The 72,089-nt window shown below is 39.6% G+C and overlaps 1 protein-coding gene across 2 annotated transcripts; it reads right to left on the reverse strand.

The window, feature by feature from the left end:
• Positions 1 to 5,396: 5,396 nt before the first annotated feature.
• TAF1B (TATA-box binding protein associated factor, RNA polymerase I subunit B) lies at positions 5,397 to 57,764 on the reverse strand. Of its 2 annotated transcripts, none has more exons than XM_054063324.1 (15): positions 57,575 to 57,764; positions 56,048 to 56,146; positions 55,105 to 55,192; positions 53,116 to 53,213; positions 52,729 to 52,824; positions 51,991 to 52,123; positions 48,509 to 48,665; positions 41,034 to 41,133; positions 20,635 to 20,782; positions 17,916 to 18,093; positions 17,578 to 17,624; positions 14,735 to 14,825; positions 14,213 to 14,283; positions 11,879 to 12,104; positions 5,397 to 7,748 (listed from the first exon to the last, which is right to left on the reverse strand). In XM_054063324.1, exons 1-15 carry the CDS (start codon positions 57,590 to 57,592, stop codon positions 7,556 to 7,558), a joined length of 1,743 nt encoding a protein of 580 aa, XP_053919299.1. In that variant the 5' UTR covers positions 57,593 to 57,764; the 3' UTR covers positions 5,397 to 7,555. The 2 variants fall into 2 exon arrangements, with proteins under 2 accessions (XP_053919299.1, XP_053919300.1); XM_054063325.1 differs by lacking the exon at positions 57,575 to 57,764 and adding an exon at positions 56,831 to 56,989.
• Between the last annotated feature and the right edge of the window lie 14,325 nt (positions 57,765 to 72,089).

The following is a 72,089-nucleotide window of genomic DNA, read 5'->3' on the forward strand; positions in this document are numbered from 1 at the left end:
TAGTGATGTGCTTTCCACTTAACTAGAATTTACAAAGATTTTACTCCAAATAAAGCAAAGCTGCAAAAGGGACAGCTTTTCTTCACAGCCCGATCTGACAATGAAAACTTGTGTATCAACATAACAATCACTTCCACACTCGGGAGACAATGATATAAACACCGGATTGTGACACTGCTAACTAATCTGCCGGTCACAATCTAGGCTCTGTAACACCACTTGTAGGTGTATTTCTGTGATGTCACTAACCGGGTTGCATCATCGCTGAACAAAACCAGGCAAGAAGCACAAAGGGATTTAGCAGAGCTTTGGCTTGGGCACAAACCAATGCCAGCCTGATGCAGCAGTGCTCTGGCAGGACTCCCCTTGCCCTGCATCCACTGGCATTCACTCCAATTTCTTCCCTCGCTCAGCGCTCTTGTCTTGATTTCACTGCTCTTCCTCACCTCTCATGCCCTTCCCTTTACCTTTCCTTCTGCCTCGGTCCTGCCTTCAGTGTTCTCCTTCCTTTCTTCATGTATTTGTTTCCTTTTAAATGAATCCCACTCCAAACAGGCAAAGAACCCCACCAAACTCACATCAGTTGCAACCACCTGGCCAAGCACTGTCTCAGCATGCTTGCGCCTCTTCCTAGTCTGTTTTTGGACGTCGCTGTCAAGAGAAACTGGGAATTATTCTGGACAAGGATTAGCTACTGTTATGACTTACCTAACAAATAAGGTTTTAAAATCTCATACCTGATAATTATCATCTACAGGCACTGGCCATTCACACCTGTGTAATATACAAACAAGTTGCATCAAGTTTGTAACAGTACTCTTGATTTCACAAAAGGCAGGCAGGGAGTCAAAACAAGATACTTTTTACTTAATCTGAACCCCTAACATGCCAGGGCCAGGCTGCAGAGCAAGAAGTGAATCTTCTCTACTTTTATCCATGACACAGCACACCGTGCAAGCTTTCCACTTCTGTGAGAGCCCTGTGGTCACTGACGACAGAGCTGGGAAAGAAAGCCCAAAGCTGATCACTGACTCCCACAGAATTAGCTGAGAGCATCAAAAGGCTGAAACAAAGAGAGAAAATCCCAGGCAAGAGGTTCCTGAACTCACTAGGAAGTGAGGTGGAAAGCAAGCACAGTGGAAAGGAATAGAAAGACAAGTGACAGTGGAAAAGGAAGCTGGAAGTGCCTTGTAGGAAAAAGAAGATGGAAAAAAGCTGTAAGGGAAAGTTAAAGAAATAAATGAAAAAAAGTTAAAGAAATAAATGAAAGCACAAAGTGTGAAATACAGAACAGGAAAATAAAAGAAACAGTTTGCTTTTTCACTTCAGTCACATCCCTATATGTAATCTTGCAGGCATTCCTTCAAGATTCCCCTTTTCATTATCATAGGCAGTGTACCCCCAAGTTTGCTGATGACACAAAACTGGGAGGAACATCTGAAACACCAGAAGGTTCTGCTGTCATTCAGCGAGACGTGGGCAGGCTGAAGAGTCAGGCAGAGAGGAACCTAAGGAAAGTTCAACAAAGGCAAGTGGAGAGTCCTGCACCTTGGGAGGAATAACCCTATGCACCAGTACAGGTTAAGGGTTAATTGGCTGGAAAGCAGCTCTGTAGAGAAGGACCTGGGACTCCTGGTAGACAACAAGTTAACCACAAGCCAGCCCTTGTGACCAAGAAAACCAATGGTATTTTGGGGTGCATCAAGAGTGTGGGCAGCAGGTCAAGGGAGTTTATCCCTCCCCTTATAGTGAGGCTGCATCTGGAGTACCGAGTCCAGTTCTGGGCTCCCCAGCTCAAGAAAGACAAGGAACTCCTGGAGACAGTCCAGTGGAGGGTCACAAAGATGATTAGAGGACTGGAGCATCCCTCTTTCAAGGAAAGCCTGAGAGACCTGGGTCTTTTCAGCCCGGAGAAAACTCATATGGGACCTTATCAATGCTTACAAATATCTAAAGGCCGAGTGTCAAGATAATGGGGCCAGACTCTTTTCAGAGGTCTCCAATGGCAGGATGAGGGGCAATGGGCACAAACTGGAACACAGGAAGTTCCACCTAACCATGAGGAAAAGGTTCCCTGCTGTGAGGGTGACAGAGCACTGGAACAAGCTGCCCAGAGAGGCCTTGTTGTGTTCTTCTCTGCAGATATTAAAAACTCACCTGGATGTGTTCCTTTGCCGTCTACTCTAGGTGACCTCACTTTAATGGAGGGGGTCAAGTAGATGATCTCCAAAGCTCCCTTCCAACCCTGAACATCCCGTGATACAGCTATTTCTGTCTTTAGCCCTAAAGATAATGCTGACACTGCTGAGAGCATACAGACTATTCACGGGCAGGAGATGCAGCTCCACCAGCCTGACTGAGGACACTCTGAAATGACTACGATGTAAAAGAATCAATTTTGCTGTAGCCTTCTATATATTAAAAAAGAAGTCAGCCTGAAGCCTAGAATTTTATCAACGATAAAAATCTTTAGCATGCTAACCAGTCTCACAGAACATTTCTCGTCTCTGCTCAATATTGTGCTTCCTCTAGGTTTGACTTCTGTGGACATGGGTCCTGCCGTACAGGCTGATAGCGGTGTAGCAAGAGAACAGCTTGTGCAGCTCTTCTCTGCATACCGTTCTCTGTCTAATCCGCTTTGTTCTCCAGCATGGAAACCACCCAGCTGCCCAGTTAGGAGTTACAAACGCTATGGATCTCAGATCCATGAACAAAAATGTTTTGTCACAGTCTTATATCAACACAGCACGACTTAACTGTGCTGATGAGATCCACGGCCAGGCAGATTCCTTCACGTCCTACCATCAAAGCAAGTTGCAATCAGCAGTCATGGGGAGCCCTGTTGCACTGTGTTGAGGGATCGTGATCAAAGTCCTGCTTCGAAGCACAGGAACCCACCTGCCTGCAAACATGAAGCCTGCCTAGCCTGCCCGGAGCCAGCGGCTCACCTGAACTCACCAGCTCTGCAGTCTGATACCCTGTGGCCTTGAGAAATTGTATATAGTTTTAGGACAACCTTCTCTTCTGGGCCAGTAAAGAGGTGGCATCTTCCCCCCTCTCTTTCTCTCTCTCACAGCAACTTCTGCTCTGCACCCCACAGGCACCCCTGTCAGAGGCAGGCAATGCTCACTGAGGCAGGCAATGCTCGCTCAGACAGCCAATACAGGCATCCTCCCCAATGAAAAGGCAGCACAGAAGCACCCCAGGATCCAGTACAAGCTTTCAGATTGCAACATAGACACTAAACACGCTCCATGGTGTCCTCAAAAGGCAACGGCAGGGTCTGCATCCGATGAGCAAAGCCCCTGCTAGGACAATAGGGAGCAGACACACAATACTTCTACAATACCAAGCGGCAAGGTGAATTTTAGAGGAATACGCGTGCATTGTCTTTTAAAACTACCTGCTGTACTGCTGGAGGCGGAGTGTAGATGCTGAGGATCAGGGAGGAGCGTTCTGGCAATTGTACAAGGGCAGCTATAACCTCACTTGTGAGGACACAAGCATTCATCATCTCCTGTTCTGCCAATCCTTACTCACTCTTGTTCACTGTTTTGACAGCATCCTAACACAAGCAGTGGTGAGGAAAGCTCTTTCCACATCTTGGCACATCCCCTTTATGCTCTTCTTCATCTAATCCAGCCAGGAACAAAGGAGCTTCACATTTGACCAGACCAGTAACTGCGGAGGAGATACTGGAAAGCAAGTGTTCTGCATTTAGTGCAAGGACAAATGCAGCAAGAGACATCGCATTGACCAGTCCACACAGTAACATTCTCAGCTAGGAAATATGTGTGACCACATGTAATGGGAAGCCCGTTTAATTTTGGATCAAAATAGGACATTTGTTATACAGAGTTTAACTGATTCTCCTCTGCCAGTGAAGCAGCATAAAACTTGCCCAACTTGAATGGGGAAAGGACAGATGAACCAGGCAGACACTTAATACATGGACTTAACATTTCCAGACTTTACCTCTCCAAAAAGCCCTGTGGGTCTTGGCTTCTTTGCTCCCAGCCCTGCAAAAACATCCTCTTGAAAACTTACCACAAATACCCTGAAGTATTTTTTAGGACCATCAGCAAAAGTCTTATTTGCCCACAAAGGGAGAAAAGTCATTTTGAGGAAGGGACTTTCGAACTTTCCAAGAAGTTATGGCAAAGCAAATTATTCATTGCATTGCCTGCAACACTGCACGAAGCTTTCTCAAATCTTCCGAACACAACTGTTTCAGATGTCATGCTAAAAATGGGTTAGGGAAGATGGAATTGCAGTGAAGCACATACAACAAACTATGGCAAATAAATTAGACCAGCATCACTTGCAGGCATTGGGCTTTGCCGATTCTCATTCTCTGGTTAAAGCAGGTTCAGGGCCCTTGCTCTGTGTAAGAGGTAAGGAGAAAGTCAAACACCTCTCCTTCGTGTATGAAAAACAGTAAAAACTTTAAACAGAAAAATGTATTTGACTGAGACTAAGTTGATAATGAGAATGCAGGCACACTGAGGTAGTGAAAAACTAGTAAGGTAAAACACCAATTCTGCTGAAGGCTGTACCTCTCAGAAGAAAATGCAGCATCTGTCAAATTTCTCCACTGAAACAACAGAAAGGCTGCAGCATTTCAGAGAATACATACAGCATTTGGCACTCTTAAAGACAGAAAAAAAAATGTGTTAAAATATAACATGCAAACTAGGAAAAAGCCTAAATTCACTTCAGAAGGCACATCAAGGTCTCAGAATAACTGATTTGCTATTGTCTGATTAACTTATTTGCTATAGTTAATAATTATTTAACTATCTTAAGTCTTCTCAATATATTTTAAAAATTTAATCTAACCCCCCACACACACTTTGTCCATATACTTAAAAACTCTCATTCGACTTTTAGAGTAAGAAACAAACAAAGTGACTCTCTTTACTTAAAATTTCCCTGGGAAGAAGTAGAAAAGAGTAGCTATCGGGAAGCGGAGCTTTACCCGGATGTTTCCAGCAAACAGTTAAAGAAAGGAGCTGTGACTGCGGAGATGGCAGAGGTGGTGGGAATTGCTGGGCTGCTGCAGACCCCCTCCTTCAGCCATGCAGGATTCTGTTGAATTGGAGGAGTTGTCCCAAGAGAACTCAACTACGCTTTACTGAAGATAAGGCATTCTTGTGTCCGATCAGCTTCTTAAACGTCATTATTCCAACATAAGTGCTGATTGATTAAACTGGATAGAACTAACATTAAGTGTTTTAGGGGCACACCCTCTACTTTTAAATCTGACTCTTAACCTATGTGTCCAGAAGGCACACAGCTCTTGATGATTAACTGCAAGCTTTATTCCAGTTTATTAAAGTACAGCTTTAATTTATTCTAACATCTAAAAGAGCTTTGTTACGTTTGTAAAAATATAACAATGAGCACAGTATTTTTAATTTATGAAGCTCAGATTTTACTACGACAGTAGTTTTAGAGGAAAGGTGTACCTATAATTAAGTGCGTAAGTCTTTCAAATAAACACTTCTGAATTAAATGAATCCTTTATGCATAACAAAGTCTTTTAGACAGTTAATTCAAAACTTTAGCAGATATAATAGTAAAAAGAATGAGACACTTTCATTTGCTTGAGCAAGCACTGTTGAAAACAGTGACAACATGTATTACACTTCTCTAAATTTTTACCTGGTACAAATACTCACCTAGAACAAGAACAACAAATCATTTTACCAAATATTTACGAAATTTAGTAATTCACTCAAGTGAAGTCAAACATAATAGATAAAGGCTAATTTCAAACACAAACACCAGACACAAGATAAGATTCAAACTGGTATATTCCGAGTCCGTTAATGTAAAGATCAGTTCAAGACACACCTTGTCAGAAGTCTGAGGTATCTAGCACGACATAGCAAAGGATTTAGACATACTCAACTGTCCCACTTATGAAATCTCTAACACGTGCAACAAGTAACAACACGGTCTGCTCTTTCCTCTTCCCCCATCAAGCAGTTTAGCTCTGTATGGCTAAAACTACGCCTTCTCATCTGCATGTTACAATCTCTTTATAGGACTGTTCCTTGTTCTACAATAACTACTTAAAACATCTGAAAGAGTAAAAACTTTCGCCCAAACTGTGTTTTTTATGTCACCTTAAATCAGGACATCACACTGCATTACCTCCTGCCTCTACTGAGCCAGTGAAGCCTCCTGGTTTGCCAGTATTGCCAATTAGTCATTGTAACTTACCTTTAATAATCCTGTCTGCTCTACCTGTGTTTGAAATACTGCTTTATCATTTTGCTCCGGACAGGTAGGGCAGCACATTTCTTCTCCTGTCATTCATCTGTTCTCATTTTTTAAGAGAACGGCTTCACGGATTTAACTGCAACAGATTTTAAACCCTTCTATCATACTCAGAGACTACTTGCTGGACTGATTACCTTCCCAAACTACATCTCACTGAAGTACTTGCTCATGAAGGAAGCTATTACTCTTTTTAAATTGGCACAATTTTTCTTGTCTATAATAATGCTCAGAAACATCTGTTGATTTTGGTTTTTATCAAATAGATTTGGCAACTCCTGTACTCCGTTCTGATGACTGGAGTTGCTGAATTTTATTTCATTCAACAGAAAGCAGCATTATTCATCTGAGTATCTTCTCAACATCTCTGTTCAACATATGTAGATGTTATGGTGTCTTTAATGTAGCGGCAGCACCCAACTTCATTTACACGTTGTCTGGGACAGTTTAAAAGACAGTGCATAAATAAGATTGAGCGTGAGAAACTGGGAGACCAGCTGAGGCACAAGCTGCTGAAGATGCCGAATTATAAAGCAGTTGGAAGACATCATGACGACAACAGCCTTGCAAAAGAAGAATGATAGGAGGACCTGGCAGTTACCGTTGTGCAAGAAATAGGACAGGCAGCTCTAGGCATAAAAGTAGCTGCAAAATCTGTGAAGCCTGGAGTGCAAAATGGACCCAAAAGTTGTTAACTTGAATGCTCAGACATAACAAGAGACTGGGAGGTACACAGGAGGCAAGGAAACATTGAAAACAGTGCCAAAACCAGCCTGTTTAGAAACAATGACTAAAAAACTCACTGCAGTGAAAACATCAACCAACTGCTCCTTTTATTTGTTAACACACTATTTCAAAGTAGAATAAACATCACCTTCTAGAAATATATTTGCTGTCATACAACTGTAGGTAAAAAAATATTTTAATTGCAAAATCTCACAATGTAATTAGATGTTGTCTATTACACTCAAAATATGTACAATAATGCCAAAAAACGGTAATTTCATAGCTTCCACTGGCTCTGATACAAAGTGAGGAAATAAATTGTGATAAACAGTTCCCTTGGTAACTTTCCCAGCTGGAAACCAGTGACTTAAATTATACATAAAATGATACTACAACAAAAATACTGTAGTAGATCTCAGCACTACCATTTTAACAAAAAAATTCCACGCAGGCAAAAAGATCAGTATAAGTTTAGATGTAATACCACGGTTTGGGATCCAGTCAACTAATTTACACAATTTTAATACTGCTGTTTTAGGCTGTTTTACCTCTTTAGCCTTGTTTTGTATTTTGGCTTTCTACAGAGCTTTTTATTAAACAGTTTGTGTTCTATCACACACACTTCGTTGTGGATATAAGAGGGCTGTATCCTCAGAAGAAAGGCGAATAACCTTAGTACAAAATGGTAACTCTGGGGAAAGTCCATTTCTCTGTAATGAGCCGCACGACCACACACTCTGAAAAGAAAGGGGGAAAAGAAAAGCCGTAAATTACAAGTGTATTTAGTCAGTGTTTAGCTAGCATGTCTATATTTAATTGTAATTAGACAAAATACGTTTACCAACAGCATAAATCACAATTCTGGTCTATAATGTTGATTCTGTGAAGGAAACCACTCCTGCAAGACCTCAAAGTAGAGGATCAGACCAAAACACGTTCAGAGATGGTGCAGACATAGTAAGAAGGAAAAGCCTGTATAGCTTCTTGCATTATGAATCAAGATCATACTCAACCAGGCAAAGAATAAGTTCTTTGCCTTTCAGGAGTAAATTGAACTCATGTTTGTTCTGCCAGCTTTTAGCAGAGTGTGAAAATGGTTACCTTACCCTATTGTAAAAATTTCTAAGACTATCTAGTACAGATACCCTGGGCTCTTTTCTCTATTCTTTGCCCACACTCTCCGTAAGGTCCCCTCTCCTCTTCCTGACACTATGTCATGGGTTTCTAATCCATTAATATCTTGATCATTGCTTTTATGTGCTAAATTTAAATTACCTCTCCAGAAACAAGAGAGAAAAGCTAAATTCAAGTCAATGGAGTAACTTTAGAAACACTGGGGCAAACATCAACCAAGTCAACAGAAACTATTTAGTACTGTTGCAGCCTTCCTCCTAATTATTTTGTAGCTTTTATAGTGATAACACTAATGAAAATGATGAGGTGATTTTATTGATGAAGTATATAATGAAAATATCAGACTGGACTTGCTGGTAGCAAGTGTCAAGATTGAACAAAAATGACGTAGAGGATAGACTGCACAGGTAGCTCCGTAAACACTAAGTTCAGCAATTCAGGTTGCAAAAATATCCTGTTCTGGGTTAGCCCTAGGTTTGTTCTTATTACAAGTTTAAAATTCAGCTCTTTCAATTTTTAAAAAATTGAAATTCGCATGAGGATTTAGGTCCTATTCACCATATAAGCCCTGTGCATCTTCCTGCTTACCAGGTATCGCCTTGGGATGCAGAGAAGCAGAGTTTAAAATTTCCCCTCTGTCTGATTCAGAGCAGCGGTCTTAAATATTCACCAGAACAAGGATTGGAACCTGTCTGTCCCAATTTATGGGCAAGTGTGCTAATTACTAGACTATAGAGTCATTTGCTCGCTCCCTCTGGCCCAACAAACATTTACATTTTACCTCAAACTGGAGGAACAGAAGGACCTGTCCTGGAGCACTGCGCAAGCTGCACTTCAGGGAGCAGAGTCTTTGTTTAAAGCCTCATGAAGCTGGGCAGACTGGAAATCTGAACCTAAGCCTTTTGCGTTGTATATACCACCCTGTGCCCTTATCTTGCATTCCTCAAAAGCCACCAGTGACTTCTTACAAAACTACGTTAAATCAGATGTTTCAGCAGCGTCAGAACAAATTAGCTGACCCCACAATCCAACGCACTTGCTAAATTCAAGCTTCATGGAGAAATGCTGGCTGAACCAAATCTGCATTTTTTGGATAATACAAGCTAGGACATTTCACTATATCCTAGTTTTAACCCTGAGATTCACCAACTACAGCTTTTATGACAAAGGAGGTGCCAAATCTCAGTTTTCATTTGCAGGGGCAGGGCAGTGATATTGTATATTCTTAGGCAAATGCATAATTACTTCAATACCATAAAGCACCAATTTGATTAACTAGAGTTACACTTTTCACAGGAGTACCTAAACACACACACATTTTTGCCCCACTTTGTGCTATTTTTGTGCTATATACCCCAAGAGGATCTCTGAAGAGCTACATAAATGCCAAGTGACTTGAAATTTAGATGTGATAAAGGAAATTAATTTTTCTCAGTATCTTCCACACATTATAATACCTCATCATATAGCACCTAAAGAATTCTACACTAGATCAAGTTAGAATCCAGTTTAAAACTGGAAGTTTTGAAATAAAAGAAAATATAAAAGCATTTTACGATCCATTTGACCAATCTCAGCTTTGCTGATCTGAAATCACAACTCAGTCCTAGGATCAAACCATTTAAGTATTCCCAGTATTCTACGCTGATTCTTAGAGAACAAGAATTTGTCAGTTTGTTTTCAGTTCTATCATACATACATACACTTGCATAGGATAAAACCTCATATCTGAGGGAGTAGATGATGTTTTCCAAGTTAAGTAAGTGTCAGATGTATAATTAAGTACTGGCATTGCAAATGATATAATGGGAAATTTAACCAGTAAGAATTTAAATTCAAATCTTGTTTCATGAAGGCTATGACAGTTTGCCATTAATATTTTATTATATTACATATGAAAATGTAGGCTTAAAAACAGACTTTGCATGCAAGATTATTCACACAAACATACACCAAAAATACCCACTCAAACAGAGTGTACATAAGATTTACGCAAATTTGTGGTAAAAGGATTATTACCTCTCCTCCCCTCAAAAAAAAAAGCTTCTTATTCTTACAAAAGAATGAATCCTTACAACCAAAGCTCTTGTAATATAACACTGTGTTTACATTATTCCAACCCATTTCTGTCATGGTAGATATGTGAAAGGTGATGTGAAAAGGAGGAAAAAAAAAAAAAAAAGATAAGCAAATAAATCCACTGAAAGACAGGGAAAAAAAAACGACATACATGTAAAAGCCAGTTATTTTCAAGGGGAATATTTAATGTTTTAAAAATCAGGAATGTATCACCAAGATTTGTAGGGACTGTTGCTCTTCTAAACACAACATTTAGAAGTATATAGAATTACAGAATAGTTTGGATTGGAAGGGACATTAAAGATCATCTAGTTCCAAACCACCTGTGATGGGCAGGGACACCTCCCACTAGATTTAAGAAGTTATTCAATGCACTAATGAAATCTTATTAGGCATTAACATACCCCAAACTCTTTTCAAATAAACACCCTTTAGAATTTCAGGAGAATCGAATCCATATGCAAAGTTCATCTTTCTCAGTGATACTCACAGCTACATTCATCTTCTGCATTAGGATCTCATGACACAACCGATGGCAGAACCAAAATCTGGTGTAGGATCCAGAAGCCTCAGCTAAACCACCAAGGGAGTTTGTAAGAAATAGTTATAGATATTTTCAGCTCCTTGGAGTGAACGCTGCCGAACTCCTACACTCCCACAGCAGGGGTTTTGCTTTCTGTCTCTGGCCATGGTTCTCTGCCAGCACCCACCAAATAGAAAACTCACCAAGTTATGCAGAATTTAATGCAAGAAGAGAAGATATTAAAGGAAGAGTGAGAAGTTCAACACAAACCAGGCAGACACCGAAATATCTCTCTAACTTTGTACAAGGCTGGCTTAGCTGGGCTATCATTGTCTCTGCTACTTAGATTCTTTGAAGAAAATAATTTTACTAACAAATAGCCTGACTTTTGATATAACCTGAATTGAAAAATAAATTCCCTTTCACTTTCAAAGTCAAGATTTGGGAACCGTTGTCTAGTAAAGACAGACACTGAACTTCCTTTTCTTTTCTCACATTTCTTCTTTTATTTTTCCATTAGAAGAAATTTCTTCTTTTACTTTCTGCTTGAAAAAAACGGAACTGTTGCTTTATTTAGATAAACTAATGATAGAATACTTTTCAGTTGTAATTATTCATTTAAAAATATGTTCTGGAGGGATTCATTGCCTGCTTATTTGAACTCTGATTGCTAGTTTTCACTTTAAATTTTATTAAGGCCACCACAAAAGGACAGTAATTTAAAAATGAATTTCCTATGCTTTCTTGTGGTCAAGAGGAGAGAGGAATAGAACCATTTTCCCATTGTACGGAGAGCTGTGGCACAAGTTTTTTCTAAAATACTATGAAGAAGGAAGTGAAGCAAGTATTTCTATCTAGCTGCTACTCTTGCCATGTGACTCTAGTTGTTGATTTTGTCTCATCTCCTCTCTTCTCAAAAGCTCACTTTGATCACTCTTCATATTACAATTTGTCTGCTCCCAGTCCAAGACCAACCATTCCACACACACCCCTTTCTACAAATGATTGTAACTATATTTGAATACCTAGCTGAGTACACACCCCATAGTTTTCATTTGTAAAAAATATAGAGGGTACTTGGCTTTCAGAAGAACTTTCCAAAATGTATTTCACAAAAATACCAATACTTACTTCTCACTACATAGTTTAAGTGTGCACAGCCAATACTCAGGGTTCCTGGCTGTAAGCAAACCACATTTTTCTTGCAAAATTCCCTTCAGGCTATGTCCGTGAAAACAATTCCCATCCGCGTTTTCTTCAGACCAACGTAACTGAAAACTTGAAGGTTTTGGTTTTTCAGCAGGCTGCAAGGAACCAGACAGTTTGCCAAACTGATTTTGTAAGTTCACAACCATCTCTGTACAAACAGACAAAAAACCCAAGGCAAAAATATTAAGTGCTGGAACACTGCTGAGAGGTGATTAATACAGGAAGAAAACAAGGTATTTGCTCTTTCTTTTTTTTTTTTTTTTTAATCTTTTTTCTTTAAAACTCTGTGTGGAATACTGAGAAACCTTGAAGGCCTGTATGTTCTGTCCCCCATTTCATTTAAAAATTAACACTTTCACATGTTTTAGGGGAAGATTTTGAAAGATAATTCAAAATGCCGCATCCTTCATACCTAATTGTACAAGGGTGCTCCAAAATCATTCCTCAAGTAAAACCTGTAAAGTCTATTTGATACTGCTGGTATTTTTATTCTGATGTGAAACACATGCCAGGCTGCCTTTCATTATATTTTTCTGGTTGTACGCTACCACTCACACTGGCTGAGATTTTTTGAGTAGTTTTCTGTGTATCAGAACTAAGGAAGCCTGGTTGCAGGATTTAAGGTTAAGCTTTTCATAGTGTAAATTTCAACTGGGAACAAACAAACCAACAAACTAACCACTCCACTTTTCCCCACCACTAGTGAAAGAATGACAAACTTTCATAAGCTGCTGATGCTGAGAAGGGAAAGAAAGTATGCTGATAGACCAGCACACACAATACGACCACTGAAGCCTTGTTTCTCTAGGACATAATGCAGGTTGAAAAACACTGTTGTTGGAGCTTCAACTTGTTTTTATGACCTATATCTAAATAAACTCACTTATGAACTGGACAAAAATCAGATGAGACGTTCTGAAGTAATCCAGGGACTGGAAAATTTATCTTTCAAGAGGACACTAAAATCTACTATGCAAAACAAAGTCGGAAGAATCTTTCTGAAAATCTGTATCTGGCACATAAGTGTTCTAGAGCACTCTTTGTCCCCAGTATTTTAAATTTGTTTTAAGATTAATCTTGTCCAGTTATGAGGGCATTAAGCGATACTCCTGCACACAACAGCCAGTGGTAAAATTCCATAATCTAAGTGATTGTCATCTAGCTCAAAGAGAAGCAGACCCAGAAGAGGAATCCTGAGTGCCACAGAAATTATGAACAATGAATCATCATTCAATCTTTCTTAGAAACCCAGGAACTAAAGGGAATCTGAGCAAATGACTGGCTTGAAATAAATAAACCTAAACATGTTTTTCCACAGAATATGACTTGACTGCAGCATCACCCCTATGGATTTTTGAAGAGCAAGAACATTCAAAAAACCCTAACTGCATTCTTGAAAAAGAAATCCAACTTTAGTTATACAAACCAAATAGGATTATACAACTTATTTAGAAGTCCCTGAAGCAGTCACTTCCAGAAACTGGAAAAGTATATAAAGGGAAAAATATCACTTGTCACACTTAATATCCCTCTCCAAGCATTTGCTGGTTACTAGATAATATTAAGTGTAGAATTAAGAACTTCAGATCTAATTTGCTTGAATAAAATTCTGTTTTTCTGTATTTCCACAGAGAAGTGAGGGTTTTGCTGTTTTGTTTGCTTTTATGTCAACGTAAAAGCTAGTAATTTCTTATAAGTACTTCCCAAGCTACTAAAAAAAGTAGATGTACCTGCACTCTGACCACATACAGCTAGCTATTCAAATAAAGTCACGTTCAGACAAGCCTTCCTCACTTTCTATACAAGACTGCAAGAAGGTGTGGGATAGAACAGGCACATTCCGAGTCTACCAAAGGACATGCTGGGATATCCGTACCAAAGAATATGGGGAAGTAAAGAAGAAAAGGGACAGGAAACTTATGGAACATGAAAAGCGATTCACGAAGATCCCAGTTATGTACAGGGAGCTGACAAAGCAGTGAAGATGAAGACAGAGTAGTCATTCTGAGATGAGGTTCTGTAGGTCATTAGAGAGACCAGCAAAGGCAGTTTCAGTTAAGCACAAGGAAAACGTCTGTTTGAAGAATTCTAGCCACAAGTTGTAAAATACTACTACCTTAATTGTACCCAGAAATGAAAGAGAAGAGTAAGTATTTTAAGATGTAAATGTCATCACAGCCAGGGCTGAAGATTTTCTATGATGGGAAAAGCTGGAGCAGATTTCTGTGTTGCTCAGAAGAGGCTAAGTTTACTCACGTCTTCTCTTAAGAACTTTAGCTTTCTTCTCGACTGAATAATACAGTGGCTTGTCACATCTCCACAGATACCTGCCAGTAAGAGACATAAGAATTGTTAGGAAAAAGAATGCTGGAGCAAACAAATAAAAGAATAGTACTTTTTTAGAAATACGGCTAGTGCTACTAAAATAAAATCCAAATAATGTAATGGTTAGTGCTAGTAAAAGCCACTGACCCTCCAGCACATGTAGGAAGTCTTTTTTCAGAGTAGGCAAATTGAGGCATGTAAGCCTAGACTTACTGTAATCAGATAATATTCAGCTGCATAAGCTACTTGTCACAGAATGTGAGCATTTAATTAATATACTGGCTAAACATTATGAGTGAAAATAGAAAATTAAGACAAGTATTTAATAGTTCTATTTATCCCAGCCTGCTGGATGGAAATGTGGAGCAAATTCCTAACCTTTTTAAGTTCTGTGGGGGTCAGGATTTCATGTCAACCAGTCTAACTTAAAAAATGTACTTAAAAACCTCTTACTTGGCTTTTTCTTCATCCAATTTCTTTTGCTCTGCATCCAAGGTACATTTTATGACTTTGTACCACTTTTTGAGCTCAAAATACGGACCACCTGAATAAAACATACACATGTGAGGTTGGGAAGAAGTGAAAGAAACATGCAATACACTGAAGGTGGTCTCCACACAGTCAGACCCTGCATCTTGCACCTGTAAACAAACCTATACCAAATTCTGCATGCTTAAAGGAGACATAGCTGATATAGCAATTCTGTAAGATAGAGAAAAGCAGAAATACAGTGAAAGAACAGCATGTCATAGGAAGTGCAAAGAAGCCCCTTAGCTTAGAGGCAGTGCCATAGATTTAGCACAATTAAAATCCCTTCTCTCCTTTCTGGATGTTAAACCTAGAAACTACCTTCTCTCTACCAAATGAACTCAATCTCAATAGTAAGTGGCCTTCATCTGTTTGAGGATCGACTTCAAGGGATTCATGAAACCATATATCAAGCTTAGGTTTAAACAAGTAGGATCTAAACAAGCTCAGATGCAAAATTTCAAACAGTTTCATCAGCTCTGCAGTGTCTATCCTACTACCCATGAAACCTGACAGAGCTGGAAAAATAAATTAGACGATTGTATCCACTTAACAGGCTCCCATGTTTTGAGCACAGGAGGTTCAGTTGTCAATATGTGAACAAATGTTTCCCAGTACATGCAAAAACGTTAAGGCATACGGCATTCTAGTAGCACATTTATCATCAGTGCTTCAGAGAAGCACAGATCGGAAGCAGATCAGCTGGGTACAGTAAGTACAAGAATTCCAAACAGAACTACTGTCTAGATTTATGTATTTAAAATACAATCAACTCTTAAACTGTGGGTGGATTATCTGCATTGTGAATTAATCAGGCTTTGCATTTCCCCATCACCCTAGCTGCACCGAGCATGATGCTTGCATCATGCTTAGCTTTGCCAGCTAGCTGTTTAAACTGGTTTGAAGGTGAATATACTGTTCTTATAATCAAGCTTTTATACATTTTCTATTATCTGCATTTTTGCTCTTCAAGTTATCCTGCCACAGGACACTTTAGATCCTAGAAATACAGATGGACTCAAAAGCAACAGACAAATGAAGGGAAGAAAAACTCTTCAGTAGTTCTAAATTCAAAGGTGTGGATACAGCTTATTTTATGAAGTCCTTAAACCCAGAGGTTTAAGTAAATACTCCTAAACTACTAGGAGGGCAGTCTCGGGTAGGGGGTGGAAATGTTTATTAAACTTCCTATGAATTATCAAGCATCTGTCACAAGCAAACCCCTTGTCAGAGACATGATGCTACACTATAAAAACCATCTACCTGGCCAGTGCTGCTAGTCTGATGTTCATGTAACTGAGATGATTGGAACATACATGGCTCTGTGATACACATGTACATATATACATCTCAATAACATGTTTTATTTGAACATAAATAGTGTTGTGTATGTGTGCAGCTCACAGCACACAGACACACAAGCACACTAGGTAACTACAACTGCCTACTGCACAGCTTCTAGTCTGTCTTGAAAAACTGTAGGAGTTGAAATACTATCTTTTAATTAAAAAAAAAACCCAAAAAACTAAGGAAAGGACTGTTACATTGAGAATGGAGTCAACATAAATTGGATCTTTAAAACTCAGTATTAACCATTAATCATTTCAGCATGCTAACTTTGGGAAAACGCCAGGGGCGGTTTTGAGCTCTGGCACTAATCAGTGCCCTAAGAAACTCTCACATCAGCTCCTCTGTGCAGCTGCTCACTATCACCCCAACGTTTTAAGGAGCGGGACAACACAACACAGCGCATGGATCATTGTGCAACAGCAGCTTTTAAAGCAAAAAAGTGGGCAAAGAATGCAGTATTAATTCCCAAGGGCAATGAGACTTGTTAATAAGAGAGAAACTCCATTAAGACATTAATGGCTTTGAGCCTCAGCTTGCAAGCAGTTGCGCAATTTCTACTCCTGTCACCATTATGGACTTCAAGTTTTCAAGGGGAATGACAAAAAAAAAAGGAATAATCCCAAATCAGTTTGTGTATCCACTTGAAAATAAGAATTATCAGTTTTAGTTAACAGTGATTACAATCTCTAGATAGAGCAGTAATTGTGCTCATGCATGGCTAACACTGATTGTATTACTGACTTCAATTTCTAAAAAGTAACAGAAAGGTCAAAGCGGACCTAAAACTGGAGTGAAGGCCTAAAAGATAAACCCACTGACACATCTTTGCTCTTGTCTTTACCTGTGATCTCAATCGGGCCACAGAACATCTTCCTGAAGATTTTGATTTGGTCTTTCTGCCCTCAAAGAACCATGTTCACACCATTATCTTCTCTATCTTAATTGCTCCTAGCTTTCCACCCTCTCTCAGGATTATTTGGACTAAGAAAATAGATTACATCTGAAGTATGTTACACGCTAAGACTTTTTATTTAACAAGACCAAACAAGTTTGGATTTTATCATAAACGTGGTTTGATGCCCCTAATAAGTATCTGCTCTCCACGATCAAAGTGCGTTCCCTTTTTTACTGCGTGCCCATTCATCTTCACCTACCATGCATAAAATTCTAAGAGGCAAATACATATGAGAAGAAGCAGAAAAGTACCTAGGAAAATGTGTATCAAATTCCCCTATCCAATACAATAAGAATTATGCAGGTAAACTGAGACAATTTTACATGAACAACTTTAAATAAAGATATGCACTAAAAAAATAAATGACAAACTCACTTTTTAAAGACAAGTCTTTCTAAGCCTGATTACAAAGTTATTTCATTTACAAAATTGTAAGACTGCTTCTACTAGAGTATTTAGGTACCTTCATTGTTATTTTTATTTCTTTCTTCAGCGAAGTCTGAAAGTAACCTGAAAAAAAAACCCAAACCATTTTGTAGATCCAAATATTGCACTTTTCACTAGAAGATCAAATAAAACCAACAAAAATTACACCCTAATCTTCATTCTAACTTTCAAATTGATGATTTTAAAAATAAGTACCATTGAGTTCTAAAATACCTTCAAGTCTATATATTTTATGCTACCAAACTTAATAAAAATTCAAATATTGTAAATTTAATATTACTAAAGAAAGAATTATATAAGACAAACATTTGCAGTATTTGAAATTTGGGCTTTGGTACTGATTTGCACACTTACCATTCATAATGATCATCTAATAAAAACAATAATTTGAGCACTACTATAATAACTGCTACAGCAAGAATATCGTATTTCACACTTCTTGTTGACTTATTTCCAGGCACAAGCGTCAGGAAATCCACCTCTCCAACATGGATCTTTTTTACCACTCGACAAGTCCAATGATGTAATTCATCTGATTAATGTAAATAAAAATATAAAATGAGTATGTTGAGAAAAAATAAAATTACTTCTACAGTGCAAATATATTGGTCATTTCACAAAAAGAATGCCTATATCTTTTGGGATCATCAGGCAGAAATTATTTTCAGGCTTAAATATTTCATAGTGTTAAAGTATTTTTGAGTATTTTTATAAACGCTAGGCAACCTTCGTTGCACTTACACAGAAAACAGTTGTGAGTCGGACCTCCCATACAGGAGGACAGGCTGAGAGAGTTGGGCTTGTTCAACCTGGAGAAGAGAAGGCTCTGAGGAGATCTTATAGTGATCTTCCAGTACCTGAAGGGGCTACAAGAAAGCTGGAGAGGGACCGTTTACAAAGGCTTGTAGTAATGGGATGAGGGGCAATGGGTATAAACTGGAGAGGGGCAGATTTAGACTGGACACAAGGAAGAATTTCTTCATGATGAGAGTGGTGAGGCACTGGAACAGGTTGCCCAGGGAAGTTGTGGCTGCCCCATCCCTGGAGGTGTTCAAGGTCAGGCTGGATGGGGCTTTGATCAACCTGATCCAGTGGGAGGTGTCCCTGCCCATGGCAGGGGGTTGAAACTGGATGATCTTTAAGATCCTTCCAACCCAAACTATTCTGTGATTCTATGACCTACTATACCCACTGTGGGGTGGGAATCACATTTCTAGTAGTGCTTTGATATTACTTGAATGATGTTGTTAGATCATCCTGAATACTCTTGTGGGAAAGGCTACCTTAAATCTACATACAGAGTTTAAAAAAAACCCAAAAGTGCAAAACATGACAAACTCTTTCCCTGTGTGCTGACTAAACACCCATGCAAGGACTCTACTGCAAAGAGGAAGAGGGGCTAGTTTTAAAGCAGCTCGGGTACAAACAGCAGCCCAGAATGGCAGGGCAGAACTTGCAGCCACCCCGTAAAAACCTGGTTGAGATACAGACGATCCCAGCCTAAGTTAAAGCTGGCCTTACGCTGTAAACTCTGATCGCACTCTGTAGCACGGCTTATGCCAAAAAGATACAAGTACAGCTCCAACAGCAGCAGTATGATGTCTATACAGTCTCTTATTACTCTATGCTTATTTTTCACAGATACAAATCCCCCAAATTTCTCACCTTTCCAGTTCAGCAAGAAATACAGGAGTTGATTACATCACCATTAGATTCCACAAAGGTTAGCAACGTTAACAACTAAGTACAACCTTAATCCAGCTACACTTTATTCTTTCTTGCTGCTTGCTCAGTAGGAACTCTCTTTAAGTCCTTTCATGCATAACAGTAATACAAAGTTGAACAAAATCTGGAAACTAAATTTTCTTATAAATACCGTCAGTATAATTTCTTTTATTTCAGCTAATTAAAATGGCCTTTTCATTAGTATTTGGTGTCTAAGAAACACTGCTAATTGATTGCTTAAGTTATCTTTTTTAGGAGTCATTAGACAATTGTAATCCTTTTCAATTTGTAAAAAAATACTTCTACATAAGAAAAAGCTTAGTTGCAAGAAAAAAGTAAAGGACAATATATTATTTTAGAGTAATTTTCAAAGAGTACTTAGCTTGGTATTCCTCTGTAACAAATCTGAAAATGCCATATTTCTAGATTTTTCTTTGATTCAATTGACATATAAGTATCTGAACAATAATGTGATCCTCTATAGGATCCCAATGCTGGTGTAAAACTACAAAATCAGAGCTTCTACTCTGGAACTTCAGCCCTAAAACTGTTGGTTATCTTCTCTTCATTAAACTGTGAGTAAACTGAGAAATCAAGTAGTTTTATTCAATGTAGCTAATTGCAAAATAAGAAAACAAAACACCCACAAGCTATTAATTTTTGGAATGCTAGGAAAAAAAATAAATCTAAAATTACGGGCCATTTGTCTGTATAATTCATCTTCAGTGACAGTGGTATTTGATACCAACTATGGTAACCCAACATACAGTTCACATACTATGACTTATTGGTCTTTCTTTGGCAATTCAATATTCAACTTAATTTTAGGATAAACAAAAACATACCATATTTTGCAATATAACATTTCCAAACTAAATCAGAAATCAAGTGAGACAGCAGCCGATTTGTCACATAGCATAGCTTGTCAATACTAAAGTTAATGGTAATATGCAATATTATGGAATATACAGTAAATATTATACATGAAACAATTCCACTGCTAAGCAATCACATCCCAACTTCATGAATCATTTAGCTAAAGTTAATAAATCAAGCGACTTCAACTAGTGCTTCTTAGTTCACATGGATACTGCAAGATTTGAAATGAAGTATCCACTCCAGAGCCTTGGAGAGCCACCACCAGAGTGCCCCTGCATTTCTGAGCCTTTAACACATACTCTAAATGTTTGATGAAGGTGCTTTCTATAGAAATTATCTTTCAGTTCAAGCTTCAATAGGTATAAATTCGAAGGAAAAGAGTATGCACTTTTAAAGCCGAAATTTTTTTTGCTAGAGTTCAATAAAGCCAAGAAAAATTTTATCAGTCCAGGTTAGGAAAAATATTTACCAGGTAAATTAGCTTCCATCAAGTACTTCATGCAGAGCATGTCTGGATGAAGAAAGCAGCTGTCAGTTATATCTGGAAAACGAGGCAGGTCTAAAAATGCTGCAAGCTCAAGCATTTTGTTGTACACTTCTTCATATGCAGGCCATGACTGAAAGAGAGCGTTAAAGGATGTTATACATTTCTCTAATACTAGTTCATGATTTTGAATTATTTATCACTGTTAAATTCTGTATTATTTAATGCAGAATTATTTAGACAGACTCGTGGCACTCTGTAACACATGTAACAATGGAGCCAGACTGCAGTATTGCAGAGAAACGCATGCTAGTTTTAGAGACCATGAAATGGAGAAGAAATGTTGCTTCAGACCTGCACCCAAACCACTGTCTTTTTTATCAAGTGATTGGTACATCTCCAGATGCTCCAAAATTGAAAGAACATGGGAAAAGAAATGCAGCAGTAATTGAGGGTGAACTCTCCAAACTGCTGAGAGATCACAGAACCACAGAGCAGTGGGGGTTAGCAGGGATTGCTTGAGATCCTCAAGACCAAGCCATTGCTCAGGTCAGCTAGAACAGGTTGCCCAGGACCAAATCGAGTTGGATTTTGAGCATCTTCATATACGGCTCTGTGTGAAATTTGCTCCAGTGTTTTACCAACCTCACTGTACAAAAGAAAAAAGTTTTGGTTTTCCTTATGATTAAATGATTCTCTATATTTTAAATGATTACTTGAATTTACCTCTTAAAGCAATAAACTTCCAGTTGTCCAGGATATTTGACCCTATTAAACATATAAAAAGTAATGCTTTTTCTGCTTTAGTTGGTGGTTCTAATGCAACAGAGCAATTTAGCGTGTATTCATATTTTATCAGGTCAATTTATACATAGAGTACTTTAAAAGGAATTTAGCAGGGGTCTACATTTTGTGCACAGGATCAAAACTTCCCTGAACAAGAATGAATTCAGGCTTCTGACTTTTTTTTTATAGACCAGATTAAAAGCAAAGCAATGATGTTTAAAACAAGACTGAAATAATGCAGTTTTATTCATTCATTTGGTGTCATCTGTTTTAATATAAGCTATGTAGCCGATGCTCAAATTTTACGGTTTTGAATGATCGCCAGCATTTCCTTCTCTTTTTAAAATGATCATAGAATCACCAGGTTGGAAAAGACCTCTTGGATCATCCGAGTCCAACCTCAGACTGCAGTCGAGACTGGTTCAACTGCATGAACACATGCTTAAGCAAATTAATCATTTTCCTATCACTTACTATTACACATGCAACTTATTGTAACAGGAAGTTGTATTGTGTTCATCATTATTTTCTAAACAGTGTTAAAAATTCGCTTAGGCTGCAACAGGACTATCCTGAGAAACAAGAAAAACATGCACTACCAGACTTCTGCAGAAGACCATGCTCACAGTACCTTCCTTTCCTCTTAAAAAACAGTGCTAAATTGAATACCAAAACAATCTTGGGGCAAAACCGGAATCATATGTAACTAGTCTTCAGCAAAATTAAAGATAATTCCAGATAATTCAAATAAAAGCATTACTTAAATACTATTCATAATTAGATATAAATGAAATATCATTAAAGTGAAAAGTATTTTCACTTGAATGAGAAGCAGTTGAATTAGTAGCTTCTTAATGATATATCATAGATTAAAATAAACTAAGACACTGGGAATTCAGTCATTTGAAGCATTCCCATTGTCAAACATTAAACTACCATGAGTGAAGATATCTGTACAGTTAAATTTAACACAGAGGCACTTTAAGGAATATACTCTTAATTGGAGGACTCAAGGTAGAGACCACCTTATACCTGAGCTTCTCTCACTGTGTCAGGGTAAGAAGACAGCTTTCCTATCCCAGGTACTGGTGAATCATCCTTTCCTCCTCATGCCCAGTGCTGACTTCTGTTTCAAAGATTTTCTTTGCAATTTAGAGAAGGCAATTTGTTTCTTTTTCAAAACTACCAGAAAACGCTCTGCTTTGCAAGGACAGATTATGCTTTCTGGATTTTTGAAGAGCAAACACAAGTGGTGTAACAACTACAAAAAAAACCACATTAATACTGAGAGCTACAAATTGGTTTGTTTTAGAGTGTTAGCAGGAAAACCTATTCTTAGTTGATGTGTTCATAAAGAGATGTAAACACAATCGAGATGTGAAGGTCTAGGAAGGGCATAGTAACCCACCATAAAGAACAACAAAGCAATTCTGCTTTCCAGTGCTTAACCTCCTAAGCTCAAAAACATTCACTGTAGTACTCATGTTTCTACAACACAGCACTGAGTCACAATGATGCAAGCTGAACTGAGCACCACGCTTCCAGGAGTATGCAGTAACCTCTTAAACCGTAAACTGCAAACATAAGCTGGATCCAACAAAATCACGTCTCAGGAGGACATATCACAGCAAAAGGGCTGCAGGCTGAAAGGTTGAGGGCTGAGGAGACAGTAAAGCATTTCAGTAACCAAGCTTCGGTATTTTTCACCAGTCGTTACACACCCTGTTCATACTCTATTTAATTCTGAAACAGCTGTGAGTTCATACAGCAACTCTCTTATTCTGCAAAGTTTCAAACATACTGGGAGGGTTAAAATAGAAATAACATGCAAATTCTACAGAACCAACATATCAAATGTTAGGCTGGTGTTAAGAAAAAGCAAGATACAGCATACAAGTAGCCTCAAAATTAACAGAATTTATCACCTTCTATGTAGCTAGCTATCTCTGCCAGAAGAAAAGAACCTGATAAAACAAGTTGCACTGAAAATCAACCAGCAAACAGCTAGGAAAACAAGATCTAGAGCTGTGGCCTCTCTCCTTCGGGGGAAAAAACTCTGCCTCCAGCACTCTATCATTAAACTCCCAAGGGAGGAGTACTTGGACAAGAGGGGACAGCATTAGATCGTAGGTCACACCCTCTCCAAGTATAACTTTCACTTGTCCCATCACAAAATAAAAACACTGTTACATATTTTGAAGTTGCATTTCTGTGCTAAATATTAGGACAACTCCCCTGTCCATCAGCACACAGAGTGACTGAGCTCTCACCTCACTTTGAAAACCTGGGAAACACTCCACATATAAAACTCAGTTACAAACCCTTGAGGGCACTTAATAATTTCAGGAAGACTGACAGAAAATTCTTCTAAAGTTATGCTACCCCATAGCCTTTTCAGGTGTTTCGCAAGCTGGGATTTCTTCAAGACTGATCAACAATGCTGACAGAGTCTATCCCTTGTCTAGATTGGGTGCAGAGGTTACTGAAAACATTTCTTAACCGATTTGTCTTTAAAGTCTTTGTATCTTTTTCTCACATATGACAAATACGGTAACATCAAGTCCTCTCCAGAAAGGCAGTGGCAAAGATGAGTACTATTGGAGAAATTTTTTCTTTTCTTTTTCTCTTCACCTTCAACTGAGCATAGGAGGACAATACACACTCAACACTGTTGAGTTGGTGAAGAAGTGTCTAGAACAAGACTTTCATGATGATAAATATTCATTAGACTACTTAAATCAGCTGCCTTTATCTTTCAAAGTTACATGGAATTTTCACCTGTATTAGAAAAGAACAAGCTGGTTTTCAGAACCAGATGAGCCAAACTATTAGCATGATAATCAGATGACAGTAACAGGTAATTGTTTTGAGTAAGCCAAGATTGCAGCCTCTCCTACTTGTTTGGACAATATCAGAATGTTGCTGATCAACAAGTAGAAAACAGTAGGCATTGGCTGCTTTCTAGATTCACTTGCAGGCTCCATAGCTTCTTGTTTTAAATGTGGTCTGAGTGACTCTCTACTTAGATGACTGTACAGACCATATCCTTCTCCCATACCAGGACAATATCCCAGCATCCAATACTTACATAGTCATGGTTCAGATATTTTATTGCGATAATTTTCTATCTGAAAATGTTCTTTCTGAAAAGAATTAATTATAAAGCTGGTTTAAATTCTCCCTTTATTTTTCGTCCCTTCCATCCTCCTCTCCTGTTCAGTACTTTTTTGCAGCACAGTTTCCTTCCCTGTCATTCTTCTATCTGTGAATTTCCAACCTGAGAACCCTTTCTTCCTATGCCTGCACATTCTCTACAGCCCCGCCTTCGCCTGCGCTGCTCCTGTGCAGCAGTGGACATCTTTCCTAAGTGATCCTTTTAATACTAGAATCTAATAAGATTCCGGTATTCCCAGTTCAACTTTACTTCTTCATTATTGGCTTTTTGTAGGTCGCTGGCACAATCTTTGACATTTACAGTTTAGATATCCTTACAATTACCTAAAAACCAGCAAGGCTTCATCATTTTTAAGATGGCCAAGTCAACTTAAACCAAGTTTGAAACAGAGAGTACTAGACTTCTCAGGAAATGGGCTAAGAAAGCAATTTCACTTGAAGATTTGGGAAACATCAGGTTTCGGGGGTTGAAGAAGGGGCTTTTACAACACAATTCAGAATTTTGGTTCAATCCTTGCGTAAAGCAAGGCATGTTCATAAAATGAAAGGTATTTATTGCCGAAGTCATAAATCAAGTGGAGGCCCTAACATGTGTAAACATCTTTTAATATAGCCTGCATTGAAACACACATTGCCAGGAACACAGACTAGCTTTAAAATTACATCAGGTAAAATCAGGTACCAACAATAAGTTGTTCACTTTACTTTGCTTCTGCTGCTCAACTGGTTTAGATGTATCTCGTCGTCTGCAGCTCAAGCCTGTTGTGGGACGACACCATGCCACAGTGCATAAAAGAATTGACAGTGGAGACAATAACTGTATCAGCCGTGAAATTTACATCCTAATTAGTATTAAAACTGAATGACATGACCTTGTGACACAATCATTATGTACTACATCTTTAACGTGGTCAACTAGCCCAAACTAGTAAGATTACTGAAGAATCTTTTCTCATGCTTTGTGTACTCTCACAGTGCTACCAAGCTGGCTCCCACCCCCAACAAATTTTGCTGATGTATATTTTTTTAAACAGCATTTTTTCCTCCCCTTGCCTAATCTCTGTCTACCTCTCAGGGACCATCCTGATCCCACCTGGAACAGCAGCAAACTAATGCAACAGCCATCACAGACAAATTAAATGTGTTTTAATGCTGTGTATTATTATGAATAAATACTTTCAAAAATAAGCAGCACTCTCTAATACCTTTTTTCCCCAGCTAGGTTAGATAGAAAAACTACTGCACAGTTAAATTCTGTGTAGTCTCAAGCTAAATTTTTCAACACCTCTGGCAGAGCACAGGTTACAGAGAAAAGACATGCAATGTAAGGGCTGTGTAGAAAAATCCCATACTTGTGCATTGCTGGTGAACGTGAAAGCAAACTTGGGAGAGCCGCTGTACCCTGCCCTTACATCCTTTCCTAGGTAACCATCAGAACAAGGAGAGCCTCAAGTCTGATTTGGTGCAGCTACTTTTATGTGGACTAAATGAGCAGACAGATTTCTTCAACCCCTGATATCCATGAATCACATACAGATGCTGATGTAACACAGAGAGGGGTGTGCCTGGAATCATTAAAAGGGAATCTAATGACAAGAACAAAGCTGGGTGAAACTGCTACAACTCCATTTAGATAACTGCTAAGAAATATGCATCTCATGAGACTTCTTCCACTAGAAAAAACACAGAGAGACCCAGCACACACTTGCAGTTGCTGCTTTACAAGCCTCTCATCAAGTAGAAAGAATAACTGAAAGCTTAACACATGAGAATGAAATCAATTTGTCCACCTTGAAGACAGGCAAACACGTTGCCCAAATTATCTGCCTGGCAACAAATGGGCAGAGAAGAAAAAAATAAGCCAACATACCATTTGGACATCACAGAAGTCAGGCTCTCTCATGCTCTCTCCTGTGCTAACTGTCTCAGCTGAAACAGCTACTACATCTTAAAATCCCAAATTACTCCTGATCAGAGAAGGATCTTTGTCTAGAAAAATGATTCATTTTAGAAGATTACTCAAATAAACAATGTTTATGCATTTTTGAGAAGAAAAAAATAATCTAGGGATGCTAGGATATTAGATTGCACTGAATTGACACGGGCAGTGTCTTAAGAACTCAAGATGGCATATGGATGAGCCAGCAGCCCACACATGAGAGAAAAAGCTAACTGAACATCCAGTGCTGGGAAGAAAACGAAGAGTTTTATTGGATGCACATCAGACCATTTAATATGCTGCTTTCAGATGAAGACATCTTCTGCATTACATGATTCCTGGCTAAAGTGTTTTTTGAATAAATGAGTTTCAATATTATTACAGTACCAGAGACATGTGTTTCAATGTTAGCTGTTCACAATCACAAGCTAAGTGACAAACAGCACTTCTCTAAAAAACGCAGTCTTTCTGCAAACAGAGAGAGTAATCCAAGAAGGAGCTGAACTGTCGTAACATACTGAAATTTAAGCATTTGGGAACAAATTTTATTGAATTTCATAAATATTTTGGTAGGTTTGTTTTCTTTCTTCATTAAGTAATGCTTTAAGACAGGTATGGACAAGCTAGAGTTTCAGTTACACAACAGCAAGCTCCCATGATAAACTTGATTACAATAACCCTTTCAGCAGTGAACTTCCTCCTCAGCTATTTTTTTCCTTCAAATAAAAGCCTCACCCTTGCTTCTTTTCATTCTGCACTACTTTCTACCCGGAGCAAGTACTGCATGCACCTGCTAAATGCATAAAAAACCCCAGAGTTAGACAGAAAAATAAAATCCCACAGATAGACACCCACCTCCAGCAAAACGAAGATTACAAGGCATCTCAAACCACCTGCAGACGAAAGCAGGAATCACTGCTTGTTTTGAAAAGCAAAAGCAGCACAGCTGATTGCAGAATTTGTATGGTCAGAACTTTATACCTCTTAGAAAACTTTCTTTTTTAAAATAAACAAGAATGACCGGCTTCTGTCTTAATTTGAATTCTTTAAATAGTTACCACTCAAAGAAAAAAAATCATATGGCAATTAAGTGCATTCAAATTTTAGTCAGGAAAAGAGGCCCTTCCACATCAGACCTTGAATGCTTTTAGAGCAGGAACTCAGCAAACTAAGGAATGTGTCTAAAAGCCAGTCCGGTGGATACACTTTCCAGGGAAGCAGAAAGCCATTGTCATTTCCATCTGAACACTCTGGGAGAAAACAGAGTAAACATTCTGACCTGCAGTCATGAGTTTATAAATAGATTTAGTCAGAAATTACTTTGTTTGTATCAGACCCAAAGTAAAATATTAGCATGCAATCCACCAAAACTTGGAGCATGAGACAATCCAAATGGCAGCAGTTTCTTACGGGCTGCATGATGACTTCAAGACATGGGTATGAGCCGGTAGAAGATTATTAAGCAATGTGAAATCCTTCTGAAAAGCTAGGGTGAGAAAAAAAAAAAAAAAACAAACATGGGGACTACTTTACAGGATTTCGGAAATCTTCACGTTTCCTCATGATGGTGCCACAACCCTCTCCTGCTGCCTCAGGCAGGTCTCTTGTCCCAGTTTTCCACCTTGTGACAAGGCAGCACAACACCAACCCTGAGAGCCTGGCCCTGGAGGAGCAGCCATCCGGCAGCTGAAGGCACCATTGTGTGAGGAGCAGGAACGACAAGCATGAAAAGAAAAGAATCCAATATTCTGTATCTGCGCTGGCTTCACAAGGCATGCACTAATGCAGGCATAAACTCCCACATTAAATGAAGACTAGGAAAAGATATAAGGCAGCAGCTCGCTACTTTCCACATGCTAAACTAAGATGCTATCTTGGTGTAGAAACAATATGAGATTAAATGATTAATGACTACGCCCTACCGCACTTATACATCAGTCTCTGCTAAAAGCAAATTCATTCCAGTAATTCCTAAATTCCATATGCTTAATTTTAAAACCTTAATCACTATTCAAAGACATGAAAAGAAGATTGTATTTGCTTTATCTAGTCACAAATCCAAGACCTTTGCTTACCTTAAGGGCCAAAAGAGAACTGCACAGAACCAAAGGCTTTTTAGAAATATTACAGGTAAAGTGCAAAATCCTTAAGCTGCCGCCTCTGCCATTCAAGGATGGCTCCCCCAAGACCTAGCATCCTAGAATTTATTTACTCTTACATGGCTCTTCACATTTCTCCCCTTGTCACATTTCTAGGCCAGACTTCTTCCTCCTGATGTTTGGATTGTCACTAGTACTCAACAGTAAGAAATTTTACATTGTGAGATTTTGAACAAGCAATTCCTCTACTTCCCCCACCAAAGCAAATCAAAGAATCACTAGAAAGATACAAGACAGCAAAATAATTTTTCAAAAAGCAAAGTTTCTGCTTAAGAAAACTATGTAGTTTTCATCACTTAGGATTCCTTGCCATAGGCTAGAGAGACCCCTTTTAAGCATGATTTTGCATACTTTTACCATTTAATCATTCCTCAACATTTTTCAGGTTGAATAAGAAACTTCCCCAGATCTCTAAATCTGAAACTTTAAAGGATGGTATTTAGTTCACTTAACTTAAAGACTTCAACTATAACTTAAAAAAAAAAAGAGTTGTTGCCAGATAACTAGTTAATGAAAAATGAAGTTTTATGATCTTAAAAAATGTCTTTCCAGAACAGAGCAACCACAAACTGAAACCCTGATTGAAATACCAGAACAAAAAAAAAAAGTGGCTGTACCACATCAATCCCAAAAGATCTATTTAGCCTTGCATCCAGCAATGAGCAAGGAAGATGCGTAGGGAGGAATTTATGAACCAAGCAAACCACGATGACACTACCAAACGTCTGTCCAGCTGCATGCACACCATTGTGGCTGAGTCAGCATTGAGATCTCTGCATTTTTTAGATCCCTCTTCCTTCCAGAACTTTATCCAGTCATTAGTTGGCCCTTTTAACACCCAGAATATCCCAATGCAAGGAGTTTCACCAGTTACCCGCAAAACTTATGAAGCCACATTACCCAATTCTGAACCTGCAGACCAGCAGACTTTCCTCATACCTCCCGGTCCTTGTATTAGAAGAGACATTGAACAGTTGCTTCCTAAACATGTTCTACAAACTATCCCCACACCTTCCTCTTAGTCACCTCTTCTTTATGTTAAAAGGGAAGCAGATAGTTAATTGTTTCTTGTAGAAAAATTGTCCCTACTTTTGATGATCCTTGTGACACTCTGTACATCATAGTTCTTCTATAACTTTGAGAAGAGGGAGGGTAAGAAGAGCAAAACCAACACAACCAGAATTCCATGGAGTATTGAAAATATGGGTGCATTATATTAGAGATTTATACATTAACATAAAGTTAATCTCCATTTCTTTACTAGAAGATAGGAGTTATTAGAAAATAATTCCAATGTAGCTGGGCTACAATAACCGCATGTTCAAAACCAGCATCATGAAGGGATTACAGAAACAGGTATAATTCAGATAATGCAGTTACTTAAATTAAGGCTGGTACATGAATACAACAGCATTGACAACATTGTGCTTGGACACAAAAAGACATTGGAGGAAAAAAAAGTATATCCCCGCATCTTAATAGCAGCTCACGCGTCAATGAATTATAGTATTTTTTTTTTAGAGAAAACCAAAAATTAATGTATAACACTTAACCACTCTAATGATGCCACACAAAACCCCCAAATTTGCCTTATATCTGCCTTTAGAGTTCTCCTCCTTTCCACTCCGTTTTTCTTCACTTACTCACATTGTCTCCAAAGAGACTCAAAGTATTATTTTTAAGTCAACTGTTGGACAGGAAGAAAATTTCAGAAGTTTCCAGCTGTGTTTGCTCCATTTGTATTCTCATAACTGTGAATCTCCGAGAATACATATTTCAGTAGATATAGAATGGGGCAGGGGCAAGTTTGTCTTTTTTTGTCCACCCCCAAGTCAATCTTATCAAGATGGTAGCATTTTTAGAACACAGAGGATTAAGAATTTTATCAGCAAAAACAAAAGTTAAAAACCAAGACTGAATAGAATGATGAAGGTATTCTTTTGTTCACACTGGGATTTTTTGTTTAAAGCTATCATTCTTCTTTAAAAATTAATTCTGCAAGTTAGGTAGTCTTTACTTGCATCAATAATATGCATTTTACCTTTTCCTACAAGGCAATGGTCAGCAGACCATTTTATTTTATGAACCATCTTCAGACTGAAAAACGATTTAACAAACCAGCATTCAAAACAGCAATGTCAGTTTAGAGTCCATATTGTTGTCACCTGTCAAATTAGCAATACCAAAGCAGTCACCAAATGGTACAAATCATTTCCACAGTAAGAATTCCAGTAGCCACCTCATGCAATATTCTGAATACAAATGTTTACAAAGGCATTTCATTCCTCCTTAGACAGTGGGACAAAAAACGTAAAGCCCTAGAACAGTGATTCACTTCATCTGCCCCTCCTAGAAGAGTACTATAATTAGGAGACTAAATCCACACCCACAACCAAAGAAACACGAGCACTTAAGAAACACCATCAAGTTTATAAACTTCTATTCACGTACCCAAACTCTGTAATGTAGCAAACGCTAATCCTTCTGCTTTTAAGTTGATGAAATTATAGTACCATAAATAGCATCTTTGATATAAAATAATCACAAAGAATGAAATATCACTTGCTGTCTAAAAGCATCCAGCGACACTGCATCCAATTTAGGGTACAAATCAAGGAATGATAGCAGCAAACCTGAGAGAGGCATTAGCCTGAAAGGCAGGACAAATACCTATATTTTTAGCAATGCTAAAAACAGTCATCATGAGATTTCCGAGGATCCTCAATGGTCAATATTACAGCTTGGTATGAGCTTATGCCATACAAGCTTAGAGTTTACCCAGAGTATCCGGCCCCTGGCTTTAGGTTTGGAGAAAGGCAGGTATGAGCAGTGTACTCTACAGCCATTCCTAAGTAACATCGTCCCTTCAGACATCGTGCTCTTCCCTGAGCACCTCACTGCTTCAGTACAGATCCCACTCTTCCCTGCCCCGCAATAAAGTTCAGCACTCATCTATAACAAAATAGCGTGTGAGAAGACAGCCATTTCTTTCTGTATTTGAAAGAATGATGAAAAAGTATTTTGTTCTCAGTGCAACGTTGGAAGAATTACTACTGAGAGCGAAAGCAGCATGCAAGCTCTATGAGCTTGCTCAGTCCTCCAGGAAAAGAGCTGAGCGTAGGCAAGAAGAGAAAAGCATCAGTACTATACAGTCCCTCTGCTAATCTCTATCTATGCTTTTTCGGTATGTAATGAAAATGCTCTCAGTGAGAAAGGTAGCTAACTTTCAAAACCTCCCAAGGAAGATCCTATCTGTCGAAGTTTAGGCATTTCAAGCATAGCAAAATATTTTATCAGTTTGTGATACGCTTCTGACTGCAGGAAAGAAAACAAAACAGAAGCAGTGCAAAGTATCCAACAAGAAAACACAAACAAGTGTTTCCAACATGTAAAAAGCCAAGCAACACACTTAGATACAGAAGTGATTGAGAGTTTCCACATGTTTTTCAGTACTGTAAATTCAAAGAACTAGTTTTCAAGAAACCTGTAACACTGATGCTACTTCCAGTCAGAACACAGCCAAATTATTCAACCAGTCCTAGCAGCATAAATGACATGGACCCCCTCATACTTCACTACAAGCTGGCAGTGATTACTAGAAATTAATGGGGACTGAATGCCAAATTACCTCAAAAATTGAGCCATTAGCCTTGAAAGCTGAAAACTACAATCAAGTCCTAGTTTTGGTCGTATACAGCAGGTAATCGTCAAAATATTGAGCAATCTTCTTAATCCGTGAGAAATCTTCCAATTTTATGTGTTCCTCCAGGCTACCTGACAGTTCTTCTGCCCCCAACATTCACAGGGAAATCCAAATCAGGAGGTGTCTTAAACTCCTTAAACTTGTCAGCTGAATTTACAAAACAAAATGGCTTTTACTATGCTTAAACAATACTAAATTGATTCAAATGCATTTTTGTGGCACATCTCCATCTAATTCAAACCAGTTTTTAATGAGTAACTGAGTTGTTAGATGGTCACAAGGCATTAAATGTTTATACAGTGGAAGTATTAACAACGGTATTCCAATTGTAATGTTGTCTATAACAAAGGGAATCAGAAAGAAAGGCTAAATCTGAGGTATGGTATCCTTCGACTTTTTTCTATAGCAAAACTCAGCAACATTTAGCTATATTGTAACCTAAATTATTAACATTACATCATCATTTTGAACTTGGAAGATAAGTCCCGCATGGGGTAGTACTGCATAACATGTAAGTCCTGAGTTTAAACCGTGTTCTCAAGATAGTAAATGACAGAAAAATGTGTAGCTCCTAGATACAAAAGCACATGCTTTAGAGCTGTCCACATACAGTAGGTCACTATACTCCCAGACAGGTTGGTCATATCCCTCATTTTATTGTGGTCTAATGGGATAAAGGAAAAACCACAAATAAAAGATACCCCTCTTGAAGCACAAGGAGGATTTGACTACAAATTATGCAGGGACAATCTCCTAGATAAAAAAAAGTAAGAAACAGCACTATAGATATTCTGCAATGAAACAAGAGGTAAAGGTGACTAAGCCGTAGGCAGCAGGGAAATTGGAAAAAAAACCCCAAAGTCAGAACCTTGAATCTCAAAGCCACAGGTAAGTGAGTAAGTCATGAAATAAATACGAAGAAAAAGCAAGATTGTTCTGTAACTGGAAAAAGAATACAAACCCATCTCATTAAAATCAGATGTAAGGAAGAGAAACATTATGTCTGCAAAAAAGCAAACCAGTATCTGATAAAACTGTGTATTTTACAAAGGAGGGGCCCAGAAAATTTACACACAAGAAGCTTCAAGGAAATAACTGAGGAGCTCTCTGAAACACAAATGTTGTTTTTTAAATAATCTTAAGAAATTCTAAACATCAAAGGACTCTCCACATTAATATGCAGTGTTTTTAAAAGAATGTAAAAGAGGAGATTCAGGAACTCTAGAATTATTAGCTTGGCACAGATCCTGAACAAAATAATACAATGATAATGGGAAAAATGGAAGCTAAAAATATCCCATCAGTCAAGTAACCTTCCTAAGGTCAGGAGAGGAGAGAGCTGACTGAAGCTGCAGCTCCCACGAGGAGCTGCTGTGGAGGAACTCCTTTATGGGATAGCTAGAGGAGATCCGAATCAAAATTACCACAAAGTTTCAATGGAAGACCGTAAGTCATAATTTTATTCAAAACTCAAGAGCTGCTCTGCTGCAAAGCATGCAGAACAAAGGAGCAAAGCAGAAGCATTTGTGATAGAAGAGGGGTATCTTGGCAAATTCATCTCAGAAATTGATCTCTCAAATCCTCAGCATAAGTGAGATCTGACTGAAACTGATACAGAAAGATGGGTGGCAGAAGGATCACTAGCAGAACAATACAGATAAAAAAGTGCTACTGAGAATAAAAACCCATAGAGAAAGAAATAGAAGAGTAGAACAAAAGGAAAACACAAGCTACAGAATACTCTAAGAAAAGAAACCAAAGAACTGGAAATTTTCCCGAGAGCATAGAGAAGAGCGAGCACCTCTCAATGTTTAAAGCAGGCCTTTTATTCCCAAATAAAAGAGCAAAGAAATTTAATAATCCCTAGGGAGGGTGGGTGCGTGCACGCACGCATGCATGATATTTACTCCTTCATCTCAAAATAAATCCAAAGCATCACAGAGAATAAAACACTCTGCACCAAAGTGATACATTCTGAAAAGAGCTAGGGTTTTCCAGTCTTCTTCAGAAATACATTATGGTACCTACTTTAACACACGGGTTACCATGAGAAAAAGGAAGAGCCTATATGAATTATACCTTTTCTTAGGGCAGCAAATATTTCTTTTCATGCTCTCCTTTTCCCACCAAAGCCAACATCAGTTCATAATAGAACATGAATTAAAATTCTTATTAAACTGAACACAAGAACTGCCTGGAACTGCTGGCCTAATCTGACCGAGACAAAACTAGACAAAATTCTCATGTAAAAAAATAAATCTGAAAGAAGAAAAGATATCAAGAAGAAGAAGAAAGAACCTGCCTTTCAGTTAGGTGGGAGAAAGGGGAGAAAATCCTGACATACTTTTGAGTTTCATGATATTGCTGTCCCTTTACCAGGGTGCATTCAAGAAATTTCCACAGGCAAAGGTAAGGAAGATGGTAACATCTCTCTCAGCTGGAAGGTTAGAAAGAACTTCTGTACCACGGAGAAATCTAGAGAATAACACTAGGAGTTTTTTATCAACCTAAACAACTAGAGATGGAAGCAGGTGAATTATATAGAGCAGAAGTCAAACTAAACAGTGCTTCTGTTACTAAGGCTAAGTTGGAGGTAGAACATGTAAAACAAAACAAAAAGAATAATAATGTATACTAAGACAACCAAAAAGTAACCTGGATATTAATTTTCTCACGTTGCAAGGTCAAAGCTGTCTAAATAAGTACATTTCTTGTTATAGGCAGCAATATTCAGTGGATTGTTAAACAAAAAAAAAGGAAGATGGAGAGGAATGGAATTCAACCATAAAACAAAAAAAAAAGAAGTATTTTAAAAATATAGGTTCCTAGACTTCAAGGTATATCAACAACACTAACAACACCAAAGCATTTGGTAGCTCTCTCAGAACACAGGTGCCTTCAGACAGACTCAGAATTATGCAGCTACTTCCCTCTGAATGAAAAATCTTAAGAAAAGGAAAAAAAGATAAAAGCTCATACAGAGAAGTCATTCCATGACCCCACTGCAGAGGAGAAGCAATAGCAAAGATAATCGGGTTAATACCCATTCCTTTTGTCTTCGAAGGCAGGTTGGTGGGCAATTTCTAAACAGAATTCATCTAACACTTCCCAAGCTCAGCTTTCACCTAGCCCACCCCCCACCCCCTGTCCCTTAGAAAAAAAAAAAAAAAGATTTTTAAACAAATTTAAAAAAAAAAAATCAGTAATTTTAAAGTTGGAGGAGAGAGTGAAAGAAAGGAACTTCACTGAGGTCACATATTTGGCTCCTTGCCAAGTCCATATACTTGTGAATCTAAAAAGACAACCATTCCTGAAGCTCTTCAGAACAACAGGATCTGAAAGATATTTATGAGACTAGACCTATCCTGTTCCACACAGCACATACCCCAAAGTGACATGTTTGTTATCTCCAACACTCCAGTAAATCAAGTTGCCCAACAGCCATGGGAGTGACCTGCTCACCTATATAGACACATACATTTAAGTTTGCATGTGTGTGTTAAGAACGTGAGAATCAAAACCAAAAATTGGTTTTGGATGTTAAAAAAAAAAATCAACAATGCATAAAGGGTAAAATATGCCAAAAAGTAATGAGTTTTGTAAAAGCAATGAAAGCTAAAAGTAAACTCGAGACAGCAAAGTAGAACAACCTTAAAGCACAAGTAAAATAATTATATAAAACATTATCAGGTAATGATAATGGTCCCAAATAAAAAACGTAAGGAAAAGCGGTTCTACGGCAAGGAAAAATTGTTACTAGCTCAAGAGAAAAGGGATGCTTTAATAAATTTTGTATGAGGATAGAGATACTGGAAGAGAAAATCTGTGTGTAGTTCCACTGGAGGACAGATACTATCAATAAAAATAAAACAAGCTGACATAAATTAGCCACAGAACTCTATACATACTACTACCAATTTAAAGATTCATTTTAACTCCTACTCTAGCAGGCTTTTAAACAAATAGGTATCACAGAATGACAGAATAGCTTGGGTTGGAAGGGACCTTTACAGATCATCTAGCCCAGCCCCCCTATCCTGTGCATTAAAAAGGAAACAAAGATGATTTTCACCCAAAAAAGAAAAGACGACTGTGCTCATCAAAGACATGTTCACTACTACTGCAAGCCAGAAGATCAACAGGGATTTACTGTACTTAAACAAATTTCAAATAGCAAGAATAAAAACTTGATCTGCACAGAAAAACCCCCAAACCTTAAGCATCTCATTGTTTCTCTCTTGATGCATTAAAAAAAGGTTTTAATCAAGCAGAATAAGAATACTTGTTTTAGAAAAATGAAGCTTTGCAGAGTAAGATGAAAACTTGGTTTTTCTTCTCTTGTACTGGGAATTTAGAACTTCTGAACTAGGAACTGAGCAGGAGCTCGCTGCTAGTGCTGCTGTTTGCCCTGTAAACCCTCTGATTGTACATTTACCAAAGGCTAACTTCTAACATACACAAGATTTTAATAGAAGAAGGGATAAACAGGAAAGCCAATCAAGTGAAAGCTTAGAAAAGAGAGTTGGAACAATGTACAGACAAACACCTGTGGAAGACAAGCAACTAATTTTACACAAAGATCTTCATACCTTTTTTGTAATTTTGCCTTTCATAAAATACTCCTTGTGAGGTAATACTTATCTCTAGCTAGGACCTGACACTTGTTTAACAGTTATACATCATATTAAAGATGATATGGAAAGGTGGAGGCTCCTCTTCTTCTCTTTATTTATTTATGGCAGTAAAGCCCACAGCTCCCAGACTTCTGGACAGGTGTCCAGATACCTGTGGCAGGTCTTAAAAGTTTGCTTACACAGCATGAAAAAATAATGTCCTTCTTCTTAGCCGTTCCATTGCTGAAATACAAAGGGCTTATCTGCCATCTCCACTGAAAGTGTGAAATAGAATACAAGGCACACTACAACATTTGAATCAGAGCATACTTGAGGTGGGACAGGACCTCTGGAGACTGTCAAGTCCAACACCCAAGCTCAAAGCAGGGTTAACTGAAGGAAGTTGCTCAGGATTGCGTTCAGTCAGGTTTTGTTCATCTCCAAAGATGAGGACTCCGCAGTGGTTCAGGGCAGCCTGTTTCAGTGTCCGATCATGCTCACAGTAAAAGTTTTATGTTTAAATGGAATTTCCTGTATTTCACTTTGTGCGCGTGGACTCCTGTCTTTCCACTGCACGCCACCAAGAAGAGTACTGACTGTAACCCCACTCCTTCCTGTCCAGTGTTTATACACATTACTGAAATCCTCTCCCAGCCTTCTCTTCTAATGGATAAAAATCCCAGCACTCTCAGCCTCTCCTTGTATGACAGATGCTGCAATCACCTCTAATTGCTAAACTGTATGCCAGACAGGGGGAAATGTCAGTGATATGAACTCTACTCTTGTATTACACCACAAAGAAGTGCATCGGTTGGAAAGCCTGGAATCAGACACGTTCCTCGCAAATGAACTACTACTAATAAATGACGAGGCATGAAAAAAAATGTTCATGTACACATACACACGTCACTCCAGAGATAGAAAGTATGACTCACCTTGTAATAATTGTTGCATTTATTTTTTTAAAGCTATAGCAATTTCAACCTTGTACACATTCAGTATATTTTGGGTATCTGGGGAATTGTTACTGAGAAACAACTTTAAGCCACTGAGCATGTTTTTATGTAAGACAAGTCTTATCAAGTTAGGCTTCACCTGTACTTCACTGATAAAATGATACTCAGTATGACTCCATTCAAATTACTATAGAATCATAAAATCATTTTGGTTGGAAAAGACCTTTAAGATTATTTGAGTCCAACCACCAATCCAACTCTGCAAAGTCCACCACTGGCCCACGTCCCCAAGTATGACATCTACTCATCTTTTAAACACCTCCAGGGATTGTGACTCAACCACCTCCCTGAGCAGCCTATGCCAATACTTGACAACCCTTTCAATAATGAAATTCCACATAATATCCAACCTAAATCTCCCCTGGCGCATCTTGAGGCCATTTCCTCTGGTCCTATCACTGGCTACCAGGGAGAAGAAACCAACCATCACCTCCTTACAGCCTCCTTTTAGGCCATTGTAGAGAGCGATAAGGTGTCCCCTCAGCCTCCTTTCCTCCAGACTAAACAGCCCCAGCTCTGTTAGCCACTCTTCATAAGGCTTATGCTCCAAACCCTTCACCGGCTTTCAGTAGTTATGACATAACTACTTGATTCAAATTTGGGCTGCAGGGACTTGGCACAAGACAGAATTAAATGCAGTAAAAATCTGTTCAAAATAAAACCATGACCTGTTGAATATTCCTGTCAGTTATCGAGATTTTCAAACATGTTTGCAGCTTAAATTCACCATGCATGAAGCACAACAAAGTGGCATTCAAGCATTGTACCTGCTTGGTTATTAACAGTCATAATCCCATAAAGGTTTTGAAGATAATAGTCTATCGAATATTACATACAGAACACGAAGGAGAAAAAAATGTAGGCTGTATTTTCAGGATGGAGTATTATTACACAATCTGACTTCCTGCTCCAGGACGATAACCTCATGTCTTTAATTTCTCAAAACTCAGATGTCAAAACTAGATACAGTAAGCTATTGGCAATCTCAATGCTGCAACAAGCAGCAAGATCAGTTCTGAAACATAAGATGTAGGAAACAGCTAGTAAGGTTTTTGCAATAATCAGCCCAATGATGCAGTCAAAAATGTTCAAACTAAATAAACCTGAGGACACACTCCTAAAGGAACACTGAATGTAAAGTAGAGAGTAGATACTACTAGAAAAAGGAAACCACAATAATACTGGAGTGTCTAGAAAACAAACTGTACAGCAAGTTTACATAATTTTATCTATGTATCTCACTGAAAACAAAGGCAAGAGATGACTCGATCAGCATCTATAAGCCTTACACTTTGGAAGTGAGGGGTGCAGGTATTGGTATCACAAACAGGCAAGACAGAAATCAAATGTTTCTCAAATTCAGCTTTTAGATCAGCAATATCCTGTAAGCTGAAGCACAGACCACAGCAGATACAGATTCCTCATAAGCAATATTTAAATATAAAAGATTAGATTTGAGGGGGTTTTTTTCCTGGTTTGTGACAAAAGGGAAGTGCATATAAGCTAAATAAGCGTTTAAGGCAGAGAGTGAAGTGGCTAGACTTCCTCTTTTTTATATAAAAGCTGAAATAAGATTAAATTGACCAGCTTGCGGTTCTCAAGTTATGAAGTCTCAGTCCCACATCAGGACATGATAGAGTCCATAGGGGAAGTGTGCTTATGGAGGGGCAGTAGAATAATCTAAACCAACAGTGCTGGGAGAAAAGAAGCTAATCGGGACTGATGAAATCACCTTCAGGACTGGTGTTAGATCATCCTGCATCCAGAAACAGCTCTATTCCCAAAGAAAGCAGTAGGATCCTCCAAGGGCAATTGTCATCTCCTCTCTGCAAACCAGATCTGCCACTTTGAGGCATGGTACAAATTTTATAGCTGCAACTCATACAAAAATTTTATCTGTGTTAATTGCACGATTGGGAGGGGAGATATTTTATTTAGTCAGGCCAGAATACAAGTTCTGTGCAACCACTTTTGAGAAACAAAAACAATTACAAAAGATGGAGGCAAAGAAGGACAGCGAGACTCAGAATTAAAAGAGGGTGTTTTTTTTAAAAAAAAGGTGGTTTATACCTAGAGTTAAACCTGATGTATCATTTCTATTCAGGAAAGCTCTAAGACAGAAAAAGAAATCAAGAGGTTTTATACTAAATCTATCTCCTGACTTTTAAAAGTTGAGGTCATAATTATTATTTAACCAGACAGAATAGCAGAGGTATAATAAAGAAATGCAACAGATGAGCTTATGAACAACTCGTGACCTACTGAATATAGAATGGTAACATTACTTGCAACATCATCACTGAGGTCTTTGGTGCCAAACACTTATAGCAAACCAAAACCTCTTTTCCTGTCAGCCATGTTGCTTTCTGCTCTTGAAAGCTACGATTTTATTTGCACACTCAAAAAATCCACAACAAACCCTTTTTTCTGCAAAATAAACACTACTGGGGAATCATTATCACCTTAAATAATAATCTTAGATAAGGGAAATTTACATTTTTCTCAAGACTGTCCATCACTTTTCTTCCAGAAGGGCCACAACCCCTTATGTAGAATTTAGGTTTGCTATATTTCTACCAGTACAGCAAGAAATAGAACAAGATATAGCTTCTAAACCATATTTTTTGAAAAGAATATGGAATTACAACAAATTCAAGAGATACTTTAAATAAGCACCAAAAGGATAATACATTGCCCTTAGATGTTAAGCCAAATCCTATTTCTGAGTGTTCCAAAAGCAGTACTGAATACTTATTTCTTCACAAGTACTTATTGATTTCGTTTTAACTTAGGTAATCAGCTTAATAAGACTGGTTAAAGATTAAAGCACTCCAAGTCACAAACTGCACTGGTTTCTTCACAGGCTCTAATAATGTGAAACATAAGACTAGATCTAATCAATTTATTCATACAGTGAACAAAAAAATTAAAATACCACAAGATAACTAGTTTTCGGTCTTTTTTTTTAATCTTTCCCCTTAAGTAAAAAATTACCTCTACACAAAAGATCTTAAGGTCAAGTCCATATAACTTCATCTTCTCCGGAAAATGCAGAAAAACATTAAAGTACGGAATATGACCTTCAACAACAAACCTGCATATAAAAAAAATGAAGACAAAATCAAAACAGATTTTGGTTTGTCAAATACATATGTTTATTCTAAAATGAATATAGACATCAACTTCTGATTTGAAATAACATCAGTATTATATTGCCTAAGCAATTTGAAGTTACACACCTCTAAATGCTCCATAGGACAAAACCCAGTTCAATCATTTAACAAGCCTTTAAGTTCCAAGCTCAGCTGATTGACAAATGCTAATGTCATGGCAGTAAGCTTATATGGAGCTCACTCTCCACATTCTTCAGCTACTGCATTTCTGAAACTGCTTTAAGCTTCCTTTGAATAGTGTTGATTTTTTTTATTTTCAAAATTCAAAAGTTTTAAGTACATTTTACTTTTAATACACACACTTTCTTCTGGAGGAATTTAAGTCTGGTAAGGTGGTAGGGAGGAAAGTCACAGAATGATGAGCAGATACACAGACCTGAAAGTTACATCTTATTCTGATCTCTTAAAAAAGGTATTATTCAGGCACGAATAGAAATGATTTTGTGTGCTAATAAATAGAAAATTATTTATTTTTTAATTTGCACCCAAATAACACTTTTTTTTGGTCAAAAACTGGCTTTGGTAAGTGGTTGACAGTGTTCCTTGGGATTTTTCTTGACTTTTTCATATATATATATATATATATACACACATACACATACATATATGATGGGACTTAACAACAGCTACCAATAAAAGGCCACCACCACACCAAACCCCTTCTCTTATCTAACATCTTAGCTGACATTCATGCTAGGCAAAGCAAGCCCTGAACAAACATGATCCTTACAAGGGAACAGACATTACTCTCATTCCAGATTAAAGCACATCAGTGGTCTCCCACAGCAATAAACTAGAACTGCCTTCCTGGCTCCTCTCCTCCAAAACAATTTTGTTAAGAGTACATTAAACTGGAATAAGTTAACACTTCAAACGGAGAAGACCCTTTTCTTTAAATAATATTAGAGATTTCAAAACAATTCTGTCTCCTGCCTGCTGTACAGTATCTCTCTGATCTTGCAACACAGATCAGTAACAACTTGGTCTACAAACTCTCCAAGTCCCTCCTAGGTTTCTACAGTGGTTGTAAGGCTGGGCTCTGTGTCTGCTCCGAACATGGGGCAGTTCCCAAGCACTCCAGTCGCTAGCTGGATCCAATCCCACAAGCAGAAATAGATAAAGCACAGCAGCCATCCACTTTCATTCAAAATTAGAACAAAAATAAGGCAAAACATCTTCACAGACAAAGCAGCCACCGATGAGGAGGATCCACCTCCCTCCTGAGCCTACAGCAATTCACCTTCCCTCCCCCAGTCCAGTGCTCTAATCACCACTTGCTGCACATTATGTAGTGAGTATCTATTGGCATTGACTAAAATTCAATTTAAAGGGTAGTTGCTGCAAAGTTCACAGTTACATCCTCTTTTTTTAAAAAAACATTCTTAACTGAATTTTCCATTTAATTAAAAAATTGAATTCTAACCACGATTAAAAGAGCATTTCTTAATCAAAACTCTCTCCCTGTTAGAATTAACCCATCATTTTTAATGATTTCTGAAAAATAACAGCAATCTGAAAAACTGCATTGCCCAATACTTTTTATTATGAAGTTCTGCGTCTCTTAAATGAGGATGTAAAAGTTGCTGCATAATTCTTTGTAATCATAGAATCATGGAATGGTTTGGGTGGGAAGGGACCTCAAAGCCCATCCAGTTCCAGCCTCTTGCTACAGGCAGTGGCATCTCCCACTGGGTCAGGCTGCTCAAAGCCCCATCCAACCTGGCCTTGAACACCTCCAGGGATGGGGTAGCCACCACTTCCCTGGGCAACCCGTTCCATTGCCTCACTACACTCATTGTGAAGAATTTCTTCCTAATGTCTAGTATAAATCTCTCCCCCTCCAATTGAAAGCCATTCCCCCTAATCTTATCATTCCATGCCCTCCTAAAAAGTCCCTCTCCAGATTTCCTGTAGGCTGTTCAAGTACTGGAAGGTCACTTTAAGGTCTCCCCAAAGCTTTCTCTTCTCTAGCCTGAACAACTCCAACTCTCTCTCAGACTGTCCTCATAGCAGAGGTGCTCCAGTCCTTGGATCAACTCCGTGGCCTCCTCTGGACCCGTTCCAACAGTTCCATATCCTTCTTCAGTTGAGGATTCCAGAACTGGACACACGGCTCCAAATAGGGTCTTACAAGAGCGGAGTAGAGGGGCAGAATCCCTTCCCTTGACCTGCTGACCATGCTTCTTTTGCTGTGGCCCAGTATATGGTTGGTTTTCTGGGCTGTGAGTGCACATTGCCAGCTCATGTCCAGCTTCTCATCAAATAGCACCCCAAGTCCTTCTCCACAGGGCCACCTTCAAGCACATCATCCTCCATCCTGTATTGAAACTGCGGTTTGCCCCGACCCAGGTGTAGGACCTTACACTTGGCCTTGTTGAACCTCATGAGGTTCACAGAGGCCCACTCCTGCAGGTTGTAATCAAATCATGTGATGCAAGTTTTGCTAATGAAATTTCAGTAGCTTTCTTCAGCCACTGTAACTGGCATTACCCCACCTCATGTGGAGAAGTGCACTGGTCCACATGCTCAGTGAGGCTCCCACCCAAAACCAGCACCAGTTGCTTGTCCTTGCCATCCCACCCAACCTGCTTAGCCCCTCGCACAACAGCTCTTTAGCTCATTTTAGTCAAGGTCAGCTGCACTAAACTGAAGAGCTTAAACATGAAGGATGGTTTCACCAAATGGCTTGAGCCAACCCAAAAGCTCAACATAACTAGTCATACTTCCCTCCTCGTGGTCTGGCTATGTGGTCCTGTTGTTCAGCATCCTCTTTCACAAATGTAACTCACAACAGCAGCAAAAGACTAGCCATTACTCCACTGCCAGAAAGAAGGGTTTCTTTCCCACCACCTAACAAACTGAAGAACCTCACACAGGGCTCCAACAAGTGCAAGAGTTGGTAGAGGGAAGGGGATACATCACACGGACAGGAGGAGAAGGAAGGGCAGCAAGACCTTCCTCTTTCAGCAACAGTGACCCATTACGAGTTCAGCTGATGATAATCTTTGGCTGACACACGTAAAGGTGCAATCACACAATTAACTGTCAGATCTGGTACCAAGACACCAAGAGCAGCAACCTCCTGAGCCAGCACAGCAACAGCTGGAAGGGGACAAACAATCAGGACCTTCCTGCGGGTGTGGTGTAGTGGTGATTGCAGCCAAACCACCCTAACAGCTTGCTGCCTCTGAAATGGGAAATCCCACCCGCCCTTCAGTCCTCTGCCACACACTCCTCCCTGCTGACAAAAGCACTTGTGTGACTCCTCAGAGAGGATTAGAATGAGAACTAGTCTTTTGTTTTCTAGGGTTTGATTTCAACCAGACAGATTTCCAGACTCAGCTGGCTGCGGAAACATTATTTCCAGCACAAGGCAGAAAGGGACTGTGGTGAAACAAATTAACCTGCACTAAAACATCCGGTGAAACATTCTCTTGCAAAATTATTTTTCTGTAGATCTACTTCTTTCAACTCATACAGCATAAACTGGATGAATGCTGGTCCCCACAGCAAGAGAGAGGGCAGGAATATTTATGCAGGACCATAGCAACAAAAACTCGCATCAGCTTAAACTGATGCTGGATCCTCATTCCTACACTGCAAAAGACAAGCAATGCCCATCAATATGATTTTTAAAAAGAAAGGAAGTTTTCACTATCCTGGCTGTACCAAGTCAAAGCACTGAAACTGTTTAAAGAATAATGACACCTTTCCGAGCTTGAAATTACTGTCTCCATACAAAATAATGTTCTTCTTTCTCAGGTTAGGAGTTGTTTTTTATGTTCTAAATATACATGAAGCAGCATAAATACCCTGTTATGAATACAATGTGCTGATGATTCAGGTTTTTAATGCTTACTCCAAAACCTCAGATTTGGAATAGCCCTTCAGAACAGTTTCTTCTGTCTGCTGTTCTTCCAAACCTTTCATTTAACAGACAGGTGATAAAAACACCTGTAAGACTGCATTGTATCAGTGACGTGTTTGAAAACTCAGCTGTGAGATACAGTACACACTCCACGTTTTTAAATTACAGCAGCAGCGTACATTAGTAAGGCCCAAGAATGAAAAAAATCCTAGGTCCTCTGCATGCTACAAGGAAATGATGCATCTGTTAAAGCCACACAGTAATGCCACAAACTGATTACAAGTTTGGTCTTGCCAGCACAGCTAGGTATAACCTCATTTGAGAGGCATTAGTTCTCACCATCACAAATCTAGCATCTTGAAACTTCTTCCACAAGCCAACAACTTTATTCCTTATTTAGATAAATAATATGCAGCATATGGGGAGTACTGTGAGACTATTCACAATGGAAAAGGATTTAACGTCTTGCACAGCCTTGAGTAGAAGGTGGTTAAAAATGTTATTTTTAAACCAAAATGTCCTTGTCAGAGGAGGTAATTGTAGTGTTTTTCTGCTAAGTGTGTCAGGTAGCAAGGCGGAGTATATTTTTGGTGCTTAAATCCTCTAAAAGCTGGCAGATTGCCCTACCATAGTGCCTAAGCATGTATCATAAAGGAGTGGTAGTCAGCTGACTTCGGGGTAAGGAGAAAGAAAACCACACTGAGGAAAAAACAACGCAGAACTTTAAGCACAACTGTAATAAAGCTTGTTTAAATAAAAAAATTTGCCTATAAAGATTTAAAAGGTAACGCCAAATATTCACTGTTTTCTCTGCATACTTTTCATCTCTGGCCTGTCACTATTTTGATCTGTGTATCTTAATGCATCCGAAAACGTGAACATTGTCTGATTTTTTAAACTTAAATATTCAGAAGTTAGAAAATAAGTGGTTTATGGAAGTTTATGTGATTTAAATGCTTTCCCCTTCTTCATCAAATTTATTAAAGTCACAGACCTTAAGGGTAGGGAGGGAAGCATGATAATGTAATTATGGTCTTATATAACTATCGTATCATGGTAAAACTTTGCAATACAAATGACATTCTTTTAAACACCACTTTCCACATTTAATTCGGTTCATATGTTCACTGCATTTAAAGTCACAGAAAGATTCCAATTTACCCACTTTTAAAAGTATTACACCCATAAGTCGTACTAAATGACATCATCTTTTCTCATTCAGATCATATTGTTTCAAATTCCAGTGATTATTTTCTGATTACGCCTTTCTGTGCTATATTCAGTTCCTGATTTTTTTTCCTCTCCTTCCCCAGTTTTTTTTACTTTTTTCATGTTTCCTCTATATCCTTTCAAGCAGATGTGCTCAGCTCTTCAGGATCTCAATACAAAGTATGTTCTCCAGGTTCTGAATAATTTTCATGGATACCATTAATATGCAAGCAACACAATCTACCTTTCTTCTTAGCAGTTGACTTTGACGGTTAGTCCTTATTCTTGTTTGGTTGTTTTTCCCCAAACCACATCATCATACTAGGACAGGAACCTGTGAGGATGAATTTGCCTCGTATGACCCCACATGCCTTCCAGAGACAGTTTCCAAGATACCACAACCAAAGAACAGATAACTAGTGATCCATTTTTCTCTCCAAACAGAATAGGCTACGCAATAATTCTTTACTGTGAACCATTTGCTCTGTCCTAGTAACTGTAATTTACTACTTCAATTTTTGCCATATACAAACATTATCAGACAGGATTTACACATTTATTTTCTAATCATGGACAAAATACACTATGGTAGTCCTGACTGCTACAGAATTTCCTTAGAAAGGCAGTAGTCAGTAATAAATCTTGTTATTGAAAGTACTTTTGAGTTCTACTGTTTCTTAATCCACTCAATAAATACTTCTGTACTGCAGGATGCCAGCTTGAATTCTGAACACTGAGGCATTTTGCTGAACATTTTACAAGCATCCTTTAGGCAACAGCATGTCCAGTAATGCAAATACACAATGGTTTGTGCAATTCTGATTGGTGAAGCCAAAAGCCGCCCCCTAAAGTTAAATCAAAGACTTAAACATTGTTTTGCATAGAAATCAATTAGCTGGTATTAACTCCTGTACTTTCAGACATACAAGCCTCCCTGGTGTTAAAAGTACTTGCAAAAGCGTGTTCTTCAATACCTATCTTTCTCTTAAAGACTGTACAAAGCTGGAAAAGCACAGATGGAAGTTGGCACTCCAGAGGGAGAGAATCCACTGTGGAAGATAAGACTCTGGGCTAACCTTCTCTTGATTCGTCACACTTTCAGCAGCAATACTAGTTACACACCACAGAGGTGAGGGATGGTGTATGATTTGCCTTGCCTTTCAGCTCACAGGTATGTTTCAAAAATATAAATTAAAGAAATCAAATCTACCACATCAACTGAATTTTGAATTATTTTGTTCCTCACTTTGTCCAAGTTTTAATTTGGACAACATTAAGTTGATTTGCCAACATATAGTTACCTAAGTCCTTCTGTTCCTTAAATTTTGGCAAAGCAACATTTCTTCACCATCTTATTAGACTCCTCTACAATGGATACTTTTATGGCTCAATTTGACAGGTTTCTGGGCCATCTCATTTGAACTATGTATCACCAGAAAGTTGGAGCAGATGATCTGTGAAGTCCCTTCCAACCTGCCATTCTGTGATCCTGTGAAATACCAAATATCTCAACGCTTGTTAAAAGGAGTAGCAGTATACAAAAGATCTTCCAAGGAAAACCTAAGAATTCCTGAATTTAAACTATTTGGGCCTGATTTAAAATATTTACTACTAACAAGAAAAGTTCATGAACTGTTTTTCATTCTTACTTGAATAAGGAATGTGGTCATAGCCCTGTTGTAGGGGGAGAAGGGAACTGCACTGTCAGACACAGTTTGGTAGTTTTCATTAACAAACCCTATTATTAGAAAATTTATTTCTATCACATTAAAAGCTGTATTATTCTGAACAGCGATAATTACAGATACAAAGCTACTTAGCTACCTTTCATATCACTATATACTGCTGGTAGTGTTTGTATTATGACAGTGACGTAAGTTCTGGAGAATGTTTGCTCATTTAATTCCGGCATGTTGAAAACAGCAAATACAGCAAAAGTGTGACCATACACTCTTCCAGTGAATCTGTAAGAAATTTTGAAGGATAAAAAGATTCTCTAGCTCCAAAACAGGTCTTTGAGATTCACTGCAATAAACAGAGGAGAACATACTCCAAAAGCAGCCGCACAAATTGTTATGCCAAAGAAAAGATGAGAACTAAATATAGGGAAATTATCACCATTACTGAGCAAATTACTAAGAGGGCAATAATACAGAGCTAATTTTTAAAGATTTGTTATTTGTAAAAGAAACAAATATTTCACTAGAGACTCCTCATACCTTAAGAGTTCAGATAACGTCATTGGTTCTCTCAACCAGAGTAACGCCATGTAACAAAATGAAAGGGTCATTGGCATCGTCATCCTCAGCTTCTCCTTTTGATTCTTCATCAAATACAAGCTACCATCTACGGATCCAGAGCACACAGAGGTGCTTTCTTGGGTTTATGTGAAAAACAGGAAAGAAATAAATTTATATGATATACACACAATCCATGGTAAGCAGAAAACAAGATAAAGGAACATACAAGGACTCTTGTTCAGCAATCAGTAACATTTTGACATCATTGCTTTGAGTAGTCTGGTAGTGTGTATACTTTTCTACTAAACAATTAACTCTAATTTATTCATCTACCACAGTACAAGATGATAACCTGTTTCATAAACTGCTATCTCACTTGACTAAGACACTAGATCATACGGGGAGACAACTAGTACCCATCAAAACAGACTCATCAAAGCAGCAGGACATTTACTCCTATACAACATGCAACTAAGAGTTCTTACAAGCTGGAAATACTGTTTTCCATTTGAGAGACAAGGGAAAAGTGGGAAACAAGGGAAAATTTTATTTACTTAAATCAATACCTCAGAGTTGGAGATCAAAACACAGAGTTTTAAACTTCATCACAGTCAGCACTTTAATGACAAAAGGATTTTCCTTACAGAAATTTTAGCGAGGTTAAGGATTGTAACGATATAATCTCCAAATGTGGAAATGTAGGCATTCTTATAAAAAAAACAGATGTAAATACAAGGAAAAAGAAATGCTTAGAACAGAAATGTACCAAATGATGAAGTGGGTGGAAAAAACAACAACAAGCACCAACCAAACCTTCCTGCCTCATTACTGAGATGAATCACTAAAAACTAAGAAAAGCAGCCATGAGAAATTTAATTTAGTAGAGTGATTTATGAGTTAGGAACCTTTTCAGCATTGAAACCTGGGAGTTCAGTGAAGGAGGAAGGGAAAAAAAAGAAGAGCCTCTCTTCCCTATGTCGCAACCCATTCTGGACAAATGAAAATGCATTTAAAGCACAGTAGCACAAAATATCAGCATGGACAGATGTTTTTGCACTGTGTATCCACACACTGTTCACCTGCTCCGACAGGAACAGCGAAGGCTGGATCCACAGCTCCCCAGCCGGGAGCCGCAGGGCCATGGCAAGCAGCCTGCAAAAATCAGTCTAAAACTCCAGAGAGCGCGCTCGATGGTTTTGCTGGCAGGTGACAGCCAAGCCCCTAAGGTGACAGCGGCGTAAGTCCGGTGTCCACTGACACGCAGTACAAAGAGTGCGGATATTGCGTTCCTCAGCCAGAACCGGTCTTTGATGCCACCTACCGGCACCTCGACTAGCGACCAGCAGCACTAGGGACACGGTGACAGCCTAAAAGCACGCTCACCCCCTGCAGACTAAGACTACATGAAAGCATCCTGCAAGGTCTATATAGGTGCGTCAGAGAACAAAAGCAGGAACATCAGTTAATCCTTTTAGTCAACAGTTTCACCTTTTACATGGATACTTGTGCTTCAAGGCAGCTTCACGACTGAAGCTTCATTATTAATTTCACATTAAACCCAATTTAAAATAATCCTCATTATATTTGTAGCCTTAATGATGGCACACAATTTCCTTTTATTTCTCCCAGCTTATGCAAGGCATGACAACACACAGTTACACACATCTAACAATTTAGGAGTTTAATAGGCTTCTCTAGCAAGATCTCAGTGTTATACTCAGTGGAATTTACTAATAACCCTACACAAAAATAACAAAAAAAAATGCTTGCTGGCTGGACAAGCCTCTTCGGGGAAGAAAGGGTGTTGAGGTTTTCAGTCTGTAGCAATAACAGCTCAGTAAAAATTACACAGAAAAGGAAACCTACAAATCTTCACAAGAATTTACAATTGACTAGAACACGTTTACTATTACCTGTGTTAACTTCCAATATTCGATTTCTGGTTTTTTTATTTCACCAAAATATACTTATAGTGTCGCTGAACTCTTAATTCGGGTGCTTTTTATTGACTACTTACAGCTGAATTCGACCTCTATAACAACAGACCAAGAACACATTAAATTATGACCTGTCTTGAGATTATCTAGCCATTCTAAAACTTTAAGAAACATAAGTATCAAAGGCACAAATACCAAGGAAGAAAAGAGTTCCTTCAGACATTAAAAAAGGGAAGAAAATTCAATGGAATATTTTCACTAGTAATTTTTCACACAATAATTTCCTCTTCATATAATATATGCGCAACACCCAGGATTGCTACATGTACAAACATGCAGTGACTCTTTACCTGAAAATTTTGTAATTTTAATACATAAGGATGAAAGATACTCACATTATATTCACAAAAATGTGTGTCACCATTTTTGTGCCTTTTTCGTCTCTGTAATTCTTTTTGGATTTTTAAAAATGTCTTTATTTTTTAATTGCTGCAGATTAAGTTTCTCGGTCTATTACCACTGCTGGATTTCACCAAATAAAGAGAAAACCATGAAAGAACAAGATTGCATTCTTCTGAGTGGAGACAGGCAATATCACAGAAAAACAGAAATGGAACACAACGAGGATAGTACGTTACAGGGGAAAAAGAAATACTGAAACAGACAAAGAAGAGGCAAGCCCAATATAAAGCAAAAAATGAAAACTATCAGAAGTTTAAAACACAAGCAAAAGCTTTCAAATTTGCCTTGAAATATATTTACATTACCAGACACTGCAGCCTTGCCTGATGTTACACTTGCCCAGTAGCACCAAACACTCCAAATTTCTGTAACATTTTAATTAAAATATTTAGCATTCTGTAAATATCATCAAGTTGATATTGTGAACAGAAAGGAGAAACTGATGGAATGCCAAAAGAAGATTTTTTCATAGAAGGGGTTATAGGGAAAGTAGTACAAATGCAGAAACAAAAGATACAGAAATACCAAAAATACCATAAGGAAAAAAATTAGAAAGCTACATCTACTTATGGGATAAAAAAACAACTGCTCCTCTCCACAAAACAATAGAACTAATGATTTTTAATATCAAAGTCACAACTGATAGGTCTACTATTAGCCAAACAAGTGCTTATTCTTTAAAGCTACTGTGTTTGTTGTGAACATCTAGCTTTGCAGATATAAAAGCAATTTTTTTCCTGCTCCAAACAAGAGGCATGGAGCAAACTTGTTAAAGAAGTCCTGCATTTCCCGTTGCATTTCCAGGTCCTGTTTAACTTTCAACTCCTTGGATGGGGGTCAGTGGGGCTGGGGGAAAATCTTATATTTCTGGAAAAATATAAAGCACTCTAGTCGCTGTTATTGCTAGAGCCTGAAAACCTCAACACTGTAGCGGCAAATGGGACTGAAAACTTCACATTTTTTAACCAGTTGCTCCAATTCATTGTACATGAACGGACTATTTATTTATATTAAAAAACTATACAAAACCAGTATCCAGATATTTCAGTTCCTATCTCCTACCTGAGACCTTGCTAGTTGATGAGGCAAAGCTGCAGTCAGTCGGGAGGTCCCCGTCACTTTCAGAGAGAGATAACAAGTGCAGAAGGCTAGGTCTCTCTGGTTCACTGTCCACATCGGTACTGCTGTCGCATACCTGTTTTTGTAAACACATCACTGTATTATCTACTGTTAGTCACTGTTTTAAGTTGAAGAAACCAAATAAAGCAGGATAGATGCATGATCAACAGGAAATGTAGTTTAAACTCAAACTGTTCACATTTTCACTTTCTCTATGAATCACCAGCACCAAAGGAAAACTTGCAAAAAAGTATTTTTAAAGGATTTCTTGAGATAAATGAGTCTTCTAGTGATTACATTACGTTTCAGTCTGCTACAATGACCAGAAAGCTGGCAATATAGAGAATCAAACCGTGATAAAATAAGTAACTTCAAGAGAGCAGGCATGAAAGGATGGTAGCTGATGAAGCAATTTCATATTCCAGTTTCTGCTCTATCTACAGACTATCTATGCCAAGACAAAGCAATATTTTTAAATAAGCTGTTTTCCATACTTGGAGAACTATTTTTCTCTCAAAATAACAAAAACAACAAAATAGACATACGGAACCCTGTTTAGAAGACATTCTTCATACTGAAGTGACATTAATACAAGCTAAAAATGTAGCTTGAATAAAGAGGGTTTCTGTTGTTACTTCCTAAGGTACCCAACATCTCAGCGGATTTGAGCTTTTCACTTACTGATAATGCTTGGACAGCTTCCCCAGCTGTTCTGTTGCAATAGGCCTGTTTGCTCTTCTGAAGGTAACGCCTCCAAAAATTGCACAGAACTTCATCCTGACAAATACCAATGGAGAGTGATTAGCACAACGTTGACAAGATCATTAATTGCTGAGAGAACAGACTGTAACTTCTAACTCAGGAATCTGAACAATGTTTCAGCTCTACTTTCATTAACTGATTTATAAACTACGTTTTAGAATTACTAGAGAAGCTAAGTTTGTTTTCGTATGCTCAATGTTTTTAAACAGGGAGTTGTTAGATTTACTTTAAAAACTACAATCTCTTAACACAACACCTTCTGTAACACACAGACAGCATGTACAACTCACATTGACATTTACATACCTTCATTTGTGGACATACTCCTAAAGCTTCTAAAGCTTCAGCTTGTTTCTTGAGAACAAGCTGAAAGCCTTCACAAACATACCACTCACAGCTTTCACCTAAGTTTAAAAAAAAAAAAAAGTATGACTTTTTTTTTGTTGTTTGTACTGGCTTGGAGGTTTTTTTAACCTTATGCACACTTACTTCCGCTTAATATTCTGTTCCCTTGGCATAGGGACGGAGACACATCTCTATTGAATAATTTCAGATCCTAGGGCACAGACCAGCTACACTGAATACTCAGTTAACTTCCCTTTATTCACAGCCTTAATCAAGAAGAAAAGCTATTGAACAAGTACTGTTTGGCACACATTTCTCAAAATAATATATTTCACTATAACTTCTAGTGTGGCATTTATAATTGAGTGGACAGTTTTTTAAGTGACCAGCTTTAAAATAGCTGAGAACCTGTCATTAAAAAATGAAATACGATCATTTCTTTCCCATCTCCAGCACAGAAAACTGGAACACCTTACAGGGGTGAGTCAGGAAAAAACCAACCAATATCACTATGCTCTTCACCATTCTCTCCCACAGAGTCACACACATTTAAATGAAAGAAACTTCCTCAGATATTCTGGACTTCTAGCGATGCTCAGCACAACATGAATTTCACAAGGAGCAGACATGCTCCAACATATTCGCTATTCCTTCTGACTGCACTACATTTACCTTTCACCTTTGCCTCTATATCTGCAGCTCCTTTTCTACAGGTTTTTAGTTTTACAAATTTTCTCTGCATTTCTCAACTTCCTTTTCATTCCCTCCACTCTTATTTTTCCTTCCAATCATACTTCACATCTCACTGTATTAGAAGTTATCTGATCAAAGGTTCTGTCCTGCTTTAATGATGTTGGCTTTAACTGTTCACCACAGACACAGCTTACTCCTATAAAGGCATGAAAATAAGCCGCCATAGTACAATTTAACTGCACTTACAGAAGAGACTGTATGAAGCTAAGGATTTCTTTCTTAAGAAGCCTGGGGGGTGGCTAATGACAGTCCTAACAGGAGAAATAAAAAGCATGAAGTGGTAGACAGCTCAGACTTTAGGAGCAATACACAATAAAGACAAGCAGAGGCATTAAGGTTGTTTCCCTTTTCACTCCTCTCTTTATTTCCATGCAACTGTTTGTTTTGAAGGAATGCAGCAATCCACTGCCACCGCAGCAGAGTGAAGATAAGTCGGTGTATCAGGGATAACCCCATGCTTCATTTAGCACTGTAATGCATTTTTCCTTTTTGAAAGCAGCCAAACTGTAAAACATCAATCCAGCCATCCCAGTATACACCCATAGCTCCAGCAGCAGCCTTACCATAACATCCTTACGGCACTTATCACCCTTCATAATAATCATTATTGTTCTGAATCATGAAATTAAAAAGCATAGAAGTGACTCTGGATGAAAATAAAAGATATACTATTGGTTTAGCTACTGTAACTGCAAAACATCACTTCCACGTAGGTTTCTATGTACATTACAGGGCCAAATACCTGTAACGTAAGCCAGACTGACAGTCTTAAGAGCTGGACCTTTTTACATCTCACTTATGAAGACAGACAACTTTTCTGGTTTTATGACAGCCATCACAAGGAAGGAACAAAGGGATCACAAGGAAGGAACAAAGGGATCACAACATATGAATGCATGCCACCAGTATTTTCAGGGAGTATTGGCTTCCAAAAATCAAAGTGGCAATAAGTACATATAGCTCCGTTCAATCAAAGAAGAATCACCACCAGGCTCACAGAGGTCACCCATGGCTCAGGAAAGTCATCAAAAATGACCACTGAAAGTTGTGACAACATGTGGGGGCTGTATTTTGTTCCTGTTCTCACAGTCTTTTCCAGCTATCTGCTTTTCACCACCATCAAAGACACCGTGGGCTAGGTAAACCCTGGCTGAAGAGCCACTCTTAAGCAAAATACAGAGAGAAATTCATACATACCATTTTTTTCCTGCTTTCTTAAGCCTTTGGAGATTGTCTGTACTCTTGTATTAGAAATAAAATCAGTGCTTACAACTTCTCTAGTTCTCTGCAAAACAGGAATACATCTTAGCAAGGAAAAATGCCAGGCCTAACTTGCACAAAATGCCCTATCGTAAAACTTAATGGATGGATTTGTTCAAATCTGGGAAATACAGTCATGTGCATCGGGGTTTGCCTACACTGGCACTGCACTGAAGCACAGCAATGCCCAGGCAATACCTCTGAGGCATCCAGACAGCACACCTGCAACACAGCTACAGCAACACAGCTACTTAACATGGCTTATATTAAATGTTGCGATTTCAAGAAACATCAGTTTTAAACAGAGTCATGTAAAGCATGAAAAAGGCAGAATCAGAATGCTGCCTTCAACTTCTAATACCAAGAAGGAAATTGAACATTTACTTAATAAAAAGATGATGAGAGAGCAGGAGCACTTCCCCTATGAGGACAGGCTAAGGGGCTTGGGGTTGTTCAGGCTGAAGAGAAGGCTCTGGGGAGACCTTAGAGCAGCCTCCCAGTATTAAATGGGGCTCCAGGAAAGCTGGGGAGGGGCTCTTGATTGGGGAGTGCAGTGATAGGACGACTGGGTAATGGATTTAAGCTGAAAGAGTGGAGGTTTGGATTAGATGTTAGGAAGACATGTTTTTTACTGTGAGGGAGATGATGAAGTGGCCCAAGTTGCCCAGCAAAGTCCTGAATGCCTCATCCCTGGAACTGTTCAAGACCAGGTTGGATGAGGATTTAAGCAACCTGATCCAGTGGAAGGTGTCCCTGACCACAGCAGGGGGATTGGAACCAGTTAAGTCCCTTCCACCCCAAACCATTCTATGATTCTATAAAAAAAACAAGAAGCAATCAAAATAAACCTTTTCTAAGGCCAGCAGCTTAGCTTTTTTACCTCAGTAACATTGTGGCAAGATCTGCAATAAAATCTGCCTCCGTCAGTGATACCCCAGTTCACTTCTGAACACTGGGCACAGCGTTCATTAAAATCTCTCTAAAAAGAAAAAAAAATTAGTTTCAGATGTGTTCAGGTAAGACAAATGGCACCATTGCTGGGCTACAGCACAGCTTTTGAGATTATTCATAGAGAAGAATACTTAAGTCCTTCACATTTGCTCTAAGTAAATAACTACTGATCACAGCATTTCCTATCAGTCACACTGAACTGAACAAACCATTGTAGCTGCCAAGCACCAGCTCTTAGGTGTGGTAACCTTGGCACAAGGGGAATAATAATCCAAACCAAGCACACATGACACGTATTGGGAAAACCACCCTTCAGAAACAGAAGCAGAGACCAAAAGCAGAAGCAGGAGGTAAAACATGGTGAAGAGGCTGGAGAACAAGTACTATGAGGAGTGGCTGAGGGAGCTGCGGTTGTTCAGCCCAGAGAAAAGGAGACCAAGGGGAGACCGCACCACTGTCTACAACTGCCTGAAAGGAGGTTGTAGAGAGGTGGGTGTTGGTCTCTTCTCCCAGGTGACAGGCAGTAGAACCAGAGGGAATGGCCTCAAGCTGCGCCAGGGGAGATTTAGGTTGGCTGTTAGGAGGAATTTCTTTACTGAAAGGGTAGTCAAGCACTGGCAGAGGCTGCCCAGGGAGGTTATGGAGTCCCCATCCCTGGGAGGGTTTAAAAGACGCGCAGATGAGGTGCTCAGGTTTAGCAGTGGGCAAGTACCATTGGACTCAAGGATCTCAAAAGACTTTTCCAACCAAACAACTCCAAGATTCCATGTGATTCTATGAAAGTAAACACACAGAACTGTGAGGAAACACATGCAGTTGGGGAAAGCTTTTACAAGCCGGTGAGGAGTCATTCTGGGAGAAAGTGAGACTTTCTGGCAGAGAAGGAAAAAAAAGAAAGAAAACAATAGATATTTAAAAAGATGTTTTAAAAAGGCGGTTTTCAGAAGCATCCACGGGGGGGGGGGGGGGGGGGGGGGGGGGTCGGAGGAGGGGGAAGGGAAGATGGAGGGGAGGAGATGGGAGGAGGAAAGATGAGGGGGGATACAGATAGAGGGAAAGATGAGGGGGGAACAGATGGGGGCAGGCTGGGGGGGACACAGGTCGGGGGGGACAGATGGGGGGACACAGAGGCTGACTGGAGGGGCAGACGGGGAGACACGGATGGGGGGAAGAGACGGGGACTCAGACGGGGGAACATGGATGGGGGGATAGACGGGGGAACAGATTGGAAGGGTCACAGACACAGGGGGGCAAATAGGGGAGGACAAACGGGGGGGACAGATGGGGGAACACAGCTGGGGGACACACATGGAGGGAACACAGAACCGGGGGACGCAGACGTGGCGTGGGAGGGGGGGAGGGCACAGAGCCCCCTCCTCCGCGGCTGCCGAGCCCCGGGCAGGGCAGGCGGCGCCCACCCTCAACTCCCCCATCCCCAGAGCCGCCCCGCCCGCACCGCGTCCTCCTCGTCCATGCCGGCAGCAGCCCCGCACCACGGCGACAGCGCCGGCCTGGAAACGGCAGCCCCGGCGCTTACGTTCCGGGGCACGCCTGGTCCGGCCGCCTTTCCTGCCCGCCACGCGTCCCGGACACCGGTTCCTGGGCAGCGGGGGTGATGCGGGACCTGCGGCAGCACCGAGGGGCGAGGGAGCCCCGCGCCCGGGAACATGGGGCGCCTGAGACGGGACAGGGGTGCTTCACCTCCCAGGGGACACATGGTGCCTTAGTGAGGGGACATGGATGCTTCACCTCAGAGAGGACATGGAGCAGTGATGGGATATGAGTGCTTCATCTCTCAGGGGACACGGGGTGCCTCAGCGAGGGGACATTCCAGTTCTGGAATCCTCAAAAAACGAAGGATATGGAGCTCTTGGAACAGATCCAGAGGAGGCTGCAAAGATGATCCAAGGGCTGGAGCACCTTCGCTACGGGGACAGGCTGAGAGAGTTGGGTTTGTTCAGCCTGGAGAAGGCTCCGAGGAGACATTTATAGTGACCTTCCAGGCTCTGAAGAGGCTACAAGAAAGCTGGGAAGGAGCTGTTTACAAAGGGTTGTAGTGATAGGACAAGGGGCAATGGGTATAAACTGGAGATGGGCAGATTTAGAGTAGACAAAAGGAGGAATTTCTTCACAATGAGAGTGGCGAGGCACTGGCACAGGTTGGCCAGAGAAGTGGTGGCTGCCCCATCCCTGGAGGTGTTGAAGGCCAGGTTGGATGGCGCCTCAGGCAGCCTTACTCAGAGGGAGTGTCCCTGCCCATGGCAGGGAATTGGAACTGGATGGGCTTTGAGGTCCCTTCCAGCCCATACTATTCTACAAGTCTGTGACAAGGGTGCTTCACCTCCCAGGGGACACTGAGCAGTCATGGGACATGATTACTTCATCTCTGAGGGGACACGGAGTGCTTCAGTGAGGGGGCATGGATGCTTCACCTCCGATGGGACATTGAGCGCTTCAGTGGTGGGACAGGGATGCTTCATCTCTGACGGGACACAGGGCACTTCAGTGAGGGGACAGAGATTCTTCACCTCCAAGGGGAAACAATATGGTCCACTGAGAGGACATGGATGCTTCAGTGAGGAGACAGGGTGCTTCACCACAGAGGGGACATGGAGTGCCTCAATGTGGGGACATGGGTGTTTCACCTCAGAGAGGACACGGAGCACTTCAGTGAAGTGACATGGGTACTTCAGTGAGGGGACATGCGTGCTTCACCTCCCAGGGGATACAGGGCACCTCAATGTGGGGACAGGGGTGCTTTGCCTCAGAGGGGACATGGGGCGCTTCAGTGAGGGGCACAGGATGCCTCAGTGAGAGGACATGGTTGCTTCACCTCAGAGGGGACATGGGGCACTTCGGCAGGGACGCATGAGTGCTTCACCTCAGAGTGGATATGGGGTGCTTCTGTGAGAGGACAGCAATGCTTCACCTCCAAGGGGACACAGGACACTTCTCCATAGCTGTGTCCCAGGGACTGGAGAGGACACATGCCCCTCCAGCCCCAGCCCATCACCACACCTCTATGTCCTCGCCCTCATGTTGCCCTGGCCAGGTACACGTGGTGGGAGACTGCTGAGGCTGTGCTGGAACTGTTGGAAGGGGACTGCTACTGCATGTACAAAAGGAGGCCACAAGAACTCATTTAACTATGTAAAGTGTCTGAAGATCCATGAATGAGAGAAAGTATGGTTTGAAATTCGCTTTCAAATAAAAAAAAACAAACCCAAACCTCTAGATCTTGATGGAGGTCTCTAATTTCTTGCATGATAATGATAATGTTTAAAGATGTCTACACACGGAGATCTCTTATTGCAATGAATTTGCCCACAAAATTGGAGAACAAGTTTATGCCCCTTAAAAAAAAAAAAAAAAGGTCCACTAAGTGAAACCATGGGAAAAAATTAAAGCTAAAATATACATAGAAAGAGGTGAGGCTGCCTTGACAGCTGTGGTTACATTGATGTTGGAGGATATGTACAGAGCTAGAGGGGAACTGTTGATGTTCAAGAAAAGAAGTTATTACTCATACCAACTGTGATCTTTTTTCAGTGTGGGATGAACATTTGTAACACCCATTAAAGAGAATTACGCATTTAATTCCTGACATGCTAAAGAAGTGATTGTCAACCTCATAGAAATGTAGCTAATACTTTGATGAAACAGATCCTACTTGTGATTTTAATTTCCATATTTTTTGTTTGTGTAAATACTGTTCTGGGAAAGCAAGGCCATTCCATGTGATGGAAAAGGTTTCATCTTTTTGTAATGAATTTCTAAGATGAAATACTACCTCAAAAAAAGTCAAGGTAGCTGCATCTGTGATAAAACAGGAAGAGTTGCGTTCCACTTCAGAAGATAAGGCAGTGCTCATGGGTGACTCGGTGCTGTGAGCAGGCAGTGGGCCTCCTCGGTGGATTTAACTAAACTGAAGAACTTGTTTAAATTAAGTGTGGAAGTGACTGCTTTGATGAGGCAGGACCTTGGTGTTAGGACTTCTGTTTTCTAATTACTGCTGGTCAAAAAAAAAGTTAAAGTATAATCACAGGACTATTCCAATTTGTCAAAGCCAGAACACTTCATAGTCAACAGTAGCAGATGAAGATAAGCAAGAAAATAAGAGAAGGGTGGTGAGTAACTGCGTGAGGAACCATACCAGTGTCATTCTAGGCATACTGGTGTACCATTCCAGTGGAGTTTTTGAAAAGGCAAGCCCTTACTCTCTGCTTTTGGACAACCCCCACTCTTTTGTGAGCTGCACTCTCCATATGCATGAAACAGAAATACAAAAAGCTACTAGACTTCGAAGGGAAGTTGTACAAAGACTGATACTGATATGACTAGTTACTTATTAGTATCCAGGCTCTATATAAATGCAAAGCTATTGGTATTTCTTAAGACTATCAGCTAATTAGTGCAGACTAGTAATCTAGTAGCAAAAACTCAAAGCATAATAGGGGTAGCAAGTCTTATATCTATTTCTTAAATACTTTTTGAAATGACATGTATAAAACCGGTTTTTCAGCATATAAAATTATGTGTAACCTTTGTCCCTAATTACAAGTTACCCAAGCATACTGATAGGGGTATGATAATTTCAAAGCCAGGAGACAGACTGTCTTCCTGCTTTGGCTCACTTTTCTAATTAAGATCATTATGCATAGTAGTCAGATTGATTCAAGGCTTAGATAAATAATATGTCCTGTTGTTTCCATTGATTTGAATTTTTAATGAACTTAGTTCCATTGCTGGTATCACATTTCTGGCTCTTGACTGCAGACTTTCTACATGTGAAAACGTAAAAACTACATATTGGACTGAAAGACATGTCCCTTGGCCTATCCTTCGGGATATTGCTCATGAAATAGTGCTGGCTCCAGGATACAAACTTCTGCAGCAGAGGTGCTCCCCAGAGCTTTTACCCATTGTCAGACACCTACTACAAAGAGTTAGAGCAGAAAGGCAACCTCAACTGCTCTAAAGATTGTGCAGATCAACACAGGACAGATCTACCAGATTCAAGTTTATAGAAAACATACATAGCTATTAGCACCCACAATTTGATTTCACACCCTCTTTCCATGGAAGAACTCATGTTTAAAAACAGACTGAAAACAAAAAGGGAAATTAGGAAAACAAGGAGCATATGGCTTTACTCTAACTAATCATTAAAAGAGACCACACTATAGAAAGGACCAAGGGGAAAAGCTGTGCCAAGCAGAAGTGAGGTGGAGGCAAAGACACAGAGAGACAGTTGTGCAAGAAGCCAGCAGAAGGGACAAAGGTGGGAACAGCAACGAAGCATAGCGATTGCAGTGAGCTCGGCAGGGGACAATAACCAGGGAGGGGCTGAGCTCAGTGAAGCTTTGAAGGAAGCGACAAGAAGAATGAATTTAACATTACAGCTTTGGCACACCCAGCATTGCTCTGTGATAGTTAGCATTTATTATACAGCTTCAGCTCTCAGGTATTATTTTTTTAAATACATTTCTTGAAAATAGGACCTGAAACTTGTAAAACAACAGCAAGCAGGTAGATGCTTTTTTATTTTTTCCCCAAACGTTTACTCCAGTTTCCTTAATCTGTTCTTAGGATGTTAGCATCACAAAGTTGAATGCCAAAAGCGACAATACTGTGCCCAAGAGGGAGGGCAAATTCATCCAGCCTTACACACTGAGTATGGGGTTTGCACCATTGGCTTTTGCTTTGTATATACACTGCAGCCTAGCCCATCTCACAGAGGTGGTGCCACGGTCTCTCTCCAGTTTCACGTGTGACTCTCCCTGCCACAGAGAGCTGGTGATCATCTGAGATCATCTAACCAGGTGTGTTTAGAGGCACAGACCACAGGGAAGGATCTCACATTCAGATAAGCTGCTCTAGGACGTAAAACTCTTTAGGTTCAACCTCCTTGTGTGATCAAAAGCCACACTAATGTGGTCAGCAGTGAAACGGTGTGGGAGGTCTGCCCAAGGATGCTGGCATTATGGCTGGAGTCAAGTAAAGACCTCTTTGTGGGTCCTGACCTTTGAAGGCAGGATCTCTTTCCTGAGGAGCATCAAACTGCTTTCTCTCTGTCCATATTAGCAGACGTCACACCCCCCAGTGCCTGGTGACTGTTAGCTTGATCCTACAAGAACTACAAAACAGGGAAAGAGCCCTTCTAGGAGAGAGGGCAATCTTAGCAGCCAGAAAGGAACGGGGCAGGCAGCGAGTGCCTCAATGTCCCGTTTCTCATTCCAGGCATGTATAATGCCTTTATTTTCTCCTTTTTTTTTCAGAATTTATTAAGCATCTAATATGAAACATTCCTTCAGACAGTAATACTTTAATCATATTTGTCTAGTTTCTAGACTTTGTCTAGTTACCAACTTTACTGAAAGGAAAATACACAGAATACTGAAGGGGATCTTGGGTTCCACTATAGCCTTGTGTGTCTGTAGAGCCCTGAAGAGCATTCTCAAGATCATTCTCAGACGTGCTTAATCCACAAATGCTGTGCTATTTTTAAAGGAATCGAGAGCCACCTTGTGGAGCTGGGATTCGTTAAGGGGATCTGGATAACACTGCTAGGAACAGCTACTCACTGCTAGGAATTCAGATCCAACGGGATCCTGGAGGTTGCTAATCTGGTAAACATACACATGTCTGTGCATATTCAGTGAGTGCACGGTACACAGCTCCTCTGCTGATTAAAACTTGGCAGGAAAGAAATATACTTGTGAGAAGTGGCAGGCAGGAATATAAGACTTACGGGAAAATGCAGAAAGCAGAAGAATCAGTCAAACAAAGTAATGTCCTCGCTATGTCCTTAACAGTCCTTGGGGGGAGGTTCTTGGGAGGTTTTCCACCATATAATTAATTAAGTCCTCAAAAGTGCTAGTAAGTTTTGAAATCATTACATGTAGATTTTTGCCACAGGCTTATTTTCTCTGCAGGGAATTAAGATTGCCAGGGCCCGAATACTGACCATGTTCCATAGCCAGAGAAACAGCAAAGATGGGATCACTGATAAACACAGTCCATAAATGGAAGTAGGCACCAATCATTGTTCCTACATAGAAGTAATCTCAATTCTGAGGTTGTAACAGGGGCTTTAAAATAGTTTTTTCTCTCCCATCATTTCTCATGATGACTCTGAGCTGCTTGTCAGTACCAATATGTGGATACCAGCGCGCAGTTTTACCAAAACAAGAGGAGGAGTGTTCAAAATTTTTCAGTATCTTAATGCAGCACCAACTTTATCTTCAGCGCATATTGTCATTAGATGATGTCTTGAAAATGTATTTTATATAAGAACAAATTTTAAGTCTCTCCAAGTGGTAGACCTTAAATATCTAAAGAAACTCACACAAAAAGAAGGGACTGTGATGCTGGAGTCATTCTTTAGGTGCTAGAGAAGCCATCAGTGACATAAATGGCTGGTAACCCGCTGGCTGTTGAATTGTGACACAACTGAGTCCAGAGCAGGACTTGAAAACTGAACAGTCCTACATGCTTTTACCCATCTTTTAGAGAACTGTCAGCTCCAGAAGCTTTTTTAATTAGTTAAAGAGCTCTAAGTTAAATTAAATTTCAAAAAAGACACTGCTTTCAAAATCCTTGTTAACCAAACAGTCGTTAATATCCCAAAGGCATGCTACAAAGCAAGTACCATGTGAAAGTAATCTGAAAAGTCATCCTTTTTAGGTCAAGTTGTAACAAACAAGCCTAACATATCCTTTATCCTTAATACAGCTTAGTTTCCCCTTTTGTTCAAACATTGTTTTGGTAAACAGGAGATCTCTATTGCTTTCCTTAGTGATTGCTTCAGACTGGTTTAATTTTTCCCCTCATAATTTAAATGTAACCACATATTAGATGATGTGTGGTTGTAGGAGAAAATCCATTAAAAGACACGACAAGGCTGTGGCAAAGAGCCAACAACTTCTGTTCTGGTTTCAAAAATATGGAAATCTCAAAAAATCCTGCACCTTTTTCTATCACACGTCATTCCACCGTGCCTCCAAGAGGTTATCATGCATGGGTCCATAGAGCACTGGAGACACGTTTCCAATGTTTGTTCCAGAAGTCCACGAGAGGTGATTCTGCTTTAGCATTCACAGAGGTGAAGAAGAGCCAAATCTAGAAGAAATAGAACTGAGCAGAACGAAACCCCTATTTTCAGAATGTTTCCAAGCTTTGCACTCAGGTCTGCACTTCCCAAGTTGTCTCCGTCAAGAGAAGAATGCAGCAATGCTCAGGAGAATCCGGAAGAACCAGTAGGGTCACCTTAGCCAGGATGTGGTACTCTTCAAAACCAACATGCATGCTCAAGGTTATGAAGGATGTTCGATAAATGCCATTCTAAACTAGACATGGTGCTGGCAAAGTGAATGTGCTGCAAAGAAAATGAAACCAAGAATAATACTTAATATAACCTTAAAATAAAGAAAAAAATTCCCTTTCTCTGTTTCTAATCCCCACCCCCAAATACACAGCTTTTGTGATAGTTTTCATTGTAAATACTTGTGCAGGGTTGCAGAGTTTAAAAGGAGAGTTTTGAACATAGTATCTGTTCTAAATAAAACATTTAAAAAATCGTACTTAAATTTCTAGGACCCCCTGCAGTTCATTAACTACTTTTTGACGGTGGGGGCTATAAGGAGTAGTTGTGATTGCTATTATAGTAATAACAATAAAAACAAAGTAAAGTATAGGCATGGGTTTGCTTTGACTTGCAATCTCATCTCCCCGATGGCTCTTGGCCTCCTTTTCTGTTCCTTTTTGCCTCACCCCTACATAATATCCTTAAAACAACTTTTTTTCTGTAGATACACAGCAAGATCACAGAGGAAAGCTTTGTTGCTGCAGTGGCGAGGACTGCACCAATATCTTTGGTTCAGGTATCAGTTATTCATTGGGGGCATCAAAAGTGTAGAAAGGCTCTGGCCAGGACTGAAATGTTCCTGAGACTCCGTGAGGACCTGTTTGAGTACAGCAAATTGAATTGCAGCTCTGTTTTAGCAGTACAGTTCTAGCAAATTTTTTGTCGTAAGAGGACACACAAAGGCTATAAGCTGGAGAGGGTCAGATTTAGACTAGACGTAAGGAGGAACTTCTTCACAATGAGCATGGTGAGGCAGTGGAACAGGTTGGCCAGGGAAGTGGTGGCTGCCCCATCCCTGGAGGTGTTGAAGGCCAGGTTGGATGGGCCTTGGGCAGCCTGATTCAGAGGGAGTGTCCCTGCCCATGGCAGGGGAGTTGGAACTGGATGATTTTTAAGGCCCCTTCCCACCCAAACTATTCTATGATTCTATGACCCATTTAGCAGTTACACAGGGATTACAATAAAGAGAAAAACACTGAAAACTATTTTTAAGAGCTTTTGTGCAATAAGGATGGGAAGACGAAAGCTAGGCATGAGTAGTGCTTTTTTTTTCAGCTTATTGATATGTTTCATTTTAAGACTTTTTAGTTTTTAAACAACATCATCTCTACTTGAGGACAGTGATTTAATTATGATTTAAAATTGTCCGTGTGGTGACTTTTTAATGCCATTAACAGTATTCATTGTGTTCCTGCACTAGTTGTTCTCCTGGTTTTAAACTCCAAACTATTTATTTACTCATTAAAGTATAAACATCAAGATCCCATCGAAAACCCATTTAAGATAGTGGAAAAAATGTCACTCGTTTCAGTGGATTTTGGATCATGCCATCTTGAACACAGACTTGGACACAGTGTATGTATGCATTCTGTAGCAATTATCACAAATTAATGTATTTAGCTTTAGCTCACCCTTAGGAAACAGAAGTATTGCTGTCATCGTGTGCAGATGGATCTGTAGATCTGTACATCATGAGTTCTCTTAGTCAGATCCGCACATAATCCTGCAGCATGTAATTCTAGAGCGATAGGTTACTATTGCATCAAGGTTTTTTTTTTTTCCCTGTCACGTCTTTGCAATTTATTTATTTATACCTTCTTTTGTATTCCTGGCACGTGAGGAGCTTATAAGCAATGAATTTTCTTACAGCCCCCACTTCTTGGGTCAGCCTCCACACAGAGGCTATAGAGGTTTAAAAAAGTAGTAATTCACTTTCCCTATCTCTGTTACCTACCTAGAGCACCTCTTCAAATGACCTCTCCTCAGAAGAAACTTCGAAACAGGGAAGGTGGGATGCAAATCCCTAACACATGGAGCGCCCCAGGACTCCCACCCTTGCCCTGCGGAAAAGCCAGTACAAGCCTGTGTAATGAAGTCACCTTCACTTGTTGGTCTGATCACACTCTGAAGGAGTGTGTGAAATCATGTAGCCTCACAGACTGGGGATTTGGGACTTGATTTTATGCAGGGATTTTTTTCGATGGTAGCCAGATAGATGCTTTCTTTCTTACACAAATATAATGTGTGGTAGAGCCACGTGCCCAAATTACTGGTGCCTTCACAAGCTTTGTTCCATTTCTTCTTTTTAGCCATGCATATGAGACACTACATGCTAATTCAAGGGTATATGCAAGATAGGGAAGGGATAATTTAATTAATCCTACTGATTTAAAAATCCTAACGTATGCTAAGTATCCTTCACAATCATTGGAAAGAAAGAAAAAAGAGATTTGAAAGTCAGGCTAGGAGTCTTATTTTTCATCTTTTCCCTGTCCATATGACAGGGGCAAGCAAATCCAAACAAAGGCATAAACAGCATACACCCATCCCCAGAATTGCTCACACCATTGAGGCAATTTAGAGCGTAAACAAAGATAAGCGATCTGCATAGAAGCAGCTTTAGGTGACCACAAATGGATACCACAGTTTAATTCAACCCTTTCTCACCTAAACAAGTTTGTTTTCTCAGCAATGTTTATTTGTACTAGGGAGTGCTAGGGAAAAAAAATTCCATCCTCGTCCAGATTATCTACTTCAATGTTGTGAAAATTCAGTATTTCCCCAGCCTGAGAATATATTCCTCCTACAGACAAACTATATTTTGTGGTCTTGCCAACATTTGTTGTTTGGTGGGGTTTTTTTTCCTGCAGCTCATAGCTTTTTGCTGGGACTGGAGCTGATCTTTGAAATGGGAGAAGCCCTACAAAGCTCAGTCTGGAAGGGAAACCCCATTTGATCAGCATTTCTGTCTCAAGAGGCAAGGAAATGAGGAAAGGAGGCAAAAGGCAGGAGCAGATATGTGAAGGTTTGCAAAAATAAATTGGGAAGTGGTGCCGAGGCAATGTTTTTCCCCTTTTTTATAAATTTTCTGATACTGAAAAATTGAAATGTTGAGGAAAAACTTAAGAAAAACTTTTATGTTGCAAAATTTTTTAAATCAATGAAATAAATGCTGGGATAAAAAGTTGAAGATTGCATACACTTCAAGTTGTCAAAACGTTTTTCTGTAGCTTGTATGCATTTCAATCTTTTACACTTCCTTGTGAAAACGTTCAGTATTAGGGAATGGCACATCCCTTGTAGTGCTGCTGGCCTGGATACTGGATTCCACACTTACTCTCAGTCTTTACTGAGCCGTAACTTGTTTAACCTCTCAGGTACAGGAAATCAGTAGGAAGAGCCCATCCATTCTGGGTTGGTTTCGTCTGCCTTCCTTCTTGTCTGTCTGTGCAAAACCAGACCTGGGAAGGTGGAATAAAGGAGCCTGCAATGTTTTCCTCTCTGTCTGAAGTTTCATGGACTCTCTGAGTAGGCAGAGGAGTGCACCTGGGGCTGAATGGGTGTGCGGAGGAGGGCTGGTGTACAGGCTGGGAACAGAAATAGGAAACAGATGTAGGATGAGAACTTCAGCATCAGGGATTACATTCCAGAAATGTGGGGCATACCACAGTTCTCCCCTATCTACACTCAAGGAGAAGAAAGTCTTGGAAATATCAAGAGACAGATCAAAATCCACAACTTCTTCTCCAAAGAAATTGAGGCTAATTGTCTGAGAATTAGGGCCTGGCACATGGGCTTGGAACTTTTGGGGTGATGGTCCTTGAGACAGCTCAAACTTTGGCAAGGTAGGGTGAAATAATCAGTATTTGCCTTTCTACCCCAGTGCATTCTTTTACCTGGCAAACAAAAGATCTGGATATACAAGGTGAATGCATGGAATTGGTGCAGAATTAACATGTGAAGTGAAAATCCCTCCACTTTCCACCCTTATTAATTCACAAGCCCATGAGGAAAAACAACATATGGTTTATTAGTTAACTTTGTGATTTCTAAACTCGCAGGAAGGTTCTTTCAACAAGTGTGTATAATAAAGAATGTGAAAATAATCCATTCACAAAGCAAGTCTGGAATAACTTTGAAGCACAGGCTGACAGTAACAGAAAGTACTCATCTGTGACCCTCAGCTTCAAAAGAGTTAAGAAGGTGCTGGCAAAGGCACGGAGATTATCTCCACCCACAGAGGAAAACGTACATGGCTGAGTAGCTCTGGAGCAGCACCCAGGGAAATAAAACAGTCTGGCCCAGAATTATCCTTGTGAAGGAAAAAGTACACTCTGCTGGGTAGCAGAGAGTTTCCAACCTGGCAAACAGATCAGAGATCTGCAGTCAGGTATGAATGCTCAATCCTTGTGTCTCCATCACTCTTTGGATAGGGTGTAACCACCAAGAGAAAGAACAGCTAGAACATATACACATTATGGCTATTAATAAAGGATGGAAAATATGATTCAGGTTTTCACAGGTTCTTCTGATGTTGACGGTCTGGGTGTCCCACGCAGATGCCGATCAGCTGCAGTAGAGCACACCAACATCTGGGGAGGTGGCGCTGCAATGTGCCAGGCTGGCAGAGCTGCAACGTTGCTGCTCTCTGGGTTTGCCAGGCACTTTCCAGACAAATGATGTTATGCACTCCTTGCTCCAGAGCCTTCATCATTAAGGAAGCTAAACTAATACATGAGGAGGCTGAGAAGCAAAATTATTTATTTATATATCTGTGTATTTGTGCATTTAATATGTAGCTAAAATTCTCACAGTTCTCTGTTCAACCATCACTTTCTGGGAGAGTCTTGTATTGATGCTTAAACGTTCTCTTGACCTAACTCTGGGAAGTATGAAGAACTTTCCCACTATAACCAGAAAACACATAGCATTTTTCAAAGTCTTTGTCTGAGGATTTGTCTGAGATATGGAAAAATTCATGTTTGCTGCTTCTTTTTGCAATTGTCTCTTCATGAATTACAACTGATCGTCACTGAAGAAAGTCTGCCACTTTCTTTCTGTCTGAGATGCCTGTCATCGGGAGAGCATAAGGTTCATTAGACATGAGGTCACTGTGGTGAGTACCCTATGATCGGGCAGGAACCTGTAATTTGTGGCATGCATATGCCAAACTGGGTCCTGTTTTCCATTCACCTTCCCTGTCCTCCTCAGAGAATGGTGTTCACTCCTTTTCTCTCCTGCTGACTCTTATCAGTAGTCTTTTAACCTCAAAGACACAAGGTGAAGCACCTGAAGGAGACAATTTCTTAGCTCTCAGGATTTTCACTATAGGGCCCTCTGGGAACAGCTGACAACCTTTTGCAAACTCTCCTATTCACTCTTATCTCTTGCTTTCTTTTCCAAGATATTGCTGCATGGAAAGCCACCTGTGGGTAAGAATCAGTGGTGACAGCATCCAAGTGCTGCGGAAGACCTTGTGACATGCTCTGATGTGGGATAGCAGGAGGCAGCTGAGGCAGGAAACCATCTGGCCAGCTGCTTTCAGGTCTCGGGTGTATTTTGGATCTCACTGATACAGCCCCATTCAAATTCACTTGTGCTTTGGTTTCTGCGGTGTAGGCTCTTGGTGGTTCCAATAGCATCCTTGCTCAGAAAGTGTACCCCGGTACCCTCATTTCAGCTCATCAAGAACATCTGTAATAAAGTCAAGCTTCTAATTTCAGTTATTGGATCACATTTGGGTGAGATGCCTAAAGTAGACAGATAAACCTTGCTCCCAAAGTGATAGGAGCGGCAGAAACAATATACCCATATTTCCATAATTGCAGACCTTCATGCTCATACTGAAGAGCACGTGATAGTTTAAAAAATAACGTATTTCTCAGTTCCCTGTCTGAGAAAGTGGAAAAGATTTTCATATCTGTTCCCATCTCCTTTTCTAAGCCCCCTGCTGCTGCAGCTCCCCATCTGCCTTGCTGCAGTGGCTGCTGTCGCAAGGAAACCTCATTGCTCCCTTCTCATCCCCTTCAACTTCATATGAAGTTTCTCTTCATATATTACTGGCTGTTGGCCATCAGCTGCTGCAGAGTTGTCAATACAGCCAGTGTTTCCTGGGTCTGTTAGAAATAACAGCTATGGAAAGTTTGGTGATGGCATTCTTGAAACAAAAACTTAATACACATCAGAGGGCTTGTCTTGAAAAAAATTAAGAAGAAAAATAACTAATTCAGAAAATGGAAAGCAGTGAATAAGTGTCTATATGTGTGCTCCTACTTCTAGTTTAATCATTCTCTCCATGCAGGAAAAAGGTGCAGTCCCACAACTAATAGTGGTGGTGGAACCTATGACTTCACCATTTTAGCGTGATGTAGGAACACACGTCCTGCTAAAATATTGACGTGAGCAACTAAGCCATGTGTGCACAACAGCTCCTACAGTTCCTGCTGCTCGTGAAGCTGCGTCACCTCACATGGATCCAGGCTATAGACTGGTACCTTTATGTTTTGGTGAGGCAGTGAATTAGGCAGAATATCACACTGTCGTTAAGGCAAGATTCCAGCATCTCAGCTGGGGAATATTGAACGGTGGGCAGAAGTAGCATTTGGAGAAGATGTGTTAAGACTTGCATTAGGAGGATAGCTTCAATTCTTCTCTACACAATTTCCTTTTGGTGATTCACACAGTAAGGACAGCAAACAAATCAGACTGCTAGGAACGGGCAGGGTACAGTTCCTTTCCAGCTCTCACCAAAGACTTTTCCAGCATCTTAGCTGACTAGAATGGAAAAAGCCATGTCCTCTTTCAGCTTGAGAGTCACCTCCTCAGAGAGAGCCTAGGATGCTGTCTTTTGGAAGTTATTCATAAAAGAGAACCTCTCTTGGAGATAGGGGTTGCACCTGCAAGAGAGATGCAGATTGAGGTCTCCTAACACACTCCTCAACCTAAAATGACACTGTGTTACTTCTAAGCAATACAAATAAAGATGCTTATGGGATATTGTTCTCAAAAATATACTTTTCCCACCTCAAACTGTACACCTAAGAGATTGTAAAGTACTAATGCATTCTTGAAAGCTTTTGTGTCATAATTCTCCTTTTTAATCTGAGGCAGTTAGACCATCTAATAAACAAATTCTTGTACTTTCCAATAAATGTAGGTATCTATCTGGATGCCTCCCAGTAAAAAATCATGAATTCACATTAATACCATACATTGCATTATACAGTTTAATTTGTCCTTGAAGAGACCATTAAATATATATTGGTTTTAAATGGCCTCATTCATTCTTACCGAAGTTCTGCTGTTAAACTACACATAGCAGAAACAGCTGCATAAATATTTATTAATTGGGACCCCAAGCAAATGGCTACAATAATATATCATTTGTCCTGTGTCCAAATAATAAAATTGGGCTAAATTTCTAACTGATGCAATGTCTCCATCAGCTAAACACCCTGTTTAGCTCATTGTCCTTACATAATTTGTTACCTTCACTTAACAAAACATTTTAAAATCCTCTGGAGGTGCATGTATAGCTTTCCATTCCAGTTCTGGAAAATCTTATGGCTTGTCCTTAACAAAGACCTTTCTGTAGGAATAAGGGTTTCAAATTATGTGTTTCTAGAGTTTCCCTTGTTTCAGCTTTCTGGTATATAAATAGCTCAGGGTCCAACTGGAGTGCAGGTAGCTATTCATGTAGTCATTGATGAATGAAGTATGAATGGAAATGTAATTCTCTACTGTCATCTTGATTTTTTTTTGTTTATTTGAGTCCCAATATTGCTTTCACACCAGCGTCCTGTTAGAAGTATCATTGATTTATCTG

This window comes from Cuculus canorus, chromosome 3 (assembly GCF_017976375.1).
Source record: "Cuculus canorus isolate bCucCan1 chromosome 3, bCucCan1.pri, whole genome shotgun sequence".
In the NCBI taxonomy this organism is placed as follows: Eukaryota; Metazoa; Chordata; class Aves; order Cuculiformes; family Cuculidae; genus Cuculus; species Cuculus canorus.

What these genes read in the sequence shown, in the direction of transcription:
- TAF1B (XM_054063324.1), bottom strand. An exon ending in TAAAGTTCTTAAGAGAAGAC is followed by an intron (nt 12,105 to 14,212) that starts GTGAGTAAACTT and finishes CTGTTTGTACAG; the next exon opens with AGATGGTTGTGAACTTACAA. An exon ending in CTTAAACTATGTAGTGAGAA is followed by an intron (nt 7,749 to 11,878) that starts GTAAGTATTGGT and finishes CTTTCTTTTCAG; the next exon opens with AGTGTGTGGTCGTGCGGCTC.